This window comes from Sinohyriopsis cumingii, chromosome 15, assembly GCF_028554795.1.
Source record: "Sinohyriopsis cumingii isolate HCF-2022 chromosome 15, ASM2855479v2, whole genome shotgun sequence".
Taxonomy (NCBI): domain Eukaryota; kingdom Metazoa; phylum Mollusca; class Bivalvia; order Unionida; family Unionidae; genus Sinohyriopsis; species Sinohyriopsis cumingii.
The window spans coordinates 78,357,906-78,429,994 of record NC_142975.1 but is presented as its reverse complement, the minus strand read 5'-3'; positions in this window follow the sequence as shown (position 1 = coordinate 78,429,994).

Sequence of the window (72,089 nt, the reverse complement as noted above, 5' to 3'; positions counted from 1 at the left end):
GAATTGAACTACAGGTCCAGGATACAAGTAGATACTTCTTGCCCGCTGAGGCCTTCATCGAAGTTGAAGGTAGGCTTTTAAAGAATGATAACACTAACTACGGAATCGGCGACCGAGTTGGATTTGTTAACAACGGCATCATGGCGTTATTTAAATCCGCTATTTACATGATAGATGGAAAAGAAATTGAAACAATTCATGATAACGTCGACGTTGCCACAACAATTCTCGGGTTGGCGAGATACTCGGATGATTACACCAGATCAGCCGGACCATCAATGATGTTTGCAAAGGATGTAACCGACCACCCCGAGAACAGGAATGTAACAATGAATGTTGCCAATACCGAAGTTGCATCGATGAACGAAAATTTTAATTTGGGTTTTGCAACACGTAGATCGATGTTAAGTGGAGATGAAGAGTTCTCAGGTGTGATTCCATTGTCTCACATCTTTGGATTCTGCAGAGATGTTCAAAAGGTTATATTCGGTGCCAAACACACAGTTGTACTTGTGCGAAAACCTGATGATAATGATGCTATTTGGCGAGATAATGCTGTTGCCGCTGGTCAGGTAATACTAACTAAACTGTGGTTGTGGATGCCAGTGTTGTCTCCGTCAATCACCGAAGAACAACGACTGTTGTCTTTCATGGACACGGGTGGTAAATCACTGCTATCCTGGAAAACAACAACCACAGACGTTATTCAGGGTGATCATGGCGGGTTGTTTACATGGCATATATCATCGCAACAAGGAGTATCAGCACCACGACATATTTTCATTGCATTTCAATCCCGTGATAGAACAAATAACCAGGAAAGAAATCCAATGGTATTTGATACACTTGGAGTTTCTGAAGTTTCGTTGAGAATAAATGGGCATCAGGAGCCATCTGAGGATATATTAATAGATTTCGGACATCATCGTGTCGCACGCGCGTATCATCGTCTGATGTCATTTATGGGGCGCGACCTTAATGTAGACACTGGCCTGCAAATATCACAGCGAGACTTTATGAGTTTATATCCGATTTATTACTTTTCGCTGGAACATCTTGATCTGGTTAAACAATCTGTTGTCGACCTGCATTTCCGAGCTCGTGTAGGTGCTCCTGCTGGTGGTTACAGAGCGATTGCTGTCATACTCTCCGATAAAGCAATGCTGCTTGAAGGTGTTGGTGGACGAATGAGAGTTATTGACGCTCCAGTAGAAAACATGTAACAATTAGATCAATCTCTGAAATATAATGTCATACAGTCATGTTAATGTCACCTTGACTTCCGGTCAAACGAAGAAATTGCAATCGAAGAACGCAAGCACGTGCGGGACATCAATAACACTAAAACGAGATCAACTTGTTGGTGGTCCAAACAAGCTGTCGTTGACTAATACTCAGATTAAACATTTTAATAAGGCACTAACAGCAAAAACCGGTGTCCGACTTGATTTCTCTGCGGCAGCTATTAAGGACATGACTAAAACCGGTGGAATATTTCCACTTATTCCAATACTCGCCGCAGCACTACCAGCAGCAGCAGCAGCAGCAGCAAAGGCAGCCGCGTTAGGAGCAGTTGGAACCGCAGCTGGACTCGCACTAAAGAAAGCAACCGGAAACGGGTATAAGAAAAAAAAGGGGAGATCCACTCGCGGATCAGGGCTAAGACTACCAGGAACTCCCGCATCATGGTATCCAAAAAAATTCTAACGCCGTTGAGCAATTTTGATTTACTCGATGCTGTTAAAAAATTGCGTATAAAACATTTCAGAGGAGTATTTATGCGAGATCAATTACCGACGCTACCGCGGAATCCAGAAACTGGCATTATCAATCTCGACAACAAAGATGGTCCGGGAACTCACTGGGTTGCTTACGCGATCGATCCACGTGGAATTATCTATTTTGATTCGTACGGTTTAGCACCGCCAGTTGAGTTTCTCAGGTATGTCCGCGGAGTGCCTCGCACTCTCAACAGCAGATTTTCTAATGTTCCAGTGTGGCAGTCGACGCTACCAACACAAACATTAATTGATCCGCCCATTTGTGGAAACGAGGTTTTAAATGTTCTTGATGCAATCTCAAGAAACCCAGCAACGCCTCCTCATAAACTCGTGCATGAATATACCGCATCGAGAAATGCTAGCATTTGAAAAACAGCAATACAAATAATGGTGGATATTTACGGAAGACCTTTCACAAGAAAAGTCAAACCTGGCACAGATGTTGATCTCTCAAAATATGCGACCCGAGATGAAGTCGATAATCTTTTGAATATAGCTGGAGTTGACCCAGATGAAGTTGCTATTTTTCAGGACAAGCAGGGAAAACTAAGAACGAGCAACATTAAGTGGAATGATATAATTCGCAGAGTTCTTGGAGCTACTAAGGATAACTTCGTTGCATTTAGTGATGGCGGCCGGATCAAGGACTCGAACATATCAATCGCAAGCATCAAAGACAGTATTGATAAAGGTGTTGATAAATGTGTGAAAAAAGCCGGCGACGTAATGACCGGCGAACTCAGCATGAGCAGCAACAAAATAACCGTTCTAAAAAATCCGGAAGGTCCCGAAGATGGCGCAAATAAACAATACGTCGACACGCAGTACCAACACGTTGCTGGCCTAATCATCAATAAAGTAACAAAATCCGGCGACGTAATGACCGGCGGACTTGACATGAGCGGCAACAAAATAACCGCGTTAGCAAATCCCGAATCCGACCAGGATGCGTCAAACAAACAATACGTGGACATCGTCAACGGTAAACTAAATACGCTGCGTGCAGAGTATGATGTTCACGTGGGCGCGTTTACAAGACTTCGAAGAAACTTCTCAAAAACTGATGAGGCCGTGGATAAGTTCTTTGGGGATCCTCCAGTCGTCGACACGAAACTTTCTGAAATCATACCAAATCTTACTAATAACGCCAACGATATCAATAAGATTAATGCCCGGTTAGGTGTAGTCAGAACGGAAAAAAGTTTTTCAGATCAAGTTCAGATAATAGAAAATAACATTAACACGATCAAACAAACACAGCAGAATATAGTATCGGGTATTCCTGAGATCGTTAACAAAACCAGTTTGTTTAAAGTTCCCACTGGAGTTACTCCCGGGAATATTACCAACATCGTATTCACGGTATTATCGGGATTCGCAACATGGTCACAACAAAATAACACTATCAAATATACAGCAACAGTCACTGGAATATACAGACTGACAGTAGTCTCTGCTGTAGAATTTAAGATATCTATCAGACATGATTTAACTAACAGGTTTTCCCGAGTTGCGGCTGTGGTGATAAACAAGGAAACCGAAGAAATTTTTACGCTGAACGCCGAAAATTCCGGAGGATTAGCCACAGTCAATTACTGGTATTGTCTGGAATTTGTCGCCGAAACTTAATTGGTCACTGCATAATTGAAACGCATGCGATTTAAATAATGTCAACGACGACGTTGCGCGGGGATGAATATAGATACAATCAGGTCTATACGTGGCAATCAGAATTAAAAACCGTCATCGACGAGCTTAATCGTAAAGTAAAGAAGTATAAACGCCGCGTTGTAGTATTGGATGTCGCGGTTTATTCGGTATCTACCGCTGTTGCATCCGCGGGATTAATACTATCAGCGATAACTCCCGTGACTGCAGTAGTCGCTGCCACAATTTGTGTTTCTGTGACAACAACCACCGCCGGCGTCTTTGGAATAATAGCAAAAACAATTTCATCATGCGCGAATACAAAACTGCATAATTACACGACAAAATTAACTGTTGCCGTGGCAGTATATCAAAAACTGTCATCGCTGATATCATCAAGTCTCGACGACGGAACGATATCAGATTCTGAATTCAAACTAATGTCAGATGCGTACAATGACTATTTAAAAAGTTCAGTAAATAATAACGATGTCACAAGAACTGCTTCAACAAATAGTCGCAAACACAACACCGGTAAAAACAACGATGATTTCAGTGTCGTCGACGAATCCACAATTCGGCATTAATTTTCCAACTCCAATTTCCGTAAATGAAATCGCGTTGGCGAAGCTCAGTGTGTATCACAGCTGGCCCAATATCAGGTCGGAATCATTTTCCCGTCAGCAGCCGAATAATTCGTTTGTGTTCTCGTGGAGAAAAAAACCCCCACCGGAACAAAATGAACCTGAATGGGACACTATTACACTCCCCACTGGGAGTTATCAGATCGACGAAATCAACGCGGGGATACAACGCCAAATAAAAGGAATCACCGGCAAGGAATCCAAAATATCCATAACAGCTCATGAACCAACGCTGTCTGCGGTCATTGAAATCTCAACAGAAGGATACCTGGTAGACATTTATAACAGCTCAATCAGAACCGTATTAGGATGGCCACAAGAACGACCCGAGGTTGGACCGGATCCACCAAAACCTGAAAAATCGGATTTCGAGACTGATAAACAAGAACTTCATGATCTCGTCGGTGATTATTTATCAATGGCAGAACTATTACGATTAGGCCAAGCCTGGTTTACAACATTTGAAGTATACCCTGAAGATGAGGATATAATATTTTTAGATTTCGAAGATAGGGCAAAATGGGGTGGTGGAACGGTCCGTCCAATTCTTCTAGACGACTTCCATAATCCTTTTTTTAATCCGATTAAACAAGCGCATAAAGAACAGCTAGACCTGTTGCGAGTATATTTTCAAAGTTATATCTCTGATATAACAAAACCGCGTACGAATATTATCACCACTATAGAAAAACTAAACAAACTTGCATCCGCGATGGAAATTATAAATCAAAAAGTAATTGATTATATACTAAATCTAAAGGGGAAATACGGAGTCGAAAAAAGGAAGAATTTTGCAGCCCGATCTAGAATTAACGTAGAAGATATTTCAACTTTTAAATTTTCAGGATATAACGTACACGAGTTGAGAAAATCAGTCCAAGATCTCATCGATGAATCCTACAAAAATATTACCGCCGCGTACACGCGAACAAAACCACCACCGGTAATTCTCGGACACGACAACAGTACTACCGCGGATGGCAGACACATATCTCCGGGAATTGTAAATATTACAGATGTTATCGCGGTCAATCTTGTATGTGACGTCATCGATGGTAGTTACAGCGCATCGGATAATACTACGGCCCAACAAGGGTTTATTCTGTATACGTTTACACCAAAAGAGCCACCGGGTTTTCTGCTTGTGCAAGAACCAATTAATGTGGTCTATCTACGGTGCAATAATCCGTGGTTGTCAACGATAAATTTCAAACTCGTCGACCAACGCGGGGATCTGTTGGACCTGCGTGGCGAGACTGTGAGCATAAACTTACTGGTGAAGTCCTAAGTCAAGGGATCCATAATATTTATAATAGTTTTTTTTCTGCACTGGTCCATTTTCGTCATTGTCGTGCAAATACCCTATCACGAGCATAAGTTATCGTTGGAAACTCGAAGCGGAAGTCCAAGGACTTCTCTGGAAACTCTTTAAGTTTCTCATGCAAAGCATTTCTCTGGAAGTCCCTTGGACTTCTCAAGCACGCATTTAAAAAAAAACGGTTGTGTATAATGTGTGAATACATTCATGCACGAGTTCATATTCATGATAAGCAAATTCTCAACGAGGCAATAAAAACCGCATTTGGAATTGAAAATGCTTTGCATTTCACAAACAATTCTCACGCTGGCGTTTCTCGGAAATCGGAGATTTCTCACGTTAACGTTTCTTCGGAACAGTATTTCCCCGTTAAAATAATCGTTGACGTGTACGGAGACGAAGACTTCTTGTTAACGTCGTCACAATTAACAGAGCTACAGCAAAATAATACAATCACAGTTTGGTGTCAACGAGAACAGATTATGAACTATTCTCATTGTTGTATTGATGTTGAAACGCTTAAGCAAATCCTGAAAATCTAAAATTGGAAATGCTTGGACTTCCGCTTTGAGTTTCTGGCGATGCTAGCATCGCTAGGGCAAAAAAAATAATACACTTTTTTTTTACCTGTGAAATGTGCTTGAGAAACTCTTTGAGTTTCCACGCTAGCTCAGGTTCTACTTTCACTTTGTGCTGTGAGTCACACGCGGCTGTATTTATACTTCCTTGTCGGCCTCGTAGTCACAAATACTAGTATTTTCAGGCATTTCCGTGTTCTTTATATAACCTTTTAACTGCCTCACCCTGGTGCTAATTAATTTTCGAGTCTCATACTCTTGTGACAATCCAAGACGAATCTTCTCAACTGCACGGCACAGTGGAATAAATTCAGATACCTGATTTTCAGTTATCCCGGCAAGTGATCTGTAAATGCGATCTTGCAAACCCTTAATGAACCTATAACGAGCAGAGAGATTGTTCTTTCCCTGCCGTGATAGCTCATTCAAGGATTCAAAATCTGACATAATTGTTTCAGTGTCTAGTAAAATATTAAAACCTCGCTGTTGTAATTCTTTAATTTCAACAAGTATGGTATTTATATTTTCGTGATTCATATTATTATATATTTTCATATTTTTAAATGCATGAAAAATACTAGCATCGCCAAAAAACAAAACGAGACATCCTGGCTTCTAGGATCGAGTTTTCTAGCAAGCCCGGCAAACATTTATTTGACAACACAAACAACCTTTACCTCTGATTCGAGTGTCATAGCAGGCAAAGGCACAATGAACATGTAATCTTATCCTAACTTATCCTAACTTATCCTAAGACGACACAAACATGCAGGTGGGTCATTTTCTACGGTCAGCAGCAGAGCAAAACCATCCATTGAATCGACCATTGGATGGTGCACAAAAGACACCCGCCATTGGCGGATTAAATTTATGGTTTTGCTTGCGCGTGCTGACTTTCGATCGACCCAAAGGTCTTAGGGAGCGATTTCGTATATAACCCAACTGTTACTTGCGAGTTGGAAATTCGCTCTAGTAGTGGGCGGGACTTGTTTAAAATATTTTAATTGTATGTTTTCTTGAGCGCGGTCATATAACAAGCACAGAAGAGCAAAACAGTCGGATATATTCAGTAAAACGAGGATATTGTTTGTAAAAAAATATATATTCTACGGTAAATAAATAATTATATTTCATGAACTCGATAAAATATTTTATCAGGTTTGACTCTGTCAGGGGGAGCAAATCCTCTGACGACGACAACTCTGCAAAGCGTTACACACTCGTGGAGGAGTTATCGTCGTTTGTGTCAACGATAAGAGGTACATAACTAAATGTGATCTTCTGTTTGAGCTTCTTTGAAAATGCTGTTTTGCGGATCCCATCTGCGACATACTGTACAGCAGGTGAATAAATATCGAAATACCTACTGGCGGCGTTTATTGACTGGAATACAATTTCTTCACCGGTTGCGTTTATGGATTTGATAGCTCTTCTTGCAACTGTTTTACAACGCCCTGTGTTACCCAGTAGGCAGTTCTTGCGTTGAGTGACCACGCGAAGATTGTTTATAGAGTTATCAAGGGGGTTACCGTTAATGTGATCAATGACAAACCCGGTCTTGATCAGTCCATGGAAACATTCATAGACGAAACGGTGACATGAATAGTTCTTTCCTCGAGCAGTAAATCGACGATAACCAGTATTACTTACAAAACCAACTGGTCGTCTTCGCGTGCAGTGTCTTACTATGCCATCGCGCGATGCTTCATAATTTTTAATAGTTGGATGTGCAACAAATTCTTGTTCGGGAACAAATTCTTGATTCATTATATTATAAGCAAAATCATTGTCTAATTCATAATTTGTCTGAAAACTTATTTATATAATCACGCTCGGAGAAACTCAGAGTGTTATCACAGTTTTTTTTATCATAATACCGTTTTAGTTCTCGATAGCGTTTTCCACCACACGCCGAACATAATTGCGTTTTTCCCCGTGTTCCAATGCCGCATCTGATACACGGTATCGGTCCTAGACTTCCACGGCGGACCTGTTGAGCATGTTGTCCACAGTATTCGTGTCTGCATGGTTTGCTACACGGCGCTGATGAATTTAGTTTGATCCACTTGCATTGGTTCATCATATAATATATTTGTCTATTTAAATACTTGTCTTAATTATAATAATGAGTTTCTCAAGACTATCCAGAATAAAACCTAGAAATTTCCAATTCGGTCGAGGTCGATTCGATCTTGACCGGTTAACTTTTGATCGACGACGACGAGAACTCGGAGCAGTACTTGGTGTTATCAAGAACGCCAAAGAAGAATTTCGTCGTGATGGTGCCGCACATGTGTGGTCGACATATAAAATCATAAACGACGAAGATATCATTGATGGGACTATGAATGACACAATCGCGCGTAACATAATTGGTTATCTCGATGATAGAAGATATTTCATTCAGATAAAATTTATCGTTGGTGTCGAAGATGAAGAAACAGATGAAATAACATGGATTATCAAAGACAAACTAGATCCTGTTCTTGATTCCCGTGGGAAAACAATTCTGTTAACCAAAGACTCAAACCCGGGAGTACTTGTTGGGATTGATGCACCGTATTATGCTAGAGCGTATCCCGTGACGGCAGTCGTTTACGGAATTTATTCGATGAAGAAACCACGCGTTGATAAACTCTCGCCGATGAAAATGTCAGAGTTGGCATCGTCGCTGACAGAGTCAACGGAGATAAAATCCTCAGGGTTGAATTGTGTAGCCGAGCGAGTAAGGGAACATTTTAAAAATGCCCCGCGAGGGAATGGCCTAACACCGCTAAGACAGGCTAAAATAGCAGCATGGGCGGCAAAAGTAGCACACGATGGAGCGTCAATAAATGATGTTGCCGATCTCGAACGATCACTAAAATTTCCTATAACGGTTTTATCGTTGACCGGTGAGGTATTATACAAGAGTAAATACGATTCCCGTGGAGCACCAATAACTATTATCGATCATAACAGTCACGCCTGGACTGACTCAGTTAGAATATTTCCTCGAGACCGTGTTGTAAGATATTATCGGGAATTGGAAACCGATAATGGTGAAACTCGAAGTGAAAGTCCAGAGACTTCTGGAAATACAAGTATTGAAACTCGAAGTGGAAGTCCAAGGACTGAAACTCGAAGAGTTTCTGGAAATGCAAGCATTTCTATGTTTGATTTTATTTATCAGATAAGTAAAACCGATCCAGTGTCGTTGTGGTTATTCCGAAGTGACCTCGAAGGTGAGTATGATCAGTTTGTGAGACCCAGCGGGGAGGTATTCAGAACAGCAGAATTACATCACGAAATGAAAAAACTCGCAGAAAAATATCATGCGACTGACACTGATACGCTACTGACAAAGTGTTTTACTGTTCCGGGCGTTGTTACGCATATAGCCCGAGAACGAAATTCATGGAAACCAACCCCGGGGCGTTTTCTCGAGGATATTCAGCAGAGTTGTGTCGAATACGGACACGGTGGTTTGTGGAATACCAAGTATGATCACCGCAATATGATATCCGTGGACATGACGGCGTGTTATCCAGGAAGTTTTCTTGGGCGTGGAGAATGCAGTGAGTATTTTGCGCGGTTTGGTCATCCTACAAGCTCGATGACAAGAGTATCCGTGAACGGACCATTACCTGATTTTGACCTGACCGGGGTTGCTTGTGTGTCGTCGTTTAAATTCGCTACAGGTTTACATCCTGTGTGTTATGCTTGGTTTGGTAAACATTTCGTTGAGAAGCGATGGGCCCCGATAGTGTTATTGCGATACATGCTTGACAGTCGAATACTACTATCGCTGACGGTCAGTACCGCGATTATATGCTATGATCGTCAAACCGAAGTTTGGTTGCCAACTCCACAAGTCATCGAAGAAACTGATAATTTCCAAGAATATCCAGAATCGTTTATCGACACTATCATCGAGAGAGCTCCCCGAACTGATGAAAGCACCGCAAAAGATCTAGGACGAAGAATAATAGGAAAATTTACTCAAGGTGGAGCGTATGATCATAAATTACATCATAGTCGATTAATCATGGACGAGGCTGAATTGGATCTTATTGTCGCTGATGCCGCCACGAATAATACGTTCTGTACCCGCGAAGATGTGTTTCTGTCAAACGGGAAAAAATTAGGAACTGTTGTTAGTTACATCGACGGAGAATCATCTCAGTATACACATTTGAGATCTTCGATGCTCGCTTATGTATCAATAAACCTATTGTCGATGATTAATAGATTTCCCGTTGACGCAGTGAGAGTTGCAACGGATTCATTCTATATCGATAAAAAACACTTAGCGGCGTTGAATAAGGTTATACCGAATGATCCATCGTCGAAATCCGAAGGATTTTCATCGTGGGGTTCATGGAGAATAAAAAATGAAATGTTGCATGGATATTGTGAATCAGCTGATGTTGAAATCGAGGATGAGTATCGCAGCGCAGAAATATCTGGGAAATTTTCAATTTCTACGACAACTTCGTACCCGTCAGTGTACGATCCTGTTGCACGACATAGAACAGTTTATCTCAACGGGGCTGGTGGTTCTGGTAAGACAACTCGCGCTATAGAATTATTTAGAAACTCTGACATGATTGTGCTGACTCCCACACACAGACTTGCCAGGGAGATGAGACAACGGGATGTTAACGCGTGCACGTATCACAGTTTTTTCAAATACAGCGGCGGCACGTGGACACCTGAACGAATGGGAACGAAATATATCCCCGAGAAAATAATCTGGGATGAGATAGACACTGTCCCGTTGGAAACATTAAAACAGTTCTTGGACTGGTTGTTAAAGAAAAATACCGCAATTGTTATGTGTGGAGATCACGGTCAACCACCACCATTTGTCGGTGAATCTCCACACACGTGGCTGAAAACTTTTGTAGATTATTATGAGGAAATAACTAATGATGTTAGATCACTCGATAAAACGCTGAAAGAGTTTAAGGCGTTAATCAGGCTACAAACCAATAAAGTCCAATGTGAGATAATGCGTGAAATAATTCCAGAGACTTCGCTGAGCGACTTTTGGGAAACGTGGAAACCAAGTGATCTCATAGTGGCAAGTAGAAAGATAGTCAGGGACACACTTCAGCAGCGGTTATTTCAGTTACATCAGGAGAAATTTCCAATGCTGGTAGTGCCATTGTGTTATAGACCAGCTGATACGCGATTGCAGAATATTGATGTTGATATTCCTGGAAGATCGGAAAAACAGAATTTAGTATTAAATGATATTGTCACAGTTGATATTGATGCTGTTGAACAGGCACTAGCGATGAATAAATCCCCGTGGACGCTAGGATACGCTATGACCATCCACAGTTCGCAGGGACTAACTATTTCAGATACAACAGTTTGGATTGTTGATGATCGCATCGAGTGGTCAAATTTAGTTTATTTAGCCGTGTCAAGAGTAAGAAGAATAGCTCAGTTACGAAGAATTGTATTAGATGATGTTATCAACGACAGCATCAACAGATCAATCGCTGATGATACAATAAGAAAGAAATTAGCCGGTTACAAACAGAGCGACAAAAAAAATGGTAGAGAGTTTGATCCAAGTTTGGATGTTGAATTTGTAATACAATTACAACAACAGCAGAATAATCACTGTGCGAGTTGTAATTGTTTATTGCTGTGGCAGTATTCGAAAAACGACCCAAGACAATTTACCGTAGATAGAATAGATAGCAGTCGCGGTCATACACGTGAAAATGTGATGTTGACCTGTCTTGAGTGTAACCGACGCAAAGGGTGCGGATCACTTTAGTGCGAATCACTTTAGTGCGAATCACTTTAGTGATCGGGGTGGTAATTGTGTATCCGTGGGAATCACCTGAAGTTGCTCGCGTTTAAATCCGCGTTGAGGAGCAGTCGAATCTAATCTGTAGATTGCGTTTCTCCCAGTTGATCTGGTTATGCTGGATATCTTATGTGTAGTAACACTCCATGTGGGATCGGTTGCTCTTTTTTTTCCTCCTTCTAGTTCGCCTGGTTCGTATAAATACCTAACGGTGACATTACCCAGCAGTGGGGACGCTAGCGTTGAAACATGTCCGACGCGGGGTATATATTTTTTTGTGATTGCATTTACAGGTCTCATGTTTGTTGTTCTGGTAATTTCATTATTCAGTGCGTGGATCACGTTTGGCAGTCTTGCAACCCATTCACGAGATCGTGTATCGTAAATGAATTCCCTCGCGTACTGGTATCCGAATAATCTCTCAGCGAGTGTTCTATTAAATCGCTCAACAATTGCCTGATCCCGATGAATTTCAGTATGTCCTCGTCGTATAACAACGTTATGCTGCTTTGTCAACGATGACACCGCGCCCTGAAATTCCTTGCCAGGATCAACTTGTAATAATCGTGGCCAGTTTAGAGGTCCTCGTTGATAAATTCGCGAAAACGCAGAGGCGACTTCGGACGCTGTTTTTGTCATTAATGGTTCTGCTTCTTTGTATCTACTGGCAACATCAACTACTGTTAGTGCGTATTTGTATGTCTTTCTACGGACAGTATCATGAGGCAGGAATAGTATGTCAGCCTGATGAACTTCATTGGGGACACTAACATCAAAATGTGCAAAGTTGATTTGTCGAGGTGGCGGTAAGTAGATTTGCCATATTGCTTGTTTTGATAGCCAATTTTTGGCAACCTCGCGTGGTACTGATGCCGCGTTGGCGAGTTTATTAATTGCTGAGTTACCTCTCCAATATCCGATTGGGGAATAATAAATCGCTTCCATGGTTATTAATTATCCAGCCCCGATTACTAATTTAGATTTCATCGCTGATCTTATTAACCAATTAGCGAGTGACTCCTTAAGTGATTTATTTTTTATGGCGCTTAGGGCATGAATTAATTTCACATCCGCGATATGCCTGTCTTGTAGATCTTTACTTCGATAAGCAACATCATGTATGTGACACGCTGCGTCGATAGCGTTTATCGGATACTCGCCGGGTTTTGGGTTAGATTGTTCATCAAGTCTGATATCTAGACGAGTCCCGGGACCACAGTAGTTGTATCCTGGAAGATGTTTTTCTCCGGGATATTTAGCCCAAGGGGTACCTGGAAGTCGTCCGAGGGCGGCTGCGATGTCACCACCTCGTTTTTTTTTTGAAATCTAAATTTTTTTGTGCCACATCGCGTACACGTACCTGAAGTTGCTAGTCTGTTATTTTTTGTTGTAACCGTTATTGGGTCGTTCGTGGGAGTTCGCGTCCGACACTTCACACAATATAGATCCATAATTATTATTCTTTGTATACAAATGGAAATTACAGACTTTTCTGCGACGCGACGAAGAGAACCAATCAAACATAATTCAGTGTTGCCAAACTCGATCCGAATGATTATTATAGGACCGTCAGGATCGGGTAAAACACAGTTGCTGTTAAACCTGATAATGAAGTGGATGAAATGGGATAAACTGTATTTGGTAGCACCATCCGTAGACGACCAGCGATGTTACGAGGTTATAAAAGATTTCAATGAGAGTGCAAAAGAACTAAGCGACGAAGATGTTGTTGAATTTATAACTGATATCGAAGAAGCTCCATCCGTTGAAGATCTCGACGGGGAAATAAATAACCTAGTCGTATACGATGATGTAATGTTGGACAAACAAAAAAATCCTGCAAGAATATTTTCCAGGGGTCGTCACAAAAACACTGATGTGATTTATGTCACTCAACGTTATACACAAATTCCTAAAGTAATCAGAGATAACTGTAATCTTCTCGCGGTGTTTAACGGAGTTGATGTTCACACGCTGAGAAACATTCACCAGACATGGTGTAGCGGTGATATGGACATAAATAAATTTAAAAATTTCTTTAGTCGTGCTCAAAGAAAACCTCACGGATTTGTGACAATAAACCTACACGACCCGCGTACACGATACCGCGTCGGCCTTGATACACTATTTGCGACATAAAAATGTTTTCTCGGGAACTCATTTCGTAGAGCAGCAGAGGGGGGCCGACCCCGATGGATTTTTCAATAATGACCCCGCGTCGGAAACTGTTTCAGATTTATTTAAAGTAACCCAAGTTGGGCAGTGCAAACTCAACACGGGTTGTCCCTGGAAACTCATCGAGGGATCGGGGGACATTTTTTTTGTCCTGTATACTGAATAGAAGGGTTTATTTCGTCGAAATAAGCCCTGTATCGAGGAATAGTTTCCTGGAGGGGTTTGTCTAAAAAATTAGTTTCGGTCTGTTCGCCCCCTCTGCTGCTTACATATTTGCTAGTAATGGTTTCGCTATGTTAACAATATGTATACCTAGGTGGATGGAACAGATATTTTAGGGCTTTGTCCTAGCGACATCTATTGGAATTCATGAGTTGCCTCTCTTAGTATGAAAAGCCAACTAACCAACTGCGGTTCGTTGTACATCAGCCAAAAATGGTGGAGGCAATCGATTTTAATACTTTGTACGTTTTAATATCGAAATTTTGATTGCATATCAGAGAGAAGCCATTAATGTAGTATTTGAGTGAAAGGTATGTGTACAAAAACGGACCGGCAGTGGAAAATGGCTCATTTTCAGTCCATTCAAGTTGTGTGCTCCCTTGCCTCGATCATGCATGAACATTGTTCAAATTTTAACAACTTAATTTTGATTGGATGCGGTGGCTTGCAGTCGGATTCAATGAAATTCAACAAACCCAAAGCATAGAAATATCGGTTCGATCCGCCAAAGTGTAGAATGGATTAACATATCGGAACCTTGTCTAGCGAAGATGAGAACATATAGTACTCACGTATTATTCCACCTATTTAAATTGTTCCGTTCCGGAAAAATAATGGCAGAAAACTGCGAGTGGACGAAACTAAAATTTTACGGTAACTCCTATAGGATCATTGGGACAAGAGAGGCTGGTGAAACATAAATGGATCACTCTATTTATTTTAAATATCTGCATCTGTACTTAATAATAATAATAATAATAATAATGTGGACAAATACATTACCTAATCATTAGAATCTCAGAGCACTTTACAATATTAGATAACACATAAAAACAAAAAACGATAAGATTATAAAAACAAACACCATGAAATTAGGAAACAAAAATTGGCTGACAATAATTAAGAACGTAAACATTATCAAGTCTTTGTCAGCTCTTGTAGTTGAAATAGGTGAATTTTAAGAGCACAGTTAATGCTACGTTTTGGTGATATATGTTATAGTTTTATTCACGTTCACATGTCTCTCTATCTATCCAGACAGACAGCCAGACAGGCAGACTGCCGTGTATCTATCTATCTAGTTATGTATATATCTACACGTGAAACATGTAGAAAAGACAGTAACTGAAAAAGTCACTCTGCATGATTGGAAATGAGAAAACGGTTCATCAAGGAATTTTTCAGGGTGGAATTTTCAGCTATAACAATAGTAATGTTATACTTTATTCTGCGCTCTATACATCAAAAACTACCTTCAGCCTTGATGTCCTATTGCAAGTATATGCATGTACATGGTACGATTTTAAGAATGCAGAGGTTCATCCAAATTAATTGGACGAACATGTTGAATCGTTTATACTACATTTGGATTATACAGGCTATTATGATGTTTTGTTATATCAGTTTTAAGGTTATTTCATGCCATGGCAGTTGATTGATCAACACTCAAAGGAGACAACTGGATCTCTTCATGAACATATCAATTTAGAGAACACATTTCCATCAAAATTCCAATGAAATTACAGTACATACCGAACAATACGCTTAAAGTGGATGAGAACTTTCGATGTTATGTTAATTTGAAATTGGATATATTATATCGTGACAATCAGGAAGGTTTTCCTTCAGCTCTGACAGACATTCAGCCTTGCTGTGATTACATAACACTCACACCTAGCCAGCAATAGCATTGGTCAGCTGCCATTGTTAGTTTTTTGCCTAATCTATTGCCCAAACTGCAAGTTATTTATGGAACAGTACAGAAAAGAATATGTGTTGTTTATTGGAACACATCAAAACAATTTTGGCAATGTTAATCATTTCTATAAATTGATTTACTAAAATTATACCACACGACAAATTTATAACATGTCGATTGGATACATAATACATTTTCATCTTGATTGTTAAGCAGAAGGTAATGGTATGGCTAAATTTCAAAGGTCTACCAGCTGAGCTGCCATGACTCGTACACAATTATAGCTGATTGTTTAAACTTTTCCTGAAGTATATATTACAGGATAATTTCATCGATGACGTCAGTAATGACTGGTGGCTATAAGTTTGTCTTCAACCAATCAACGCTCCGGTGGTCTAGTAGCTAGAGCATCAGCCTCGGATGTGGGAGGTCGCGGGTTCGAACATTAGTGAACAACTACAATACATAAAGTGTTTAACATACTCTGTGCATGGTAATAGTATACAGAGTAAAGTAATCACTTCTTTAAATACACGAACGATTAATTTTGTTTGTTGGATTTTTATGGCAGGTTCGACACTTTATTATATGATCCAGACAATACAGCAGCTAAATACCACTCCCAAAAGACCACCGAGAAAGCTTTCCCTGGATGTATTGAACACACCAGTTATTGAATTACGGTTTCAAAGGTCTACCAGCTGAGCTGCCATGACTCGTACACAATTATAGCTGATTGTTTAAACCTTTCCTGAAGTATATATTACAGGATAAATTCATCGATGACGTCAGTAATAAATTGTGTCTATAAATTTCTCTTCAACCAATCACTGCTACGGTGGTCTAGTAGCTAGAGCATCCGCCTCGGATGTGGGAGGTTTCAACAAGAAGAAGAAGAAAGAAAAAAGAAGAATAATCCAACCCTATCGAGGTATAAGCGAAAAACATTTCATATGATCTTCCATATATTTAACGCACCCATTTTAACTTGAATAACGTGACAGTTAAAGTTGATAAATGATACAGTCTACTACGAAACCAGATCTTAGCGACATTAAGGAGCGTCAAGTAAGGTCATCCATATTTAACCATTTCCAAGCAGATTATAAAGACTAATGAGCACTCCCTTACTCGGCGAAAATTGATCTAAGACCTGTAATTGTGTATACCTGACAACAGTACTTCACTGGATTATGACTGATTCTACGCCTATTTGTCATTTTTGAGGTTTTTTCAAAATAGTGTTAACATATATATGAAAAGTAAAATCATTATTTGTAATATAAGTTAAATGAATTTTGCACTTTTCGCTTCTATTTTATTGCTATGCCGCTACTTCATGTATCTTCGAATCAGCTGATTTTAGCCACAACACGTTGTTGTAGTCGAACTTGGCCATTTTGAGATGTCCCCTCGTACAATGCAATGCACGTGACCCGTTCGTGTATTTTGTACAACAATACAAGATTTTAAAATTAAATTACCTGCACAAACATTCGAAGATGAGAATACTATTTTTGGGAAGGTTCTCACGGCTGATCATATTGTTTAATGCTTTGTTAAATTAGAAGAATTAAAACACCGAGTTGTGTGTATTACTGTCGTGAGGTCATGTTCCGTCAACATGGTCGATTTGGATTGGCCGATCGAGTGCAATACTCACCAATCCATTCTTTGTTTACCAGAATCCTAACACGTGCCAAACTTGTAAATAAAGGGCGTTGTTGTTCAAGTCGGGGACATATAGGGTTAGGAAGATAAGGCAGTAGACGGATAAAAGAAACGGCTGGTGAAGATTACGATATAGAAGAAAGATTAAGTAAAGAAAAATGAGAGAGGTAATTTTTGAGAAGGAAAATTTAATGCATGACATTTTAAGAATAATTTGGAACTTAGACTTTATACTACAAGTTCTCAAAAGCAGACGAATTTTCTACACACAAATTTGGGAACCCAAATTTGGATTCCGAAATTCAAAACTTATTACCCACATTATGAATGTTTAACACTCGGTCTTAGTTTAGTAAATTAGACTGGTTTTAGCTAATCGAAATATATCCAATACGGGTTTATCTACTGGTATTATTCTATAGGTAAAAGTTGAATCTGTAAACTGGTAAAAAGGGTGCAGTTCTGTTTTAGAGATGAGAAATGTTTGAATAAATGTGTCCTGGATTTTTAATCTTTCTGTATTGTTGTTTTTATCTCTATTGCTAAAGTCGGACGAACGCTTGTAGCTTCAAGGTCTGAAAAAGAAGCCTAAAATCCTGAGTAATTTTCCAGATCCACGAGGTTACAATATTTTACAATTATATCTCAATCAAAGAGAAAAAAAAACTGTTCTTATCGTCTTATAACATGTTAAGTTTCATCCATGCATATTTTGTGAAACTATTGACCTATTTGTGAACTCGCAATGAACATATTTTCACTTAATCGACATCTTACTATGTAATTTTTCTTATTATACCATTTTAAGGATTTCAATTCATCCATTATTTTGTATGCGCAGTGAAATCGTACCACCATTTAATTATACCGGTGTTCATGTGCTTTTTCTGATCGTATCTAAATTTAATTTTGTCTCTATATCTGAGAATACCACAATGTTTAGATACCATGTAAACCTATATCCTTTTCCATTGTAATAAGAAGGGTACAAAATGGATAATGAGAAAATAATATAATAGAAATATCAGAAAGTTCAATGTTGTTTGTCAACCTGTATTCTTGAAGTGGAAACAATGAGTAATGAGTGTGATCATTGGAAACGATGAAGCAATGTGTCATCATTACAAAATAGGAAGCAATTAGTGTGATTATTGCAAAATATGAAACAATGTGTGTCATCTTTAGAAAATATTCAAATCTGCATATTTCCCTTACGTATGGAAAGTGTTTTCCTTTCTTTTTTATTCCAATACTTTACGCAGATGTGTGATGCTAAACATATAATGCTAGTACCTGAGAACAATCGAATTAAAGAAGTCTAAAAACATGCCACATACGTACAATATATATCTTTTTAAGTATTTTGATGCTAATTATTTAAAATATTGATTAAATTCAATATTCATATCTCATATAACGTCAACATTTTTATTGCACACACACACACACACGCATGTGTGTATACGTGTATACGTGTATATATATATATATATATATATATATATATATATATATATATATATATATATATAATTTTAACTCTTTGTACAGTCGATATTCTAGTCGAACAGGTGTGCGTTCAGTGACCGAATAATCCTCAATAGAGCGGTTTTGCCATTATCAGATGTCAATTATCATAACAATGGACAACAACCATATCGGATTATGTTTGTGCTCGTTTTAAATTCTTTTATAGATGACTGTAGGACTGAAAATAATATATCTGTATGAACTCATAAATAATCCAGCCGATTTACGTGGTACAACGTTCGAAAGGATAATGGTAATTCAAGTTAGGAATGACAGACGTAATGCAATATACAAATAAAAAGACAAACAAAATGACCCATGCAATCAATACGACTTTATTATTTATCTGCTTAACTTCATTTCTTACCTGGACAGACTAGAGAAAGGCCCTAAAAATTAAATTTTTTATATAAAAAATGTGATGAAATAGACTGTGATTGAAAATCAACATATGTAAGTTTCTTTTCTGCCCTTTGTTATTTATGTTTCAATTGCTATTGTCCTAAGCACATACATATATACTAGAGTTGATGCCTTCGTTTCCCTTCGTTACAAAATACATTTCATTGACTAAGTTTTAAGGAATTTTCTTTCAAACGAGAGGGAAAGATAGAAAGAGAAAGAAAGTATGCATTGCACAATGAAGGATGAAACTTACTTAACAATTTCATAGAGTTTCCTTTATTGAAAGTCACGGTCCAATCTTTATGCTTAAATTCATAAATTAATTATACAGATTAAGAAGAAATATTGTGAAGAAGCTATATTTCTTTCAGAAAGGGAACAAACATTATTTCCTAATACAAAGTCATAACAATTTCACGTGATATACTAATTAAAATTTCATTACAATCAGCTCAATCAACAGACACAGGTACGTTTGAGGCATCCATTTCATAAAAGAAAGGTTTTGTTTTTTTCTATTTACAAACCAATTACCAAACTTGCAATTGCAAATTTACCCAACAGCGTATTTCTTTATATATATTGGAATGATTGTGTGTATTGGTACAATGATTAGCGATCAAAGGCACAAAGTTAGTCCAAACCTCTGAACTATGTCTCATTCCCTCAAAACGAAGACATATATTTTCCTGCAATTCTCCAAAATAAAGAACACTTATTAATATATAATTACACCACTTTTAAACAAAATTGCAAATGTTGTGATATTGACCGATGGAATCTTTATCTGAAATATTTTTTGTGAATATTTGGTTATTGTGTTTTTAAGAGACATTTTTCAAAACTATTCATATTCTGTACAATATATACTAATTTCAATTAGATTATTTGTGAAAGCGACTGTACAGAATGAAGTAAATGATTTATCCTTGATATTGATAAACTTCTTAAAACTGTGATTTTACCAAAGTTTTTAAGAAATCACTTTTGCCATTTATTTAATGATATTACTAGATTTCCACATTTTTTGGATATTATATTTGTTTCACATATATAACGTTAATGTAAACTCACTGTTCGCCGGTGAATATATTAATTCCAACATAGTATATGTACTTCCAACCTTGTTTTTAAACCATATTACCTTTGTTATATCATTATTTACACCAGGGAACTTAGAGTAATAACGACATTACTACATTACTTAAATTCCTAATACATCTAACTCGTTTTTCTTGATTTTGATGTCATTCCGTACATTAGTTACACATGCAGAGATATTGCAAGGCTGTGCGACTGTTTGAATAGCGCAAAATGTTGTGAGAACTTCCAGAAATACGTTTAAAGTCGCACATATAAAAATGTTCTCTGCGCAGTACTCAACTTTAATTAAGCCGTCCACCCTTAAAGTGCACGTCGAGACATAAGTCACACAGGTAAATGGATCTTAGCGCTTGTTGTGACGTTATTTTTTCTACGTGTGACTATTTACACCTCTGATATCTTTAGCTTGACATGAATCGTTGGTTGTTAAAAACGTATTATTTTCTAATTTGAACATGGCATCAAGGTAGTCCTACAAATGCGCTTTTAAAATGAGGGCTACCTAGAAAACCCAAAATGGTTGCTTCCCAACGCGGTTCATCTTTAGATGACGATATCGTTCGGTAAATACTGACCGACAATAATGATGAAGGTCATTTATTTTTTAAGGTTATGAAACATATCAGATTTTAGGAGCTGTGAAAGTGTTAACGGATATATAGCGAGTGATTGTGAATTCGAAAATTGTGCTAAATACGAGTCCTATGTACATGCTGGATTTGTAAATCCCAGTGAATCCCTAATTCCAGCGGTGTTTTGAAATTAAATGTAGAAAAGGCAAACTAATCAGTCGAGTTAGAAATACAGATAATTTAAAAGTAGAGTGTAATTTTCGTTTCTCTTTTCGTCACAAGTTAGGACTATAGGATTTTGTGCTACAAAACCAAATACAGCCATAGTATAACGGTTAAGATAAATTTGGTCATTAAAGTTTTAAACTGACATTGAAAAGTAAAGATATTTATTTAATCAAATATTTCTGTCTGAAGAAGTAGGCTATTCCGTTAATGGACTTAAAATCGCTTTTGAGCATTATGGAACAATAAATCTGGAATAGTAGTCAGTGAAGCACTTGTTTAAAGATTCGAAGATTATATTAGAAAAAATATCATATTTTTGTGCAGAAGTATCCCAAAAGATAATACGTTTGATAATACATAACAACAATTAAGAACAGTTTTCAAACTTGTACCATCTTGCTTAGCTAGCTATTATATGCCCCTCTAAGAGCAGACAGTGAAAGGGGTTTCTCAGCACAGAACAAGAGTCATACTCAGGTAAGGAATATTTTAAGTTCAAACACAATCAACAGATTAATACTTACAGAACTATAGGCGACATCGTTTCAAGATTTTTAGTTAAATAGGGTTCTAACAGAGTGGTCCAGGAAGAGAGATGGATATTGAAGTGTTAGGGAAATATTGATCAATAGCAGTTTCATCCTCACCCCATTCTTGTTCTATTCCCCTTCCCCAGATTTTTTTTTTGTGACAAGACGTGGACTTTCCCATTCAGATCGAATCCTGGCAATTTTTCGGCAAATGCAAATGATCTTATCAAGCTTACGTTAGTCACCAGCCTAGACACAACACAAAGAACCGAAACAGATTATATCGCATTTTGTACAAAGCTAGCTGTATCTGGACCAAATCGCTCTGAATTTTGTGCAAGTAACCGGATGGATCACATTGTTTGCTTTGTGATCCTCCACAAACGCGAAGAAAAAGAGTCCATAAACATTCTGCTTTGTCTTAAATGCTGCTTTATATTTAATGTAAGTGACATTCTTCCGATGTCGGCGAATCTCACGAAGAAGTCAGAGAGAACATATGAATGATTCTGTTAGGGACAACCATATGATGCAATAAAGGCTTGCTGCCACAGAATTAGTGTAAAGTTGATAAACAAAAAGTTTGCGATACCTTAAAATTAAGTCAGAAAATGGGTGGACGTTTTATCAAAGTTAATTGATAAAATAATTAGTACTCATCAAAAGATCAATAGACATGACTAGGGTTGGTACAAAGATATAGGAAAACATATCAACATGTTGATCTACCTGCGTGTCCACAGCACTGGTTACTTGACAACGAATACCTTTGAAATACCTAACTACCAGGGATAAACAAATTCTTAAATAGTTATAAAACTGAAGACCCATTTGGAACTAATGAAGCTGAATGGATATGATAAATCAATTAACAGTAAATTAACCAGCGATATTATGACATCGGAATAAATATCCGGATCATAAAGAATAGATAGATGTATTAAGACACTGAAAACATTGACTTTTGTGCAGTTAGCTACTTTGTACAATTTGACAAATTTAAAAAAAAAAAACAATAAAAAAACAGGATCATTGAGAGAGTTCATCATGCATGATATGTGAATTTGATTTGGTTATCAATTCTAAGGAAAGAACAAAATGATAAAAATCGTTCCAATGGAATATTTTGTTTATGCCCCTTAATGGTAAAAGTGTACGATGTAGGTTTACAAGATTTTTATCAGGATCAAAAATAATGGAAATTACATAAATGTTAATTAAACAATGGGATCACTAATGTTAATATAGGCTTAGTGTATTTACACATGAAGGGGCCATTGTGATTAATAACCTTTGTTAATCAAAATAATAGGCATTAGGCTGTGTACGTAGATACCAACGGAGGACAGAAATCAAATAATAAAGATGTAACGACTACGTACAAACGACGGGAGACCGTGAAAAACCGAAAACATCATACTACATGTATTAAAACATTAATGATACCTTCAGGGGCATTACAATGAAATGAGATCATTTACATGAACGATGTGAAAAAATACAACGCATTAGCCACACCGAGATAAACCTGGAGGACAAGTTGAAAACGGTGTCAGCTATCTAAAAGTAAGCCCTTCTCAATCACAAGGAAAACAGAGCCATCACCGATACAATTCATTTCAACTCCCAGAAAACTGACTCATTAGACAGGATTGCCAACATTTCTTACAATATTTTTCGACTTCGGAAGATAGGTGATACCAAAGTAATGACTTGGATAAATCCAAAGATGAAAACATACAACATTAAATAATTGCGAACAATTTTCGAATTCCAAAGTATACACATTTTTGCTTGACTTAAAACGGAATATAATGTGAAGATTTCCAGTAGAAAACTTAGTCTAACTATAAACAACACTGACCTTGAACTCTTGTTACGCGAACAAGTCTGTTTCTAGAATGTTATCAACTATAAAATTATGTCAACATGTTGTTTTTTCAGCTTACCATCATGGAAAAGGTGAGATATGTAAACACCATGTTATGACCATTATTTCTAAGTACAATTTACAACCATGGACAGAAGTTAAGCATACAATATAGATATGCATAACAATATGTCAAGATAGTATGACTCACTAAGACAGAATTTCGTTTCAGTAAAAGAGTCTGTAGAATTCAGAAAACATTTGAAATGACATTTACTTGAGAATAAATTCAAATTTTGCATGAAACATTAGCAAATTGGAAATAAATTTAAAAGTGAAACCTTTGAATGAAAATTCACTAGTAGTAGCAGAAATAGTTTATGTTATAATGAAAATCTTATTGTCAATTTTTTCACTGCCAATTGTAGTTCCACATTTAGTGGTTTTCTGGAGGGTCGAATGTGGACTGTGTTTCCATTAAAAGATTGTATATATAACTGACTAGCGTGACCATGGTATCAAGGCATGATATTTGGCCCTCCGAAATTCATCGACCCTAATTCTTCAAATCCATGTTCCTGAAAATGAGGCCGCTCAGATATATATATATATATATATATATATATATATATATATATATATATATATATATATAATCCATATGGTATTATCTTGGTTTGGGGTTAGTTTTAGTAAGTGTTCCTGGACGATTTCTATCAAGTAGTGGATTATCAAATAAAATAATTATTTGGGATTTGAGAAAACTTTCAGTGTGGGTCTATTTATTGAGTGATTGTGTTATGGTACCAGTTACATGCATTTCTATCTCTGCATCCCTATACCCTCATGTTATTGGAGCACATATTAAACATGGATGGGGCCCACATGGAATAAATTAATTATACTTTAATTAGGCCCACAAATCTCTTATTTTTCGATGTTTGGCTGTTTACTTGTTTATTCTTAATATGTACGTTTACAAAACTCAGGGTACTAATAATTTTATAAACCATTTTCGGGGAAAGTGTATTTTTAGATTTGTAATGACTTGTAGCTATTGCTTTTACGTTGTTTAACTTTTCGCAGGTAGAATATTATATATATATATATATATATATATATATATATATATATATATATATATATATATATATATATATATATACGACCTGCTTGTCTCTGAATAACTCTTAAAAGCTATACATTATGGGGATCAATTCTATACATTCACCATGATTTCATATGTGACAAATGTTTTGAATGGAAGACAGTTATCATTTTGTTTTGAACATGATTTCGTTATTTTATACTTGCTAGTTGACACGTTTAAGCTTTGATGGGCCGTCATTAATTGCATTACGTCAAAACTCCTTCGCTCTCAACACTACATTGTGAACTAGACATAACAACCTGAACTGCATTCATCATTGCTTCAATGTAAATGGCATCAGAGAGACGAAAGTGTGTGATGTAACACCCTCTAGTTACTAGACCAGGTCATTCCTGTGCCACTCCCGCAGAAGCAGAATTGCTGTCATCACAAAGAATTCTATAATTCACCATCGTAACTACACTGAAACTTTCAGTTTTGAACACATCGTTTGAACCAGTCCAAACCCTAGTCAGCCCATTTTTGTTTTCTGTCTCTGCTGCCATCCTCCTAGTTGCAAGAAGAAGCTTGCTGAATCTCTCTTTCTGGAGTGGTTTCCAGACCTCCTGTAGTATAGAAATTAAATAGGTGACTACCTGATTATTCTTAGTCTTGGAGATTTCAATCCTTACTTTCGCTGCCCTGAAAATTAATTCACTTCAAAACTTCTAGATTCTGTTCACATTTTCAACCATATGAACTGGCCGACCGACCCGTAAACATGATCACATTTTAGACTGCATTTTTTAATAGACCTGATAATATTCTACAGTTTTCGTTGGCATCCCAAGAACTTGCATTAAGTTACATCTGCATCATTTGCTATCTCTCAGTAACTGCTCCTAACCCTCCATCTTTCTTTGCTAATAAGATAAACCTTCATTTGATAAATAGAACCCAACTAATCCAGCAAACCTGCATTGTCGTCATACATGTTTGTATGTGCTCTCTAATAATTTAAAGCACTTAGAGCCTCTAAAGATTAGGCATTCTACTAAGTCCATATATATATATATATATATATATATATATATATATATATATATATATATATATATATATAACTTCTGCATGATAGTAGCAGAGCATGAATGAAGGAAATATTTTACATCCTTCTGTGTCTGGCCCATATTGGTTAAGTTTGCATTAGCTCATTTGAGGCACTGTCATGGGACATCCTTGTTTCGTGAACATTTTTCCTGCTTTTACAGGAACACATTTTTATGTCACACTTGGTCACTCAAGCATATAAATTGTGATTACCCATTTTTGTATAGGGGACGTCCATTAATTTTGTCAACAATTTTTAGGCAATTTTACCCCCTCTCCCCCTTGTCAACAACTGTCAAACTTTCAGTGACCCCCCCCGATACAATTGTCCCCCTTACAAACGAACAATATTTTATGCGGCTGGCTTTATGCTAAAAATAGAATTATGGAAATTAAAAGGTCTACAAATAAATTTTAATACTTTTTTTACTTGTTTAACAGATTTCAAATTGACTATAACACTTTGAATTCATGAAAAAAATTGAGAGTTTATATTCTAGCTTCTATCATCTTCCCATGGGGAAGCCAAATGTACCTCAATTGTTATAATGGGCATAGTGGCTGATTCATTAATTTCTTGTGGAACCGATACACACGGCAAGTCAACATCATCTTCATCTAACCATTTTGCGCTTAACATCTCTCCATGAGCAATAATTGCCATCAGCTTTCTCTGTCTTTTGGCAGCCATTCGTATTGGCCGAATTATTTGCGGTTGAGGAGCATGTGGTAATTGCCTAGGCCCAAGATCGCGTTGTCGGTGCTGTTGAACATGCTTCTTCAGCATGACTTGTGAACCAACATAGAGGTGATAGATTTTGCAGCTCCGTTCAAGCAACCACAACTGAATGGAAGGACAATATAGATCATATAGAAGAATTTTGAATGCCTATGCCGATCGAGGTAACATGTTATCAAATTTCAAAGAATGATTGAAAAAACGAGTTGGAAATCTGTGCAAGTCGCGCTTAGATGCATCTGGTGCTTTAAGGCCTGTCTACAGTCTACAATCTACATTGAATAAAAACAAAATATGATGATGCAAGACTATGACTTCCTTGGCAAGAGCTCAACCGGTTTAGGATTAAACTGGTGGGCTGTTGACGGGCGAGCGAGTGTGTCCCATACCAACGCACCGACTAATTTCCTATTTTTTGATTTATTAAATTTATTGTAACAAATAACATTGTTGACGTCAATTTATCTTCAACTCCCCCTCCCCCATGTCAACAATTGTCAAACTTCCTCAAACCTCCTCCCCCTATTTTGTTGACATATTTTGTCACTGTGTAAGATGAGAGGAATGTTGTTTATATATATATATATATATATATATATATATATATATATATATATATATATATATATATATATATATATATATATATATATATATATATATATATATATATATATATATATATATATATATATATATATATATATATATATATATATATATATATATATATATGGGTTGTAATATCATCCAACAAAATACCTTACAGACAATTGATACTGTCACATATTTAAAGTATCAGTTGAATGTACATTTCGTATTATTATTATTATTATTATTATAGTTTCTGCAAAAGGACAACATAATATTACAGGAAGGTAAAAATGAATATCGGAGTAGACTGAAAGTGTTATTTTGGCTTTTTTCCCGTTTGCCTCCTGGCCAGTCAATACAACTTCTATTCCCCATGATTTTGCAAACAAGCGAAGCACAATGCGCAACCAATGGATGATTAATCACCAACGAAATCGAGGATTGTTTTACTCCACGTTTGCTGTCTGTAAATCTGCTACCGCACGGTTCCTTATTTGAGCTCGGATTTGTCGGTAGTTTTCCATTTCTCCCATCACAGTCTAAAACTCAGTCATGCTAATTAAAAATGTCCTCTGTAGAGACTGAATAGTATTCAGACTGCTTTGTGTCGACACGCACTCGTGAATGACATTGTATCGACATTGATTTGCTGGCAACTACTAAAACTCTGGTTACTGTCATGTGTGTCCGACAATAATTTCGATTGGCGCACCTACAATAGTTGCAATGGTTCAAACTTCATTCACACCAAGACCAGCAGTTGCTACTGCAGCAAGACCACAAATAGCATCTACGACGAAGCAAGCGCATTTGTACTTAACAACCAACGCGGTTCCCTTGGTGATTTCATTTGTCAGCAGTTGTTCTGCTTTAATTATCTTTTATCGTCGGTAACATTGAGGGTATGTCCAAGTTCATTTATTCACAATACAATGGCGTAATACAATTGCATGACTGGCAGGCCCAGTCCGAACTCATCACGTCCAGGAACAATATATTAACGTACTTCTAACCAGGTATCGTTTATTACTTATACAACCATGAAACAGTTATAGAAAACTCTTCTTAGGGAAAACTTAAATATCTGGCGATTGTGCGTTTTCATTTTAAAACACTTTTTAAAGCAGATGTTCGTTGATTAGTGGTATAAAATTTTTAAATTTTTATCAATATTTGCACTACTTGACACCCGGTCCCCCCGCCAAACCCCAACCCCCAGAAAATTCAAAAACCTCATCAGTAAGGTCTGATTTCATCCTGTTTAAAATAATAAATCTAATAATATTAAACAGAAAACCCCAAAACATTGAATTACCCAACTATAACGATGTTGAACCCTTCGAACTGAATTTCATCTACAGCTACCAATCGTCCTGACATTACATGTATAGAATTTGTTGGAACGTGCTGTATGGTGGGTCACGCATTAGTAATCCTCTGAGTAGGGTATCATTTTTTTATTATTGCTATTGAACCCCACCCACAAGAAAAAAAACCCAGAAAAAATGAATAAATGTGATACAGATTCGCGCGACATGAATATGTGAGGTTTATCTTTATTAAAACCATTTATGTCAGCGAGAATAAGCAGAACACTTGTTTTGACACCAGTTTCTACTTTCCTTTCCGTACGATTCCCAATATAACTCTCCTGTGTCCTGGTGGATTGAACGTCCTCCTCGGATGCGGGACGTCGTAAGTTCGAACCTCGGCCGAGTCATACCAAAGACTTACAAAGATGGTACTAACAGCTGCCTCGCTTGGCGCTCAGCATTAAAAGCTTAGTGTTAGAACTGGTCGGCCTGGTGTCAGGATAATGTGACTGGGTGGGACATCATGATACATGTCTGCAGCATGATGCCCCAGTGCTAGACATTACTATAACCTGTTAAAATGCAGCCACCGTAGCGATATGACTGAAAATTTGTTAAAACTACTTTAAATCACACACACACACACACACACACATACACACATATGATTCCCGCGTATGCTCTAAATGAAGTTAATACGCGTTATAAACACAACCGATACACTAGCGTCTCTGATTATCCCATTTTCAGTGACCTCGGCCAGATTCTTTTCGACAGCGCCTTTCAACTTGACAATAACATTATGAATGTCAACAGCAGATGTTTTAGGAATTCCAGTGTGATCTTTAAAAATAACAAGGTCACATGGGTCGACTTCAAGAACACGACTAGTAAATACCGACAAATCCGCTTTGGTAGCAAACTTGTTCAGACCAACATCAGCATCGTGTCGTCGAGCTGAGTAACCCCCATAATTGTTAATAGACATTTGCAAACTATTAAGCATAATTTAATGTGAAATCAACAAGCGCTTGCGTGGTTGGTAAACGCTCAAGTGCATGGAATGATTCCCACAACAAGATGACCGCATACTGGTCCATCGAACTATGTTTATATTGGTATAGCCGAATAAAAGAGCAGTTGCTTAACGTTCTTCATTAATGTTCACAATTCGCGTTGATGCTGCATGTTACTTACGTGGCCTTGCCTGTAAAGTATAAAACGACGTAAGTGCAACTCAACGCAGTGATGTGGATCTTATCCATGACTTTAATGTGATTTCGAGACCAGGTGCTGAACAACGAATCCCAAGATGGGTCCTCAAAAGAATTAAGTATGCCAAAATTGCACTGGGATGCCCGTATTAAAAATAACTTTTACTGACATAAGCAAACACATATGGGACACAGAAATTGCTCGAACATAGTTGGCCAAACAAGCGTTGTATCAAATTGACCTACTGGTGCCAAGGGAGATTTCACGAGGGTGGTTTGATGTCCATCAGATACAAAGAAGCTGAGCCATATACGTCAAAAGGTTCTGCAAGTGTTGAATATGCATTCGAACACATTTGTGCATGCGAACTACTAACATGGCAACGATTATTACAAGTAGATCCTGGTAAAGAATTTCTTGGATCTGTTGCTGCCCTGTTGCCCAAACATCAAGTTCGAGTTCGTGTTGGACAAGCCAACATTAATCGTGATCCAGCTATTGTGTTGCAATTTAATCGCAAACTTGCAGGACTGGTTTCCCGACATCAGGGATTGTGAATGAGGGCTATGAGTGCTGACATACGGGGATTACCATACGCTAGGAGACACGTTTGTTTGGGTATCTGTATACAGTTGGAGAGCTAGAAGGTTGGCAACGTCGTACAACTAACTCGTATGGGCTGTCGATGTGTTTGCGATGTCGGAGCGGTTTGACACTTCAAGACAACCAACAGGTTACCGTTTGTGACCGTCACCGGGTGGACCAAAGCCTCCCAGCCGGACATTTGTGCGAGAGAAATTGCAAGTCATTCAAGCAGTTACGAGACTGCCACAAAGAACTTTTTAAAACTCTGATATATCGCTTTGTGATTCACAATGTACTAGTGGATCACATCAGCCGTAACAGTGTGATGGCCAAATGCTTGGGTAATGATAGCATCGAGGAGTACCCATCGTTTGGTATCAGGCGATGTGTCTGGCACCGTATCATATTTAACGTGTTTGCGAATTCACGTCGGTCTCGAAGAAATTCTACGAACATTACGTATTTAAGATGTTTCTGCACAATAACCCGTGCGACTAATTTTGCACTCTATTTATTTTTAGAGGCGTGTGGTCTGAGTACAATCAAGTAAAAGTTTAGGTCGCAGTCCAACATACTCTTCGACAAGCTTACCCAATCATTCGTCTTTGAACTTACCAACACTCTTGTAATCGTTGTTACTAAACAACGGATGTTCTTTCGGATAATCGCTCGTGTCAGATTCATTTACTGAACATGGCTGTGCCATATCGGCGTAGACATTGCTGACTGTGATATTCATCAGCAGGGAATTTTTGTTGGTGTACAGCATCTTGACCCGATCCTGGTAAAACAGTTTGATCTTACCATAGTAAAACTCGTACAGCAGCTTCGACAAGTCCAACACAGACGAACCATCATAGACTGGTTTTGTAAGCTTTAGTTTTGAGTTTCACTGTGAGTGGCAACAAGTCCACCATCAAAGATCTTTCTAGACTCAAAGGCCAGATCAGCGATGAACCTTCGTAGCTTATCTTATACACTATCGCGGACAGCGCCGATTCGCCGTAATTGTTTTTCTGAATACAGAATTGTTCATAAGCTTCAAAATGTCCTTCTCAAACTCATGGGTAGCCTTATTTCTCAGATCCGTATTCATTTAGATATATGGTGACATCCAAGGGTGCTAGAGAGATTAAAGTACTCGATATATATCGGCTACACACATATCCAATCGCAGATACAGCTTGACGTTTCGCACATGCAGTGCGTAATTTCGTTTAGTCCTAAGATTCGATAATAGTTTGGTGCATTTAGTGTAATATCGCCCGGATTTATCAATGATCGAGCACTGATACAGGGACAGCCACGTACCAGGCACCGGCAACACTTCTGGGGCCAGCAGATAATCGATGTGTACATCATGTAAATGTTATGGATGTTTTTGATCAACTTCAAAGAAGTATCCGTGGTTGCTGTTTATATTGTACTCGTTTATGTGTTTCTAATGTCAATGTGTGTGGGAAAAACCCACTGAAACCCACCAACGGACAACAATTGCATCATTGCGTACCATAAAGGTTATTTGGATCTAGATACATTATGTAACTCATAGGTGCAGCGGGGTAATACCGTCGACATTTGGGTTGTTTGCGCGCGCTTATTTGTGACTCACCATAGGAATCTCGCCTCGAAGATATCCCTCAATAAACAGATGATGGTCAATGTCCGTGAGCAATTTCAATTCGATTATGGTGTTTGACAACAGGCCATTCCCTTTGACGTGAGGTAATGTGCAGGATAGAGATTGTACACGTGCATGACGGTGCCATGACATTTCTCAAACACATCAGCGAGCACCAACACATCATTGCGCAGATACAGATCGTGATAGTCACCCATATTTTTGCATTCGAATGCTTACCGCAATTTGTTTGCGTGCTTGTATTCTTCTGTTATGCCTTAGCGATCCAATAACTTATAAAACGGTTCGATCTGTGGAAACTGAGTTTCAGCAAACTTTGTCCAGTTACTCATGTACTTGTATGGATACACACTTTTTCTTGTTAGCAGGTACGTGTTGGTTGGATAGTATCGACGAGTGATTGAGATGTTTTCAGTCGCTAAATTGTAATGAATCGATACACTGTAAATGTCCGAGCCTAAACGTCTTGTATTTTTCCATGTTGATTCGGATTAAGCTAATCGGCGAGTTTGATGCCTTGGATACTGTTTGCATTATTAATATTAAGTGGCGATCATACCCAGGCATGTGTGAAACACTACAGGGATTTTTGTTTTGTTTGAGAATGTTTTTGTTTGGTTCTGGCATTATTGTCTACTGCGGATTTTCAATAACACATACACAGTAAAAGTCATGGTTGGTGATTCCAGGAGTCATATTTGTTAACAGTGGTCGAGCTTCTTTGCCCGGTTTGTATATGGATGGGATAATTGCCACTTGTTTTTCTAACTCACCAATACGCTTGTGAAATTTGAATTCAGGTACTTATGATTGCTGCTTCAGTACCTATAGCAGATGCAAAACTTCTTGTTTACCCTTAATACGAGGACGGTGTTTTCATCCTTAATACGACGACGGTTTTGTTGAAAAGCGTCTATTATCTCAAGTTCGCCAGCTTCTCTAGCACCACTTGGTATGTGCATATGACGCACACATGTAATTTTTTTCAGTTGTTGTACCGTTAGTTTCGTATTAATAGCCGGTGGATGATTATTGACGTGGTGGATTCAGTGTACATTTAGATCTCATGCGACTTGATATTTTTATTCCAAGATGTTGTGCGATTTGCTCTAGCTGAAGCACGGAAGGCAATCTTATATAAGGGGAATGTCTTCTCTAATCAAGAAATCATTCAACAACTTGTTTGACTTAGTTTTTGTATTTTACCAGGATCAAAAACTGCAATTTGTTTGATCCTGTCTATTATTTCGTTTATTTCTGTATCTGCCTGTGCAACCAAAGGCAATTACCCTCTTTGTAATATTCACTAACAGATCCACGATTCATGTAGACTTGATTACGTGATTTGACCCCGATGCCACATTTAAGACATGGTCGATCGCCTGGAGCAGTATGTAATACTTGCAATTGTGTTTTACAGTATTCATGGTGGCATGTTCTGCCGCAGTGTTCATAGTTTCCAAAGCATACACCTTTGCATGTGTTGCGTCCCAGTGCAATTGAGCTTATTATATAAGTACGGTTTACCTAATAGAGTTTAGACACTGTTGTTTTTTACCTGTTGTGTCTTGTTATAAGCTTCCAGGGGTATTTTGTATAAAAACCCGTGGTGCCAGCCAGCAGTGATACGAAATTGTCTATGAGCCCTGATCAAACAATTCAATATCTCTGTTCAGGGTTCACATAGCTAAATTCCTTTCCAAAGCTAATAAAATACATTTCAGAAAGAAGCCCTCGTAAATAACCTCAAATGAGTCATCACTGAGTACAATGCCAACATAAATTTTGTCAAACTATTGAACATGCCTATCAATGTCAAACGTCTTGTGAAATTCATTAAAAAAACTTTTGGGTGATTTATGTTAGACATTGTGGTATATTATTTTGTAAAACTGTTCAGATTTAATTCCTATATAATACCTCAAAAACATATGTCTAATTGGCCTGCTCTTGGGTGTCTTCATCACTGCAGCTAGACAATTAGCTAAAATCATCAAATGTGTCAAACGCTTCAAGCGTAGTGGGCAATTTAGTCAGAGACTGTACGTTTTCTTGCACTGTATTATATACTTTTTTCCTAAGAATGCAATAGTTTATTCCGTTCCATTTCTAAGATCACTCCCAAGTTAATCAGTGTATCAATATGCTAATCTTTGCGTCGGCAAAGGCAAACATAATCGTTTCTGCCTCTTTGATATTCTATATCATGCACCCAAACGATACAGCAATAAAATATTCGCTTCTACACGTTTTATACCACAATCGTTTTGTAGTTTCATGCCATTCCTATAGCGATCAATAAACTTCTTCAAAATAATTTGAGAGTCAATCTGATTTGTTTTTTTTTTTATTATACAGCACAGTCATTCTTTAATGAAAAAGGAAATCTAGCATTCTTAGATGTGATTATATCTGTACCAATTATTAAGTATGACTTTCGATCGAAACTACACTACTGGGCTCATGTACGAGGACATATATATCTTAATTATCGATCGAAACACAAGAACTGCTGTGCAGTAAATAATACCGTATACGGCCTCAAGAACATGTATACGTTTTGGTCACTTTCGTGGATGAATAATCATCCATGTGTTTCGCTTGCTTGCCAAGTCGTGGGGCGACAAAGGCTGAATGGTCAGGACTCAAAGAGAGAAAAACCAAATCACCCAATTTGACAATACTATAAGAGAGAGAGAGAGAGAGAGAGAGAGAGAGAGAGAGAGAGAGAGAGAATTCATGTTGTACATTCTATACTTTCGGTTTGTCTTCCATATCACTGTTAAAACAGATATTCCTTCATGCATGTCATTTAGACTAATGTGTGAATTATATCGGCCGAACACTGAAGATATTCTTTTATATACATGTATTGCGTTTTATACATTAAAGCTTGCAATGTTATCAAAACAAAAATGAAATATCAAGTATAATGACACGAGCTTTCCTTCTATGCTGAATTGACCCATGTTTCAGCTTAGCAGTTTATGTAAGTTGTATTTGTTTCTCTTTTGCCGATGTGATATTTCTTTCTTAAATATCTTTTACTTGATTTTGAAAATGTAATTTAAGATGCATTTATTTCCTAAGAGCAAAATCAAAGATTCGATTTGTTTATTTATTCCTAAAGTTTTATCTAGTAACATGAACTGAAAATTTACCAAATGTATGCATTTATCTTGCCGTGACCTGAACAATTTGTATTTAGAACATTGTCTAATATACATACGTAATCATACAATAACTGAAAAGTGATTCTTCTATTAAAACCATTTAAGCTTAGAATAAGAATAAAAAAATGTACTTGTGCGTTTCAGTCAGAGCATTCAAGATCACATCTTTATTTATCTCTTAAAATGTATCTTATTGCGTGAACAACGGTAGCATAAATGATAGAGCTGGCGTATGCAAGATAATTTCTGAAGCTTCTGTAATGACGGTTGGATGAAAGCATGGTACAGGTAGTAAATTCATACAGGTGGTTGAGTGTTAAAATATACGAAAAAGAGACAAGAAAGGAATTGCCAAAAATAATCCAAATCTATATGTATGCTCCTACGGATATATAGAGAGATTTGTTTTGGAAAAAATGATGCCAATTACATTGGTCGTCTGTCCCTAATGTACGTAAAGTGGTAATTGTGTGCAAAGAGACAGACGTTCGGTGGAATTCTCGTTTTTCTCATATGTATAAACTTTTTCCCCGTTACAATGAAAAGATTAATTCCATAAAATTGACCAACTTCAACTCTTCCAAATAATTTGCAACATAGTACAAAGTAAGGTATGAAAGAGAAAATATGTTATATCCCTGTAAAATGTATATAAAATAACACATAAAGGTTAAACATGTAAAAACACTTAAGATTAAATTTCCATTATGTGGTAATCTATTATTTCCCTGTAAGATTAATTTTCACGAGCGTGTAATTTTAGTAGATATTAGTTACAATTTGTCTATGGTACAAAATTTCTGAAGCTTTAATCATGACGGTTGGATTATTGCCAAGAGAATTTTGATTATATACTAGAAGACTTATTATATATGTAGACTATTGGTCAGGATAGAAAAATAGGACAAAGAGATAAGAAAGGGAATGTAAAATTCCGACAGGAAGATATCAATTACTTTTAGCGATCATTCCCTACTAAGGATTGTTCATTGTCGACATAACGCAAAATTTGTGCGCAACAAGAAAGACGTACGGGTCCAATTATCGGACTATCCTTTTTCTGGTATGTATACGTTTGTTTTTTTCACAAAATTTACCGACTTCATCTTTCCAAGCAATCTACAATTAAGTACAAATTAATATATATATATATATATATATATATATATATATATATATATATATATATATATATATATATATATATATATATATATATATATAACCTGTATGATAGAAGTATTTGCATTATAATAATAATTCTGCCTACTTTTATCAAGCATTCTCCAATATAATCCAGGGATAGCATTTTCTGTTCTATCTGGTGTATATTTACAATTCTCTCTCTCTCTCTATGTATATATATATATATATATATATATATATATATATATATATATATATATATATATATATATATATATATATATATATATATATATATATATATATATAATTTGATAAGTCTTTGGTATAACTTGGCCGGGATACAACCCGCAACTTCCCACATTTCATTATTGCTAAAACATATTGATTATATACGTGGAAATGTATGGACAAATGGTCAAGATAGTAAAATAGGACAAAGAGATAAGAAAGGGAATTGCCCAAAGTAATAGGGAGATCTAAGCACACTATAAATATGTAAAATTTCTGGAGGAAAGATATAAATTAGTTTTGGCGATTGTTCCCCACTAAGGATTTTTCGCATTAAGAAAGACATACAGTAGCATTATCTTTTATCCTTTTTCTGGTATGTGTACGTTATGGGTTTTTTAAACAGAATTTATCTACTTCATCTTTCCTCTTTCCAGGCAATCTACAATTAAATACAAAATAAAATATAGAAGAGAAATTAATAAAATATAGAAGACAAATGGGGTAACCCTCTGTCACACACACACACACACACACACATATATGTATATATATATATATATATATATATATATATATATATATATATATATATATATATATATATATATATATATATATATATATATATATATATATCCTTTTACATTTTTCAACTTTGTTGCATGAACCATAATTCCTTGCAAATTCCATAATATCTAAAGTGCGTTGTACTAGTGCGTTTCAGTCAAAGCACGCAAGATCATGTCTCTATTTATTTCGTAACGTTTGTGTTCATGAGTAGCGTGGCAGTTTCTAGTGATGGCTAGCATTGGGAGATTATGCCGCAGATATGTAGCATAATGTCCTAATGTCCCATCCAGTGACATTATCCATAGCACAATGCTGACCAGTCCTAACACTACTAACACAAACTTCTAAATGCTGAGAGCTAAGCGAGGTAGCTGCTAAGATCTTTGTATAACTCGGCCAGTGTTAGAAACAGCGAATTCCAACATTTGACCAGAAAGGTATAAAGTTCGCCTATGGAACAACATTTCTGAACATTTTATTACGTGGGTTGGATTATTGCCAAAAATAAAATTAGATATTCGAACAAGTGGTTTAGGATTGTAAAATAGGACAAAGAGATATGAAAATAATTGCCAAAATTAATACAGACCTGCTTGCATGACGGTAACAAGTATAAAGTTCCTTAAACATGCTTAAACTGTGTTGTATAAACTGCATTTCCTTGAAAATTCCAGTAATTTATAGGATGCTTTGCACTTGTGCGTTTCAGTCTAAACACCCAAGATCATGTCTCTATTTATCTCGTAACTTTTCTTTTCATTAGTGGGTAATGGTAGCAGAAATAGTGTCTGTGTGTGATTTTGATTGATTTTTAATATAGTTTTAACAATTTTAGTCATTACGTTATTGTTTCTGCAGTTTGGTAGATTATAGTGAAGTCCTGCATTGGGGGATTATGCCGTAGACATGTAACATCATGTCCCACCCAGTTGCATTATATATAGCACAATGCTGACCAGTCCTAACACTACTAACACTAACCTCTAAATGCTGAGTGCCAAGCGAGGTAGCTGGTGAGATCAAATTTTATAAATCTTTGGTATAACTCTGCCAGGGTAAGAATCTGCGACTTCCCACATATGACCAGAAGTAGGTAAAGTTCGTCTATGGAAAATAATTTTTGAAAATTCTATTATGAGGTTTCGATTATTGCCAAACATACAATTAGTTATTCAAACAAGTGGTTTAGGATTGTAAAATAGGACAAAGAGATATGAAAATAACCGCCAAAAGTAATTCAGACCTGCATGTAATGCAATATCTGATTTTCTTTTGGCCAGGTACGATTTTTTTTTTGTATTGTACATAATGGAATATTTGCGCGCAATGAGAAAGACTTACGGTCGGATTTTTTCTAGCATGTATAAATTGTGTTTGCTCCGGTAATGTATAAAAGGAAAATGTATATTAAATAACATATAAAGGTAAATGGTATAAAATCCCTTATGTATGTGTAATCTTTGTTTTATAAACAATATGTCCTTGCAAAATCCAATGTTTTCTCAGGTATAACGTCTTCACACAATTTCCTCAAGCACTTTTCGTCAAAACACTTTTGTCACACTCATGTGCAAGTGGGATGTAAAACAGGTACAATTATCAGGACTGACACATATTCTAATAGACGCACACGTTCTCAACAACTAACACTCACGCATACAGACAAAGAAACACTTGATTGAAAGTAGAGTTATTTGATGGTCACTAACACACATAATTACAATCCAACACCCTAGTTTTACCAACACCCTAATTTACCACCGAACACCCAAACTGACAAACACAAAACGAATGAATGAGGGAACTAGATAGGTAAAGGATACTAGCACACATAATTAAAATTCGACACCCATCATTGGAAACAACATATATGTGAGAAGACATGGGATATGTAATGGTCACTCACAATAACAGACACCTACACATGCAAACAAATCGGATGAGGGAAACGAGGGCTATGTTATGGCCACTAACATAAATAAATACAGTCTAACAAGCTAGGCACTGGTCATTCAAAATATATACTGGTAAGTAATAATACTTTTGGTCAGTCAGAATAGGCGTTTTCACTGAGATTCTGTACAAAATTCCCATGGGTCTCTCTACCATTCTATCTATGTAAAATTCCCAATGGGTGCAACCCAGAAATGTTATTTCGGGTTGGGATGTGTAAGGCATACGGGCCCTAAACTGATCAGTAATCTTAACTCCCATATTGCCCTATACTGAACTAAGCAAGGTTTACTTCATTTTTCCGCTAATATTAAATTTCCACACTTCATTAAAGTGCACCAAACTGTTGAAGTCACAAACGTCCACATATCGGCCCAGTAACGTCAATTCGCTTATATCTACTAACAATAACTTATGTAGTAAATATTGACTATATATGACCTATATTTTTGAAGATTGTGTATGTGTTACATTTTTCTTACGTTTGGTATATCTTTTAAAGAATAATGAGAACTGTACCATTTTATCTTATAGAGCATTTTGTTTCTTTGCAATTCGTTATCTTGATGTTTAAAGAGCGGACACCATATAATCAGTAATACTTATGGTAGTGATATGCCAGAAATGCGATATATACATACATCATTGTCACACTTACTTTGGTCGGTTATAAAGTGTAAAATAGATATGGGAAGTGGGACATGGGTATGATTGTGGAAGGACATTTGAATGCTTTGACTATTAGGCATCGACTTAGTACTGCCTATTACTACCTTAATACCGATTGGAGAATTATTATATCAATGAGATCTTGAAAAATACTTTATAAATTAAATTAATATATTCAAGAACTGCAGGAAAATACCTAAGTTCAATAATTGTTGGATTTTAGAAAAAACATGGCTTCTTAGCATTCTTAGGATTCCTATTACTTTGTCTAGATGAAGTACTTACATGTGATGTACATGTCAATGGATGTTACTAAGCATCTCTTAATGTCCCGTCTCTAAAAATGCCCCCATTTTACCACCTTCAAGATCAGCAATCCATCCCAACATGTCTAGTTGCCAAGATATGGTTCACGGTTCTAAAACCTTGTGTTTATCTATGCTACATATACCATTATTCTAGTCATATTACTAGTATAAAGTATTCTTGTCAAGCAGCACAGATACACACCTCTCCATAACGAATGTCATTTCTCCCAAAACGAGCTGGATGATCCACGTTCATCGCCCCATCCCTCGTCTGGAACAGTGACGAAACACAACAATTTGTTACACAGTTGTTATAATACCGAAGCAAAAATAGCTTTTTTCATTCACTAGTTATTATCCTCCATTTAACGAATAAATTTAGCAGTATAATATAATTGCAGCAGCATTTTTTCTTTCAAATTATGAAATACCTAATAATAGTAACATTCTCTGAATCAAGAATTTTAAAGATCAAAGACATGTTTAATACATGGATCATCAATTGACGAAAAACAAACTATTTCTTGACGCTAGCAATCATCAGTAATTATCCAGTCATAATTAAAACAAACCGCTGAATAATGTAGATATCAATGAAACATTGCATTACATAATCACTCTTGAATATTTGTAAGGAAATTATCACGACTGTGTGCCAGCATGATAAGACAAGTTGTGCATGAACCGGTTCACGGGAAAAGCATTTTGCAGTAGGTTTCTGAAAGATAATTTGCAAATATATATTCCATTTCCATTAAAATGGTAAAAAAAAATCCCAAAATATAAATAGAAATACAGAGACAAGTCCTAATAATAAAAGTTCTAAAAACAACTTTAGTGGAAATAAATATTAAGTCCAATTCTGAAGGTACTAATGTGCCTATGGCGGCCTTAATCGTGTTGCTGTACAAACAGCTTTTTGACAAAAAAGCATTAATATAATTCCAGGTCTGAATTCACTAAAGATCCCAGTGAATGTATCTGTCCAAGAATATTATTTTTATGAGCACTCTGTATTTCCAGAGAAAAAAGTTACTGAATTAAATAATTTGAGGAAACTAATTCAAGCCCAAATGAACTTATGGACACAACAATAAAACAAAATTGATTTTGCTGTATCTTAAAGCACGAATGTCCTATTCCATTTAACCTTTCGTCATAATTAAAATGTTCTGAAAAAACAAACATTGCCCAGTAGAAAAACATGTTTCAAAATAAAGTGTTTTTATTATTAGAACGACTGTTACTAAAACTATAGTAAATTGTTGGGGAATTCCAATAACCTACACCCAAACCCAAATAAACATGTTTATTTCTATTAATAATGAACCTTATATTAAACCCATTCACAAAGAGAATATTTTAGTTATGTATTATTGTTTACAGAATTTTAAAAAGATCAATAATTAAGGTGAAGTAGAAAATAAACTTGATTTTGGACAATATTAATTCCAACATTCAATGTTACATTTCAATAGCATATAATGAAATAAAAGAAAAAAATAAAAAAAATTAACTAACTTACTAACAACAATGCACATTAAATATACAGTTCAGAATACAATTTAATTTCCATTATTTTCCCATATCAGGGAAGTTAACTCCACAATATACTACTTTTCCCTGATGCAAATAGTTCTAACTTACACTTGAGAAATACGGTTACCTACCCTGCACGAATTTTAATGTGCGGTTGATGCATACTAGTTAATTATGTATATAGAAATTGACATACCGTAATAACAGATGTTCTTGATTGCATTAATAAATATAGTGCATCTTTTTGAAAACGAATGTCTGTCAAAATGTGTGAATATATCACATATGTAGTAAATTGATATAAAGGAAAATGTATTACTTGCGAAACTAATAATCGTCTTACTCATTTATAAAACTGATTACTTTGAGGCAAAACACATTGCATTGTGTATTTTTAAGTTACGACTTACCGCATTTGTTCAAATATTTAAACTTGCGTGCATCCTCAGATGCTTCTCGCCTTTATGTATCATTTTAATTTCAGGATTTTACTTTTTGTTTCAAACTTTTAATGCCACCTTACAAGACATAGGACTTTCTTAAGATATTTACGTAGATTTTGAATGTTACATTCGTATTATAAAAAAGTTAATTTAAATTGACAGACTCTACTTTTCTGTATTTACGCAAATACTCAATTACTCCATAGCCTCTAACCTCTAAATTAATTTATTTTCTTGATTATTTCCCTTAATGATATGTCCCAGAATTCAAAGTTAGTATTTAGTAAGAAGTATTTAGTAAATAAGCAACACTCCGGGAGTTAGATGTATTTTGATAAAAGAAATAAAATCATACCCTCATGTGGAGATACTATATTTTTCCAAATGCCCAATAAAATGTGTATCTCGCAAAAATATGAAGAGTGATATTTGGTTAAAGAAAAATATAGTATCTCTTCACATTTTAAGGTAGCGTGGTCATTTACCGTTTATTGTACAGATTGTATTACCTTCCATGTACTTACATTAAGATGGCACAGGTGTAATATGTGCAGAGTTTCTGTCAGACAATATAGAGGAAAGCTGTACAAGAGAGAGAAAGAGAGATAGAGAGAGAGAACAGTGTCCGCACGTTGAGCGTTTTACTTCGTACATTCTTCTATTGAATACAATTAGTTCCGAGATGATATAGCACACGATTTTATAATTTGGCAAGGAAGTCTCTGCATCTTTGTTTCGTTTGTTGTCCACTCCTTTGTAAGCGCAAGTTCTAGTTTTCATAAAGACCGATACTTCCGTTTGCTTCTATATGTAACACGTTTATTATGTATTGATATTGGTCCGAAATAATACCTTAAAATCACCTTTATTTTACATTTCATTTGATATTAGTGAAGGGGACGATTTGGGGACAATAGGACTTTAATGTTAAAACAGTGAGTTTTCCCTTTGGGGCATAAAGGAGAATTTACCATGGGTGAAGCAACAATGGATTGGGACTGTATAAGGTCAAAGGAAAATTTAACATAGATTGGGAATATTGAGGGACAAATGAAAATGTATAGGGACTGTGTAGGGACAAACGGAAATAGAAAGATACACGGACAGACATAGACATATACAAAAAAAAAATACACAAATATGGCAAAGAGAGAATATATATCAAGTCGAGACACTTGGGTGGCCCTGAAAAGGGCCTTTGTTTTTTGTTAACACTATTCAGTTAACATAGAGGGCATTGCATGGATCTTTCTCTCTTCCTCAAACTTCGTCTCACATCTGGACAGCATTGCCTCTCCTCATAGATTCTTTCGTTCTAAAGGGCCGTATCGGTGATCTTGGCGATAGCCCATGATGATTTGACCTACATGGGATAATCCGGTTTGAACAGCATCAACGAGATGAGGGTAGACGATTCTACGTTAGTCCACATCTTGTGACGAGAACAGGTGAAAGGAATTAGATGAAGTGCGGGTATTTATAGTGGAGGAGGGGATCGAAACGGATGGAGGTATTCACCAATCTTAACACACGTTACAAAATTCAGTCATAGTGCGGAGTCTGTCTTCCAATCCGAAGAAAGCCGCATGTGACGTCACATTCCCTATAGTGGTGCGTCAGCGTCTGTGTGCAGTGAATCGATGTGACATTGTTAGAACATGACGGAAACTACGAATATAATGAATTGTGGTGCACCGGCAGTGGAGACGAGGAGTGAAGGCATATCAGCGGCTACTAAAACAAGCACAGTCCTACTTCCAGAAGAGAACGATTTTAATTGGGATATAGCGGATTTTCTCCTTTCACAAGAATTTGTTCCGGTAACAGTACCTTCTCCGCTTTCACCTTTCTTACAGTAAACATAGGCAGAAAGAAGAATTGGAGAAATTTTTGCAACAACAGAAAGAAGCATAACAAGCCTTTCTCATTCAACAAGAACAACGAGAAGAAGAAGGGGCAAGAAGAAAACGACAGGAAGAAAAAGAAGCAGAGAAAACATAAGGTCTAAGAGAGAAGCAAGACTGTGAAAGTCAAACGGTGACAGTACATTTAGACATTTTGGCAGAGTCAAGGAGTCTAAAGAAATGTATCAGATTTCTTTAATACAACCCAATAAAAAAGACCCTCCCGAGCCAAACACTCCAATGACGTCCACATTCACACTATGCATGAGATACCAACTCTAGAGATTTCTACCAAATCATTGACAGTAGCAGGTCCAGAAGTAGTCCTTGGCCGTGGCAAAGGGATAAAGCAGTTAAATGTCATTACCTCTGATTTGTTTTTTTTTTAAAAACACGAAACAAAAACACCCATCGGTCCTTTTCAGGGCCACCCATCTCTCTTCAAAAGAGACTACTAAATGTTTGTCAAAATCAAATAAACCTCTCATCCTCTTTTACCCATGATGTGCGTGTGTGAGTGCGTGAGTGTAGGTCCTTATTATAAAATTAAAACCAAAAGACGTATAAGTTTTTCTTTCTGGTATATTTTCTGGTACAAATTACAATCCAGTTTCACAACACATCACTTTATCAGGTTAATATTCTTCTTCTTTGTGTTTTCACTGTTTCCGTTTTTCAATGTCTTCACTGGCACAGGTTTTTCCTCTTCTTCCTCATTTTTTCTAGTTTTCTGTTCTTCTCTTTCTGGACGTGTCTGGGTTCTCCCTTTTCAGAGGGTACCTATTCTTCCTGTTAGGACCCCCCCCCCCTCTCTCTCTCTTTCCTGCTCCTGTTGTTTCTTAGGGCAGTCTGATTGCCAATGTACTTTACCTTGACAATGATAACATATATCTTGACCTTCGTTTCTTTTGGTGCCTGTCTCGCTTTGACATTCTAAAGACCAATGCTCTTTCTTCTGACAGATATAGCATGTGTCTCGACTTTTGTCTCGAAAGATAGGGGAGTAGTCCGTTGGTTTCTCTGAAGAAGAACCTCGTATGAGGCCTTGCAAAACTCTGATCAGAAGTTCGATCTGGATTGAGAGTGAAATGCATATTTTGAGAGAAACACACTGACCTTTACATATTCCCCAAGAGAGAACAGTACCACAAGGGAGAAGAGACTCAGAAAGGCATTTTCCTTGACTACGTGGATGCTTTTTTGAAACTAAAACAAGAAGCCGGCGGTAATCCTTCCTGGTGTGAAAACCCTGAAGACCAAAAGAAACTCAAAGGGAAGTACTTTGAACAGGAAGGCATCACTTTAGATCACATCGAGAAAAACGAAGTTCGACGATCGTTTGCGAAAGTAATGTCAAATTGCTTGTGGGAAAAATGGCACAATAACCGTGTTTACCCAACACGGATTATTTGACAACATTTCTGCTACTTTCAGATGATTTGCGACAAACCCAGATACATCTAACACGTGGACGTCCTTCGTGAAGACTTGATCCTGGTTAATTACGAGGAAGAACTGGATTTTGTACAGCCGACGAATTTCGAATATCATCATCGCAGCCTACGTGACAGCCCATGCTCGCTTAAAAATGTCTCAAGCCTTACACCAGTTAGGAGATCGTGTGCTGTATTTTGATAAGGACATTTGCATCCATATCGATCGTCTTGGTCGCCGTCAGCCTAACATCGAAGGACACCGTTTAGGAGCCTAGACGGACGAACACCTCGACGACAAGTTTCTAGGTTTTGCTGGTGGCGGTCCAAACAATTACGGTTACGAATACCGTGACCAACAATGAGAAGTTCACATCAAGTTACAGGACTGACTAAATTATTAAACATTTTTAAATGAACACCTACGAACCTCACAAGAATGTACGTTTACCAACACATCAAATGGTCAGTCGACCCTTATAAAAACTGTATAAAATCGTGTACCAGAAGCGAGTGCGGATTCCTAACCATTTTACTTTACCTTGCGGGCACATTGGTAAGAGAATGGTTTCAAGATTATAATCATCAACAAGAAGGATGACTTCGACACAGCAAGAATCGAATGAACTCAAGTTCAAACAATGCAATTATCCTGCCTTCCTGCCTGACTATTGTGATTGCGCCAGTTAATTTTAAACGTTTAAAAAATAGCCTAAGGACAAGGAAGGATTACATACTCCGAATGTTTTAGCTTGATCAGAATTTGTCTACTTGGGAACTATGGATCGGAATACAAAGTACAGTGTTTCATTTGTAGTCTGACGCCGCGCATGGGTCAATCTATCTATAAAAAATCAGCTAATCTGGATCATACCTCGGTGGTTTCCGCACTGTCCTTACCTTTCAATTCTTATTCCACCTATCACACTGCGGTACACTTGTGATTGTACCTTAGAGAAGGTAGTACCGTTGTCCAGGAAGAAGAAAAGGAAGACTTCCAAAATTAGTCATAAAAACGGAAAGATTTACAAGCTCGAGACTTGATTACGACTAGTATAACAAGGGAAAACGTCCAAGAATGGTATTTCATTGTGACTACATTGGCCAAGCAAGAACGATGAATCCTTTCAAACAGACACAATTCAAGTTCGGTGATTCTCATGTGGAGTGCAATGGTGTGACTTGCAATTACAGTGATGCCGTACGCAGTGACTCTAGCGATTCAGCACAACCTCATGGGAAGTTCACTATGACTACTACTACGACACCTACTATGGAAAGTAATGCTGTGCATGTCAAACCTGACGGATGTGAAAGCGATGCCACTCGTTATCGAGGATTCTTTACTTGTATGTATCCTCAACGTGAAATTATGCGGCTTCCACCCTACGGATGTCATCCATGCCTGAGCAAAGTACTTCGAGCTTCACTGAACCCTCATCGAAATGAACCCGTAAAAGAAGAACATTCGTTGCTAGGGCATCTGTCTGAATTACTGCGACTTTGAAAGTCGATTCCAAACGTTCAAAGGAAACTGGCCTAAATATCTGGGAGGACCTACCCACGAAGAACTAGCCAGAGCTAGTTTTGTCTACTTGGGCGAAGGTGATAAAGTCAGGTGCTTCAGTTGCGGTGTGTCACTTCACCAGTGGGAGCAGAAACATTCAGCTTGCCTAGAACATGCTTGATGGTCTCAGCACTGTTACTATCTACCTTTAGTTTGACTACCCCAGTAATCTCTTCATGGATACTTTAGAAGAGATCATTCGTGGCATGCCTGTGGAGTTAAGAAAACACATTTACCGAGAGTTCGTCAAAATACAAATAAAATGTAAAGAACAATTGCATCCGTTACATCACCGATGTTTGAACCAATGGTATCTTTATTCTATAAGAGGACTGACCCTGACGAATGCGTTCCAGCAGTCAGATGTTGATCAACTTCTCGATGACCTGAATGATTGGTTTGCTACTGATTATATTTACTACAATATAGACTTAATGCAACGAATTCCAGAGGAACAGTTAGAGGGCTACCAAAGTCTTTTACACAGTCTAAACATGGTTCAAGATGAAACTTCTGTACAGTGTGTGATGTGCAAGTTAGTGACTAAACAATTTAGATTCGCCACTGGAGTATGATCTGCTCTTTGCAGAAAGTACACTTATATCCTCCGGCAAAAGGAGGGTATAAAAACTTGCTTTATCAGTCGGGATACAAGAGATTCCGTGGAAGGAAGTCAATGACGGTATTCAGACTGTACGATAACCAACACTTTTGACGAGAACTGTGTCCATTAAATACGAGACGATCTGTGGTGTGTGCCCTAGTGACTTCCTTTCTGATAGTTTGTTTTCCAGCCGATTCCTGGTGGGCTCTTAACTATCTGTATCTCACAGTATCACCAAAAACATGAGGGTGGTACTTTTAAATGTAAACAAGAGCCTCATTTTATAAAAAGCCTTGCGCTTTCGTCTCGATACTTCTTTACCTGTACGCAAAAAAAGATTCGTCAATTTTACTCACTGAGGATGTTTATGAAGATGTGTAACTTACACCCTCAGTGGCAAGATGTACGTGACTGTAAAATTCTTGGTTTCGAGGCTTGGGAAAAAGACATGGCAAACTATGCCAAAGATTTGTGATCATAAAACTCAAACTTTAAGTGAAAAAAATAACCTTTAAACCTGTGTTAGCCAAATTGTCAGAAGAACCTGACATCGAGGAAAACCACCCCAATCAGGAGAGGACCTTCATTGACATGGACATCCCTGAAAAGCCATTCCAGGAGGACCTCTGTGTGACTGTACCAAGTGTATAGACACTAAGAACATTACCCAGTGTCCCTTGGACACCACACCTTCGTCACAAAAAATGTTGTACGACTTCTTTCTATTCCACTTTCATGTGTATTTTATCGATGTACTTAACCATTTGGCTTTTATGTGTTTTTGTCTTTCATCTTCAATTTTCAAAATTTTGAAATAAACATGTCCTATAAAAGTATAAAAGCTCTTGTCCTGTCTGTGTTCGTTTCAATAGTGACATCCCCTTCACTATATATACCTCGTCTGTCTCTGCTACCACTTCCTCCGCTTTCAAAGTCATTCGCGAAAGGTTAGATCGTGCTAGATTAGAGGCTTTGTATCTTCGCCATCTCTTTAACGTCTTAATTGCTGTTCCAAGCGGTTCAGTCAAAATCGAATTTGTCAAATGTTTGTTCGAACATAACAATCATTTGGTCGATCGTCCACCTCAACGTATCGTATGGTTTTACAAAGAGTGGCTATCGGCCTACAGCTTCCTGAGAGAAAGTCAAGGCGATTCCGTCGTGTTTGTGTAAGGCATTCGTGGAGAAGACGACGGGATCATGTCTGACCCCAGTCAAACTCATCTGCTCATCTTCGACGACATGTTAGGAGAAGACGAAGAAGAAATGTATCTGTGGTTTATGCGCAAAGGGCATCATTGTAATGCTAGCGTCATTTACATCACCCAAAAATTGTTTCAATAAAATCCTTCGCACCATCAGTTTTAATGCTCATTATGTGGTCTTGTTTAAAAGTCTTTGAGATATATCGCAAATGCAAGTGTTAGCCAGACAGTTAGAAACTCCTTGGCTGACTCATGCTTACGACGATGCCACTCCGCACGCCTACTCATTGATTTAAATCCCGCAACCCCCGATTATTTGCAATTTCGTACCCGTCTATTTCACCAATGGTGTCAAGACAGAGGACTTGTCGTGTACACGTCCTCGTCGACTTAACAAAATCTTTAAAAACCTCGGACAAGTGGCCGAGTGGTCCAAATCGTTCTCTGTTACGGATCACTGCCATCTCACCTCTGTCTGCGTGGGTTCGAGTCTATGATTCGGTAAATGTGGGTATGTGAGAGAGCTTGCCAGTAGCTTATCGTGAGTCGGTGGTTCTTCCCGGGGGTTTCCCGGGTTCTTCCTCCAGCATTAATACTGGCCGCTATACATAGCCTATCGTGTGCTGTAAAGTGGCGTTAAACCCCACAACAACAACAACAACGTCCCATCAGTCTCATCTTCCGGTCAAATCCTTCGTGCCTTGTCCGATATCAGTCGCGAAAAATATCCATAAATACGTGCTCGTGTTTTAGACGCTAGTCTCAGAGAAGTTTACGATGGTTAACAGTGACAGCACGTCACTTACTACAAGGAATCCCTCACATCGTCATCAATCCAAACGCTTTTGTCACAGAAACAAAGTAGCGCAGACGCAACTGGCAGATTCCGCATCGACACTCAAACCAAAACGCAAATCATTTTGAAACTTGGAGTCATTTGCACCCTCTTAAATTGGATCACAATGCCCCAACAGTCATCCCTGAGAAAAAAGCCACTCCCCGACCAAAACGTGCCCAGAAGAAAAAGAGCAGCTGTGCCAAGACTAGGTCACAGCCCCAGAAAAATAACAGTTCCCAGAAAACAAAAATCCGCCCAAAAGACCTCAAAATCAGCTTCCTCTCGCAAGAGAGGCACCTCGGCCAGGACGCAACCTTACATTCCCAGACCATGACCTGCAGAGACGGTGAACGACAATTAGTGGCGAGGCATTGCACCACTATATAAAAGATAGAAGGCAAACGATGTGTATCAGTGCTACTGTGCTCCTGAACTCAAAAAGATGCCACCCATCAGAGGTGCACACCACCACCATCTTCGTTTGCCTGTCCAAAAAGGTAATGGAAAAAGAAAAGGACAGTCTCGTCATTTGACCCCATATCTGAAAAAACGCTTGGTCAAGCATCGCATCCACGTCTACCTCAAAAAAGACCCCATGGTTCAAAGAGAATGAGGTACAACGAAAGATGAGGATTGGTTGGCGATATTGGAAAAACTGTTGTAATATTTTTGACGAAGCGATAGTCAAAGAGTTCGTCAAAAAGACTGGTTACAAAGAATTCGACCTATTCCAAAAATACTCCACCAAATGTTTATCAAGTCATAACTGTCATCCCACATAAGTGCACACCACCCACATTGCCATTCTCCTGTCCAAAACGGAAAAGGAAAAAGTAAAGGACAGTCTCCTCGCTTGACTCTATATCCGAAAAACTCTTAGCCAAGCATAGACGTTTACTTCAGAAAGACCCCATCGTCCAAAGAAAAGAGGGTCAACCAAAACGTAATGATTGTTTGGCGATATAGACACAATGTCAAATTTGTGACCAAGTGATAGTCAAAGAGTTCGTCAAAAAGACTGGTTACAAAGCCTTCGACCTACTCCATAAAAACTCCACCAAAAATATAAGATAAACAGGGTGTGTACCAAGCCATCGACGTCAATGTACTTTTTCGTGTGCTCCGGAACAAAGAAAAATGTCACCACCACCACCCACCACCCCAAGTGTCCAACATTACCATCGCCGTTCTCCTGTCCCAAACGGAAAATGACAAAGAAAATGACAGTCTCGTCGTTTCACCGCACATCCGGAAAAAAGCTTTGCCAAGCATCGACGTCTACCCCAGAAAAGACAGTCGTCCAAAGAAAATGAGGAGTAAGCAAAGGGGAGGATATTTTCTTGTTGTCAATGATTTTATAGTGAAAGAGGTCGTCAAATAGACTGGTCACACACCCAGAAAACTCCTCCAAAAATACTACTTCAAAAAATAAATAAGATGAAAATACGTGTCGTATGCGCTGAAGATGAACTCCCTCATCGCAAACATGAAGACCATCAATATTACGTCATCAACACGGACGACAGTCATCTCACAGGAACTCACTGGGTAGCCGTATACTTTCTCCAAGATACCTGTGTGGTGTATTTTGAGTCGTATGGATTACCGCGTTTGGAAGACGACATCGACTTTATGAGAAGAAATTTCCAGACGACACGATTCAATAATGTGCAATTACATGGCATAAATTACATGGTTTGATCACAATATTGTATTTCTTCATCAACGCAGTTTTTGATATTCTTTAGAACATTTAGTGACTTATTTTGATCGTGACTCTTCTAGAAGCGATCATAAAGTAGATAGATGTTTTTGTGACCATTAGGGATATCTCTTGTTTTGGGCTTGGAAACGTAGTGTACATCAATAGCCAAATGACCTCCATCAGTGGAAGCCTAACTTGACTTCACAACGTTGTCAACCTTGTAAAAAATGTGTTGTTTGAAAAAATGTGTTGATGTTATATTATTTGTTGATGGTCTGTTGGTTGACTAAATATGTTCTCAATAAAAAGAGTGTTGGTGGTTTTTTTAAAACATTTTTATCGCTATATATGCTCTCTGACTTCTCTATATCCCTCTATATTAGATGAGCTTTAGCGTTCCTACCATAAACCGTACGGATGTTCTTTATCTTAAAAGTTCGGCGGACTCCAGTCTGACCTTCCATTGCTGACTCTTCAACACGTAAAGATGCCTTCCAAACTGCCAAAGATTAACGAAGCACATGTCCATTTGGATCGTGTCAGGCAAAACCTGATGTCTAAGCCTGAAGAGATTGTAAATGCCAGGATGCTGAAAGTGGCACAAGACCTGATAGAAGAGGACTGTAAAAAAGAAAGAAAAAGGAGCAAGAAAAATGGACCGAGAAGTATAGACTTCAGCAGCAGCAGAAACAACAACAAAAAAGCAGAAGCCAAACAGGATTTGTGGACTGTGGAATAGACGCTAAAGAGTTCTCCTTCTCCTTCCGAAGAAGCAGACCCTAACCTGTGGAAAAGCCTACATCCAGACGGGAACATAATCTCAGACGAGAAGAGATTACCACAACCCAAAACAGAACAGCTATTTTAAGGGCTACCCCAAACATCTAGAAGGCATCTTACTTTTTGCCAGATGTGTCTGTATTTGTATGTTGGTTTGTGAGTGTGTTTTTAAGTGATAGGATAGAAGTGTGCCTATAAACACTTCGTTTTCCTGGCTTGTAAGATAGTTTATGTTTGTTTTAGAGTTGTATGTTTCGATGGTAACAAAGTGTATTTGTATAGACAAAAGAGAACGTGAGTGTTTCTCTCAGGTCCTGCGTGTTCCATGTTTTAGCTGTGGTGTGGGTATTGTAAGTTTTTGTGTTCGGGGGTCCTTCACATCCGTGCTTCAGGTTTATGAAGCGGAGCGTTCGTCAATCTGCCTACCCGTCGTTGACGTATCACCTTCAACAACATGAGTAGACTAGAGAAACTGCTTGAACTCCAAATTCACCTGTAACATGCCCTGCGCCTGCTGGGTGAGCTGACCATGGAGGCTATTGCAGAAAGTGCCAGAATTGAGGAAGAGGGGGAAAGGAAAAAGGAAAAGGAGAAGGTAAAGAAAGAAAGGATCCCGCCTCACCTCAACCTGAGACAGACCAGCGATGTTAAATCCCTGAGGAATTGGAGAGGCAGCAAAAAGAATGGGAACCGCAGATGCCACAACATCCACGGGTGTGGAATAGAAGAAGGAGACAAAAACTGGTCTTCACTATCCCTGAAACCGAAGATTGGGGTACTGAAGCCAATCAAGCTGCCTCCGCACTCAAAACCATACGCATCAAAAGGGACGATGAATGTAGCCGACGTTGCGTGTGTTGAGCCAGATCTGGGAGGTGTATTTGGAGGCCACAAAAAAGTTCTTCTCAGTACTAATCAGATCTCTAGAAAAGAGACACTGATCAAGTTGCCAAAAATATTTGTGTTTGTTGGTTGCGTGTGTGTGTTTGTGCGTGCGTACGTGTGCGTGTGTGTCATTTTCCCTTAACGAACCCCATGTTCCTACACTCACGAGTGTTTGTTTTGTGTGAATATGGAGTAGTGTGACTATAAACACTAACTCCTTTGCTGATGTCGTAGTGTGTGTGTGCGTACATGTCTGTGTGTGTCTTTCCCTTAACAAAACAGTTGTCTCTACTCTCATGAGTGTTTGTTTTGTATGAAAGCGAAGTAGTGTAACTGTAAACACTGACTAATTTGCTGATGTGATTGCAGGTGATGGTGTGTTTTGTAAATAAAACCTTTCCTTTTCCACTATCTATTGATAGAAAGTATAGTGGGTTATGTTAGTGTGTTGTGTTGTATAAAGATTATTTTAGGTTAGCACTCAAATCACTATGGGGTTGTTTGGCTAGTGATATGAGTAGTTTGTGAGAGGGGATGTTTTCCTTCATCTCCGTGTTTGAGGTATATAAACAGCGTTCGTCGTTGAAGAAACGATGGCGACAAGCATCAATTTAGACAAAATGATGAAGTTGCGTGAGGTAGTGATGATATTTGTATGGTGGAAGAGATTCTTGACAAAATGGAGTATGAATCTTATAGTCCCCACCGAGTCACGAAAGCAAAGGAAAGACTAAGAGACCTGATAAAACGGAAAAAGGAGGACAAAGAGGACAAAAAGGAAAAAGAACAGATAGAAGATGAAATAAGATAATAATGAAGGAGGAGGAAAATGAAAAGAAAAAAGAGAAGGAGGAATAGGAGGAGGAAAGGAAGAAGGCGAAAACTGTTGTCAAGAAGATAAGGAGCTATGGAAAGGAAGACAGTAGAAGAAAACAAAAATCAAAGACCCTTTTCAGGGCCACTGAAGTGTCTCGAAAAGATACATATTCTCTGTTTGCCATACTTGTGTATTTGTTTCTTTGTACATGTCTATATCTGTCTATGTGTCTTTATATTTCAATTTGTCCCTAGACAGTCCTTATACATTTCCCATAGTCCCTCAATAGTCCCAACTTATCTTAAATTTTAATTTGACCCTATACAGTTCCAATGCATTATTGCTATGTTAAATTTCCCTTTGTCACTAGGTAGTCCCACCCATGTTAAATTCCAATCATGCCCCAAAGGGCAAACTCACTATTTTAACATTAAAGTCATATTGTCCTCAGATCGTCCCATTCATTAATGTCGATTATGAAAATATGGTAGTTGCTTTAAATTTTTCAGTCATGTCATGAATCGCCATTCGTTTCAAGAGAGGAAGGATAAATAAGGTACAATATGTATTTCGGCTTCTGGAAAGGTTTCATTGAACTATTTCGCTATCGAAGACATGGCTACGTTTAGCTGAATTAAGAGAACCCCGATACATAGTATGTATTAACAATTAAATCGCTTACATGAAGATGTCAAACGTGTGACAACGGGATCTTTATAAACCTCTTGAATACAATTTCCTAAATGTTTTCTTTTTAAACAATTTGAAATTGTATAACCTATATCAGATAAATTATCTTTATGTTTCATACATTGGAAAAGCTACTATTGTTGCAAACATATTTTATTCTCTTATTTATGCAAAGATAACGTTTGATTTTTCTTTCTCCGTCTTTTTTGTATTACTCTGGTCTCTTTAATCATATAGACAGAGAATTACACGGCAATTATACATTTATTTTACGAAAAAATGAAATTATTTGAGGATTCATTTCAGAATCGGCACTGCATGCAACATAATTGTTTAAAAATCTGGAAATAGTGTTCTGTCTCTCCTTAAAAGGCAATATTGGAACTAAATATTTGACCGCAAATGATCTGAAAATTATATCTTTCATCATATAATTTGTATGCCATTTGCATAGGCTAGAAAAATATAGTGCATGGGGATTTGTGGTATGTAATGCTTTTGTGCGTTTGATGTTTGATAAATAGAGGGTATTTCTATGCTTATATGATATTTGTTTTTGGATTTGTTTGGTGTAACGCCATTTTGCAGCATACTATAGGCTATGCACGGTGGTCAGTATTATTGTGGAGCAAGAACCTCGGAAGACTCCTGGAACAAATACCGACCAACGGAAAGCTATTGGAAAGCTCTCTCACATAGTCACGTTGGTATAGCCGACTTGCGGATTGAGTCTTACGTGTGTTATGTGTAAAAGCGAGGACCTGTACAACTTGGACAACCAAGGCCCTCATTTGTTGTAATACTTAATTTCTTTACCTGTTTGAAGATAAAGTACACGTACACAAACACTGCATGTATAATATTATAGGAAACGTTGTGTGGGAGTATAGACTTTAATTTTGACCATCATTTATTCTTACTGACCCTTTTGGTCATAGGTAAATATTATGATTGTTTTGCTAGAACGGACATAATAACTTTCCACCCAAAATAATATGTCATGATTCTTTCATTTTTAAGGGGTAGGATGATATGTTGATGAAAGGGTACACAAGTGATAAGTTCAAAAGGATAAAAATGATATTTTCCTATATACAGTGTCATTGTTGACATGTTGTTCGCCAGATATAAAAGCATCCACATATGCTCACCGTCACTGAACCTCAGCTATTCTTTCTTCTTAGGTCCTAAGCAACAGCTTGGAGTGCAACGGTTTTATTGCACCCACCCCATGGGGAGGAGATTGGGGGTTGACTTTTACATGTATATTAGTTGTTCATTCTGCTTATGTTTTTGTATTATTTCAGGTAGGTGACTGCGACCAATATTTTGCCGTTCACTGAGTTGGGTTGTATCTCAAGCGCATTTCATTTCAGAATCATCCAACTGTGTGATTTTACCACATCCTTACATACTGACTTACATTTCACTAGCCTATATTCATTTTTTATGCTTAACTTGGGGATTGTTTGTCTTTTATTAATTTGATATCTTCTGTGCAATTCTGCTATACCTGGAATCAATAAACTAACTAAGAGGATTAATCTTGTTAAATACATGCTCATCTTAAAAGTAGATCACTGTGACCCAGACTTCATTCTTCACCATATTTTGTACAATTTCCTAGAATCATACAACTTAATGATTGCATATATTCCTCTTAGTAATACACTCACACAAAACAAATGTTGCAGAAAACTACAGTTCACATTTACTGGCTTACATTAAGCGTCTACATTAAGTTCGTGTCCAGGTGATTTTGGCATGATGTGTACATAATAGGATATAAAGCCCTGAAACGTGAATGGATTCCTCTTGATGGGCACTGCTTCCTTCTTTAAGTAATGTGTCAGTACGGACCATAATTTACGCTTAAATGCCTTGGGTTACATTAAACATTTCAGTAAATTGTCAATATGGACCACAATTTACGCTTCACAATCTATCATATCTACATTCCTGAAACTTGACATCTTGATGAGCAATGAAACTGATGAGTAAGAGTGCCAACTATTAGTCTGTTGATGATACTTCCTTATTTCAGTAGTGGACAATAATTTAAATGTCACAACGGACAATAATTTACACTTCAATCAAATGGGTTACATTAAAAACTTCTGTAGTTTGTCTATATGGACCAACATTTACGCTTCACTGACTTGGATTAAATTTTGTACTTAGCGTTATTCCTCACACGTTCATGATATAATCGAAGTTGAATCGTGACACTGATATAAGAGATCCATCTCTTTTGCTACCAAACCTTAGCAACACACGAAGCTCATTGTGACCTATATTTAATTTCTTACTGGTCACGTAGAGGTGAGTCATATTGATAAGACTCTGTTGTTTTGTTACTCTCCCAAAGATATATATGTACCTATAAACTTTAACAAACGTTATGAGTTAAGGTTTATTTACATAAATCCTTGTATTATTCTTTTTAACTTTTTTTTTTTAAATCTTGACCCTTATGGTCCAGATTTTGTCTTGATATTACAAAAGGCATATTGTTTGTTTCATTGCTAAGAACATATACATATTTGCTAGTAATGGTTTCCTTATGTTAACATTATCTACACCTTGGCGGATTGTGCAGATATTTTAGGGCTTTGTCCTAGCAACATCTATTGGAATTCATGAGTTGCCTCTCTTAGTATGAAAAGCCAACTAACCAATAGCGGTTCGTTGTACATCAGCCAAAAATGGTGGAGGCAATCAACTTTAAAAGGATACTTTGTAAGGTTTAACATCGAAATTTTGATTACGTATCAGAGAGAAGCCAATACTCTAGTATTTGAGTGAAAGGTATGTGTACAAACACTGACCGGCAGAGGAAAATGGCTTATGTTTAGTCCATTCAAGTTTTATGCTCCCTTGTCTCGATCAGGTATGAACAGTGTTCAAATTTTAACAACTTAATTTTGATTGAATGCGTTGGCTTGCAGTCGGATTCAATGAAATTCAACAGACCCCAAACACAGTAATATCGGCTTGATCCGCCAAGATGTAGAATGGGTTAACATATCGGAACATTGCCTAGCGAAGATGAGAACATATAGTACTCACGTATTTTTCCACTTATTTAAATTGTTCCGTTTCGGAAAAATAATGGCAGATAACTGAGAGTGGAAGAAACTAAAATTGTACGGTAACTCCTATAGGATCATAGGGACAAGATAGGGTGGTGAAACATAAATGGATCACTGTATTTATTGTAAGTGTCTACCTCTGTATTATTATTTGATAATAATAATAATAATAATAATAATAATAATATTAATAATGTGGACTAGAACATTACCTAATCATTAGAATCTCCAAGCACTTTACAATATTAGATAACAAATAAAAAACATAAAACGATAAGATTATAAAAAGAAGCACCATGAAATTAGAAAATGAAAATTTGCTGACGATAATTAAAAACGTAAACATTATTAAGTCTTTGTCTTCTCTTGTAGTTGAAATAAGTGAGTTTTAAGAGCACAGTTAATACGACGTTTTAGCGATATATGCTATAGTTTTATTCACGTTGACATGTCTATCTATCCAGACAGCCAGCCAGATAGACAGACTACCATATATCCATCTATCTATCTTATCTGTCTATCTTACCTATCTATCCATCTATCTATCTATCTACCTACCTACCTACCGACCTATCTATCTATCTATCTATCTATCTATCTATCTATCTATCTATCTATCTATCTATCTATCTATCTATCTATCTATTTATCTATCTACACGTGAAACATGTAGAAAAGACAGTAACTGAAAAAGTCACTCTGCATTATTGGAAATGAGAAAACGGTTCATCAAGGAATCTTTAAGGGTGAAATTTTCAGCTGTAACAATAATAATGTTATACTTTATTTCTGCGCTCTATATATCAAAATCTACCTTCAGCCTTGATGTTGTATTGCAAGTATATGCATGTACATGGTACGATTTTAAGAATGCCGCGGTTCATCCAAATTAATTGGACGAAGATGTTGAATCGTTTATACAACATTTGGATTATACAGGCTATTATGATGTTTTTGTTATATCAGTTTTAAGGTTATTTCATGCCACGGCAGTTGATTGATCAACACTCAAAGGAGACAACTCGATCTCTGCATGAACATATCAATTTAGAGAACACATTTTCATCAAAATTTCAATGAAATTACAGTACATACCGAGCAATACGCTTAATGTGGATGAGAACTCTCGATGTTATGTTAATCTGAAATTGTATATATTATATCGTGACAATCACGAAGGTTTCCGTGCAGCTCTGACAGACATTCAGCCTTGCTGTGATTACATAACGCTCACACCTAGCCAGTAATAGCATTGGTCAGCTGCCATTGTCAGTGTTTTGCCTAATATGTTGCCCAAATTGCAAGTTATTTATGTAACAGTACAGAAAAGAATATGTGTTGTTTATTGGGACACATCAAAACAATTTTGGCAATGGTAATCATTTCTATAAATTGATTTTCTAAAATTATACCACACGACAAATTTATAACATGTCGATTGGATACATGATATATTTTCATCTTGATTGTTAAGCAGAAGGCAGTGGTTTGGCTAATGGTGTTTGGATCATGTTTTACCTATACCGAACATTAGTGAACAATTACAATGCATAAAGTGTTTATCATGCTCTGTGCATGGTAGCAGTATGCAGAGTAAATAATCATCTCTTTAAATACACAAACGATTAATTTTGTTTGTTGGATTTTTATGGCACGTTGGACAGATTGTTATATGATCCAGACAATATAGCAGCTAAATACCACTCCCAAAAGACCACCGACAAAGCTTTCCCTGGATATAATGAACCCCCCAATTATTGAATTACGGTTTCAAAGCTCTACCAATTGAGTTGCCATGACTCGTACACAATTATATCTGATTGTTTAAACCATTCCTGAAGTATATATTACAGGATAAATTCATCGATGACGTCGGTAATAAATTGTGGTTTTAAGTTTCTCTTCAGCCAATCACCGCTTGGGTGGTCATGTATCTAGAGCGTCCGTCTCGGATGTTGGAGGTCGCGGTTTCGAACCCCGGTCGAGTCATTAAGAGGCTTTTGCCTGGACTGGTCGGCCTGGTGTTAGCATAAAGTGTCTGGGTGAGACATGGTACTACATGTCTGCGGCATGATACCCCAGTGCCCCAGTTCTAGAGATCGCTATAAAATGCCACACTGCAGACATCGTAATGATATGACTGAAACAATGTTAATAAGCTACGTTAAAAATCCAAATCACACACATGCTCTCTCTCTCTCTCTCTCTCTCTCTCTCTCTCTCTCTCTCTCTCTCTCTCTCTTCTCTTCAACCAATCAAATACAACAAAATGGCACCGATGTACCAAGCTCCATGAGACGGGGAATATCATTGGAGAAGTGTCTGACTCTCAGAAGCCCCGCACGTTAGTAATGTTAAAAAATATGTCTATAGAGAGAAAGTAATTTTAAAACGATGGAAGAAAATTTTAAGTTCAATATCATATAAAACTTGTTTAAAAGTTTATTTCCAAATGCCGTGCTCACAAGAGGCCCCGCGCCTATATCCAAGGGGCCAAAATGATCCAAAACTAATGCTGCTAAAACTTAGGATTATTATAGGAAATTAATTATTATCGATACCCAGCACTAACTGGGTTAGTCCAGAAAAGGTGGTTCTCTATACGGTGGATTAAAATGTTTTCTACAAGAACAAGCACTTAACGAAATAACTTATTCTACATAAATCAATAGAAATAAATTAGCTGAAAGTTTTCATTTCACAATTATTGAAATGATTATGAAGTGTTCTATATAACGATATGTTAGTTTCTAACATTATTTCTAGATTTCTCTCTCTCTTACCTTAAGACGCATTCCACAATTCATCTGTTTTCTCCTTCTTAACTTACAATTTTAAAATTGCATTTTTACGAGATTCCAGAATTATGCCCCTTCTGTAACCTTTAGCATTGTTAAGAACTGCTGATAAATTTCCTCTTGATTTTCTGAACAATATATTTAGAAAGTGCAATGGTACATCAAATCGTAAATGTGTATAACATTCATCTTACATGATATCAACAAGCACATGAAAGAATATATACATACATACATACATACATATGTGCGTGTGTGTGTGTGTGTGTGTGTGTTGATAATTCCAGAACAAAACTTAACATATATGTGTAACAAAGGAAGAAGAAAAGAAAATATACAAAAACAAAAACATAAGAAGAATAAAAAGAAAAAAGGGTCATTGAAAGAGCACAATCTCATGGTGTGGCCTAGATACAGATGAATCAATGAAAAAAGTGAGTACTCGATTACTTTGGAGCTCAGTGGTTATTCGGTAATCCACATGTAACAGAACGCTCGTATTCAGTATTTAGAATCAGATGCACGATCGATAACACTTTTGCCACTGTATGGGACTAGATAATCAGCTTTAAAACGTTTCATGGATTTTAACATTTTAAATTGTGGGGTGATTAAAATTAAATTCAATTATGTCTGGCAATTGAGAAAAAAACATTCTTTGTTAAACGTAATTTGAGGTTTGTTGGGGTCTTTCTCTTGGGTATCCAGGGGTGATTACTCGCTCCCTGCTTTCAGATTCAATTGTACCTTAGTTTTAGTAAATTAGACTGGTTTTAGCTAATCGAAATATATCGAATACGGGTCCATCTGCTGGTATTATTCTGTAAGTAAAAGTTGAATCTGTAAACATTTAAAAAGGGTGTAGTTCTGCTTTACCTACAGTGACAGAATTATCCTCAATAGATTGTTCCCATATTTGCTTGCATGAATGAGACAGTTTTGCCATTATCAAATGTCAATTATCATAACAATGGACAACAACCATATCGGATTATGTTTATGCTCGTTTTAAATGCTTTTATAGATGACTGTAGGACTGAAAATAATATATCTGAATGAACTCATAAATAATCCAGCCGATTTACGTGGTAAAACGTACCAAATGGTAATGGTAATTCAGGTAAGCAATGACAGACACAGAGCAATATACGAATAAAAAGATAAACAAAATGACCCATGCATTCAATACGACTTTATTATTTATATGCTTAACTTCATTTCTTACCTGAACAGACTAAACAAAGACCCTAAAAAGTTTTTAAAAACTAAAAATTATGATGAAATAGACTGTGATTGAAAATCAACCTATGTAAGTTTCTTTTCTGTTCTTTGTTATTTATGTTTCAATTGATATTGTCCTAAGCACATACATATATTCTAGAGTCGATGCCTTAGTTTCCCTTCGTTACAAAAGACATTTCATGGACTAAGTTTTAAGGAATTTTCTTTCAAAAGAGAGGGATAGATAGAAAAAGAAAGAAAGTATGTGTTGCACAATGAAGGATGAAACTTATTGAATTCAGGGACTTAACAATTACATGGAATTTTCTTTCTGAAAGGAACGGTTCCATCTTTATCTTTAAATTCATATATTAATTATACAGTTTCAACATTATGCAGGTTACGAAAAAAGTCATGAAGAAATTATCTTTCGTTGAGCAAGGAAGCAAACATTATTTCCTAGTACAAAGTCATAACAATTTCACGTGATTAACTAATTAGCAATTTCATTGCAATCAGCTCAATCTACAAAAACAGATACTTTTGAGGCATCCATTTTTTAAAAGAAACGTTTCTTTTATTATTTAAAACCAATTACCAAACTTGCAAATTTACCCAACATCACATTTCTTTATATAAATTGGAATGATTGTGTGCATTAGTACATTTATTAGCGATCAAAGGCACAAAGTTAGTCCAAACCTCTGAACTATGTCTCATAACCTCAAAACGAAGACATACAATTTCCTGCAATTCTCCAAATTAAGAACACGTATTAATATATAATTACACCACTTTTAAACAAAAATGCAAATGTTATGATATTGACGGATGGAATCTTTATCTGAAACATTATTTGTGGATATTTGGTTATTGTGTTTTTAGAGACATTTTTCAGAAATATTCATATTCTGTACAATATATACTAAACTAATTTCAATTAGATTATTTGTGAAAGCGACTGTAGAGAATGAAGGAAATGATTTATCCTTGATATTGATAAACTTCTTACAACTGTGATTTTACCAAAGTTTTTAAGAAATCACTTTTGCCATTTATTTAATGATATTACTAGATTTCTACATTTTTGGGATTATGCATTTGTTTCACATATATAACTTTAATGTAAACGCACTGTTCCCCGGTGAATATATTAATTCCAACATAGTCTATGCATTTCCAACCTTGCTTTTAAAACAGATTGCCTTTGTTATATCAATATTTACACCAGGGAACTTAGAGTAATAACGACATTACTACACTGCTTAAATTCCTAATACATCTAACACGTTTTTCTTCATGTTGATGCCATTCCGTACATTAGTTACAAATGCAGAGATGCTGCAAGGCTGCGCGATTGTTTGAATAGCGCAAAATTTTATGAGAACTTCCACAAATTAGTATAAAGTCGCACAAAGAAAAATGTTCTATGCGCAGTACTCAACTTTTATTAAGCCGTCCATCCTTAAAGTGCACGTCACGACATAGGTCACGCAGGTAAAGGTATCTTAGCGTTTGTCGCGACGTTTTTTTTTCTGTGACTATTTACACCTCTGATTTCTTTCGGTTGACATGAATCGTTGGTTGTTAAAAAAGTATTATTTTCTAGTTTGAACCTGGCATCAAGGTAGTTTTACAAATGCGCCTTTACAATACGGGCTACCTAGAAAACCCGAAATGGTTGCTTCCCAACGCGGTTCATCTTTAGATGACGATATCGTTCGGTAAATACTGACCAACGATAATAACAAAGGTCATTCATTTTTTAAGGTTATGAAGCATATCAGATTTTTGGAGCTGTGAAAATGTTAATGGAGATATAGCGAGTGATTGCGAATCAGAAAATTATGCTAAATAAGATTCCTCTGTACATGCTGGAATGACAAAAAAAAAAAAAAAAAAAAAAAAAAAAAAAAAAAAAAACAGTCGGCATGCCAGTGAATCCCTAATTCCAGCGGTATTTTGAAATTAAATGTAGAAAAGTCAGACTAATAAGCCGAATTATAAATACAGATAATTTAAAAGTAGAGTGTAATTTTCGTTTCTCTTTTCGTCACAATTTAGCACTGTAGGATTTTGTGCTAAAAAACCAAATATAGTCATAGTATAATGGTTAAGATAAATTTGATTATTAAAGTCTTAAACTGACATTGAAAAGTAAAGATATTTATTTGATCAAATATTTCTGTCTGAAAAAGTAGGCTATTCCGTTTATGGACTTAAAATCGTAATTGAGCATTATGGAACAATAAATCTGGAATAGTAGTCAGTGAAGCACTTGTTTAAAGAATCGAAGATTATATTAGCAAACAATATCATATTTTTGAGCAGAAGTATCCCAAAAGACAATACTTTTGATAATACATAACAACTATTAAGAACAGTTTTCAAACTTGTTCCATCTGGCTTAGCTAGCTATTATATTCCGCCACTAAGAGCAGACAGTGAAAGGGGGTTCTCAGCACAGACAAGAGTCATACTTAGGTAAGGAACATTTTAGGTCCAAAATCGATCAACATATTAATACTTACACAACTATAGGCGACATCGTTTCAAGATTTTTAATTAAATAGGGTTCTAACAGAGTGGTCCAGGAAGAGAGATGGGTATTGAGGTGTTAGGGAAATATTGATCCATAGCCGTTTCATCCTCACCTCCATCTTGTTCTACTCCCTTTCCTCAGATTTATTTTTTTGTGACAAGAAGTGGGTTTTCCCACTTAGATTAAATCCTAGCAATTTTGCGGCAAATGGAAATGACCTAATCAAGCTTACATTAGTTACCAGCCTAGACACAACACACAAAGAACCGAAACAGATTATTTCGCATTTTGTACAAAGCTAGCTGTATCTGGACCAAATCGCTCTGAATTTTATGCAAATAACCGGCTGGATCACATTGTTTGGTTTGTGATGCTCCACAAAAGCGATAAAAACTCCATAAACATTCTGCTTTGTTGTAAATGCTGCTTTCTATTTAATGCAAGTGACATTCTTCACAGGTCGGCAAATCTCACGAAGAAATCAGAGAGAACATACGAATGATTCTGTTAGGGACAACCATATGATGCAATAAATGCTGGCTGTCACAGAATTAGTGTAAAGTTGATAAACACAAAGTTTGCTATACCTTAAAATTAAGTCAGAAAATGGGTGAACGTTTTATCAAAGTTAATTGATAAAATAATTAATACTCATCAGAAGATCAATATACATGACTAGGGTTGGTACAAAGATATAAGAAAACATATCAACATCTACCTGCGTGTCCACAGCATTGGTTACCTGGCAACAAATAGCTTTGAAATACCTATCTACCAGCGATAGACAAACTCTAAAATAGTCATAAAATTGAAGAATCATTGGGAACTAATGAAACTGAATGGATATGATAAAACAATTAACAGTAAATTAACCAGCGACATTATGACATCGGAATAAATATCCGGATCATAAAGAATAGATAGATGTATTAAGACACTGAAAGCATTGATTTTTTTACAGTTAGCTACTTTGTACAATTTGACAAATTTAAAATAAAAAACAGGTTCATTGAGAGAGTTCGTCATGAAAGATATGTGAATTTGATTTGGTTATCAATTCTAAGGTAAAAAAGAAACTTCGTCCAAATCATCGCAAGGAAAGAACACAATGATAAAGATAGTTCCAAGGCGACTACAATGTAGACAATGTCATATCAGGAAAATATATTACATTGTTGAAAAATCAAAAGAAATATCATTTAAAAAATGAAGTTGATTCAAATTTTAGCTGACAATTTTAAAAATCAGATATATGATAAAAGTGTACAATCTAGGTTTACAAGATTTTTACCAGGATCAAAAATAATGGAAATTACATAAATGTTAATTCAAATATGTGATCATTGATGTAAATATAGGCTTAGTTTATTTACACATGAAGATATAATTGTGATTAATAACTTTTGTTTATCAAAACAATAGGCATTAGGCTGTGGACGTAGATACAAACGGAGGACCGAAATCAAATAATAAAGATGTAACGACTACGTACAATCGATGGGAGACCGTGGAAAACAGAAAACATCATACTATATGAATTAAAACATATTAAGGATGCATTGAGGGGCATTACAATGAAATGAGATCATTTACGTGAACGATGTGAAACAATACAACGCATTAGAGCCTTAGTGAGTTACACTATATTTCAATTTCGTTTTACCACAAAACGTAAGGAATTAAAAACAAAGTTCATCCAAACATTTCATAAGTAAAAGTAATATAACGTAAATCAGGATGCACAAGTTCTAAAACAATGGACTCTAAGTAAAAATAGGAAAATGCTTAATGTGTGCGGCTCGTAACTGCGTTGAAATTTATTCACTTTAATAGATAGCAGATATATATGTTCATTACGTTTCCGTTCCAATCTTGTTTATAACTCTTCAACCTCTATTTTGTCATCAGATTTAATAGATTGTATGTTTGACTTGTTAAATTCTACAGCATTTGCACAACTTATCAATTCCCTTTCATACTGCGTTGTGAATATTGTTTTCACTGCAATTATAAGCTCTCTTATTTCGCTACAGGATGTATTGGTATTTTCTTTTAAATTGATGAGTGCATCTCAAAAACATCTAAACGGTTTGCATTTTGGTCAACGTCTTGTCTATATTAAAATGATTTGCCACATGATAAGCTTCATTTTAGACCCGATAAGGTTACTTCGCAAACGCTGCAAGAGCTACACAGAGTTAAACCTGGAGAACAAGTTGAAAACGGTGTCAGCTATCTAAAAGTAAGCCCTTTTCAATCACTAGGAAAACAGAACCATCACCGATACAATTCATTTCAACTCTCAGAAAATTGGCTCATTAGACAGGATTGCCAACATTTCTTACAATCTATTTCGACTGCGGAAGATATGTGATACTAAAATAATGACTTGGATAAATCCAAAGATGAAAACATACAACATGATATAATTGCAAATAATTTAATGGAATTCAACATTCCCATAATACATGGATGTACAAAAATGGTGGAAGCAGCTGCTTTTCGAATTCCAAAGTATACACATTTTTGCTTGACCTAAAACGTAATATAATGTAAAGATTTCCAGTAGAAAACCTAGTCTAACTGATAACAACACTGACACTGACCAACTCTTGTTACGCGAACAAGTCTGTTTCTAGAATGTTATGAAATATAAAATTATGTCAAAATGTTTGTTTTTTTTCAGCTCACCATCATGGAAAAGGTCAGATATGTAAATACCATGTTATGACTATAATTTTTAAGTACAATTTTTCAATCATGGACAGAAGTTAAGCATACAATATAGATATACGTAACAATATGTCCACACAGTATGACTTACTAAAACAGAAATTAGTTTCAGTAGAAAAGTCTGTAGCATTCAGAAAACTTTTGAAATGACATTTACCTGAGAACAAATTCAAATTTTGCATGAAACAATAGTAAATTGCAAATACATTTAAAAGTAAAACTTTTGAATGGAAGTTTACTAGTAGTAGCATAAATAGTTTATGTTATAGTGAAAATCTTATTGTCAATTATTTCACTGCCAATTGTTGTACCGCCTTTAGTGGTTTTCTGGAGGGTCGAATGTGGTCTGTGTTTCCATTAAAATATTGTGTATATAACTGACTAGCGTGACTATGGTATCAAGCCCCCTCAGCAATGTGAACTGTTCCTCCAAAATTCATCGACCCTAATTCTTCAGATCCATGTTCCTGAAAATGAGGCTGGTCAGGTAGATGAATGGGGACCGTTTTTCCAATAAACGTTTGAAAAGGGCATATAATTCCCAGCCTGATGTGAACATGGGAACAAGTCCCCTCAACTTTGGGTTCTTTTCTTCCGAAATTCAGCGACCCAGGTTCAACAATATCATGTGTCTGAAAATGAAATGTCATACATTTTTGTATCCATATAAATTGCTTAATATCACAGCAACAGGTACAATCCTTAAAAAATAGAATAACTATTTGTTATAAAAACCTAAACTATCTCTCTCTATGCATGTATGTATGTATGCATGCATGCATGTATGTATGTATGTATGTATGTATGTATGTATGTATGTATGTATGTATGTATGTATGTATGTATGTATGTATGTATGTATGTATGTATATCAAACACAATACAAGAGGTTTCATCAAACAGCAAGCTTAGACATGCAAACAAGTCTTCGGAAAAATAACTTGTAAATTAGGTGATAAATGAATACTGGTTGTTTATATGTGTTAGAGTCCCACTAAACAAATTGCCCCAAAACCGTATTTAGAATCACTATTTCTTATTCCTCTAAAACTAAAATAGATGTGGTCAGTCCCTAGCGATTACTCTCGGTTACAGAAAACATTGAGCAGTAGAATATAACAGCAATAATATTTTATTCCATTTATCAAAGAACGATGGTACAATGCTATGAATCAAGAATTCAAGTACTCAAAGACATCTCTTTTCGGCCTTGGTCACCAACTGACGAACCAAAGTGTATTTTGCTCATCACATCACATAAGTCGTCAGTAATCATCATAATCGAAACAAACTGCTGACTGATTAGGACATACCTAAAACATTTTCTAAATTACTGTTGAATCTTTATAAATAAAAATAACCTTTACACGACCGTGAACTATCAGAATCAAAAAAACTTTTCAACCGATGACATACACTAGGTTACATTTATATAAATTCGGTAGCTTTTCACCATTTTTCAATTAAACAACGTAGACACGCTGGCCAACTTAACTGAGCACACATTCTGCCATCAATATGGATAAACATTTTTAAAAAAATGAATATTGTTCATGACATTTGCACCTAAAGTCATTATCCATATATTTTTTCAAATTATATATAAATTTAATTTCTCTAGACAAAACTGAATGACATACACATTTACAAATCAACAAAAGTAAATATGAAAAAGACTGTGTTTGCTTCATTTGTTATGCATCCACCTGCTGCGATCGCGTGTATGAATTTGGTGGCAAAATATTTTAAAATGTAATAGACATTTATATACATTTTATATTTGATTCCATCCCAGAAACCCAATGGCACGATGACCAGACAAACTGATTGCAGGCGGGTAGGGGTGTCCTTTCTCGAATTTGTAAACCCAATATAGCTATATGTTAGCTAAATTTTGATTCACCAGTTTATATTAGCTTGATCTTCCACACATAGCAACACAAAATTAACTTTCAGTACATATCAACTTCAAATCGAATAATGTCACAGTGTCAAAGTGCTAGAAATGACCTAGAGTTGGAAAAGAGAGGATAAATAGTGTCTAGACGTGGAGTATTAAAGAAATATTAAATATTACGATTCACATATATTAGTGAAAATCTCTCATGAATAATAATCACGCTAAGAAGGTATCGATAATACCGACAATTTAAAAAGAATATATATCCTAAAATAAGGATTATGTTGTCGCTATATGCTAAGAGGTTGGAAATAAAGACAATTAGGCTGGACGACAGTTTCAGGCATTATCTATATTAACTGGTCAATAACGTTTGTGATCACAAGGTCTCAGCGATGACACGTTCTCGGTGATAACAAGTTGCTGAGAAAGGATGTTTATCTTAACGAGTATTTTGAACAAGTTAAGATATTTAACGACGTAAATTGCCACCAATGAACTTTCTCCTAAACGTTGATAGAATCAAACGTATCATCCACGAACGATTGCTAGCATTCTCATGAAGTGATTGAACATTTAACATTCAACTACCTACCTGCATTCACTTTCAATTTTTAAATCTATTGGAGCTGAGTACAATTTCTTCGCTTGAACTGATTATTAGGACCAAATAAAAGGAATCTAATGAAATATTAACTTCAATTTTGCTTATGGGAACGAACTACATATTAAAATTACATATTCGTAATAATGTACTAAACTTGGAAACATTTAAGAACGAAACGTCGTATAGGTACAAATTAGAAAAGTATTCAACATACAATAACGTTCTAAGAAGAAATTCAGTCATATAAAGGAAGCTATTAGAGGTTTAAGTGATATATTGTATTCGTTATGAATCATGTGCTAGCTTTTATATTTAAAATATATAATGTCTGAGTAGTTACACATGGATACTGGTGAAAGTATATGAATTAACATTACACAACATATTTACATGGAAATGCCTTTTGTGGGACAAACGAGAAATCATTTGTTAAAATTGTCCATACGTGCGACATTTTGTGGTACATTGTAACATTGTTAGAGGCAATTGGTTGACTGCAGTTTATGAGAACGAACGGGAAATGCTGTATATTTGTATTGTCCATAGGTTTAGCATTGGGATGATATTATAGGTACAAACGTTTATGAGCACCAACAGAATATTAACATGGGAAAAGGACGGTCGAAGTTTTATATGGACAAAGGGCTGAAAGTTTATGGGGACAAACAGGAATGGCAATGTTAAATGGTGTAGACAAAATCTAATTCACCATATAAAGTACAGCAAATGTGTTTTGATTACTATGCAGATGCGCATCCCTACTATCAACGAAAACGGTATTCGTGATTACACACACGTTTTCCTTACAAATACACAAACATAAATACACACACCAGCGAGATAAGATGTAAACGAAGAGGGATGAAATATGTGCACATTCTACAACAGACATACTAAACTATCACGTAAGGGTAGTAATGTTAATAACATGAGCTAACTATATATACCCTCACATATACATACTCTCACGCATAAGAGAGAAGGACTAAGTGGTTTTTCGTTTCAGTTTTAAATAAAGACATACAAAAAACATACACTTACATAGAAACACGTACGTTTTTGGCAATTGATTAGTATTGCTCTTCTACAGAGATATGTGTGGCCCAGAAAAGAGTAATTGGGTTTTGCTACCACTCTTCTAGTGACATCTTCTGAGTCATTCACTACATACCGCATCTTTGCAACCATCTAGTCGTAGTGAAAACTAAGAGCCTAAAACTAGGTTAGATGGCCTTCTTCAACCAGTCCTTCTCTTCCTAATGTGGGATTCAGCCTTTATTTCCCAATTTTCTGAGGATTTTCGTGAATCTTCAAACGTTCTAGTTCAGGCCCTGAAATTGTTACTCTCCAACACTTTTCCATTACTCTTCTCACAAACTCGTTAGAGATTCCGAACGAGATCGTCTTCCGCCTTAAGTGTTCTTGACGGGGATAGTACTCCAATTTTTCACTGGATCCTAGAGGTGCTCAACTCTCTCCGATAAACTTATGGTTTCTATTAACTTTCCCACATCGCAATGTTCTTGAAATCTTTTTCTACACAGAATGAATGTAGGCAAAGCTTTAAACACAGGAGACAGATTTAACAGAAATCACGCAAACAAAAAGTAGCCATTCTCCGATTTTATGCTACTTGGTTTAACATTAGACAAGGGCAATGAATTGTAAATACATACACATAATGCCCATAAACACTCTATACTCTTATACAAACATAAGGCTCTTTTAAATTTCAGTTTTGTTGGAAAAATAAAGACATATGTAAATATGCAACATTTGTAATGATTGAATGGTTTATCTTTTTAATAAATTTGGTGGCCTTGAAAAACACCGCTTTGTTTTGTTGGTAGTCATAAGCGTTTGTTATCCAGTTCTAATGCGACCTCATCTTGCCATATACCAGACTATGGCACACTGACACCTCACTTGTGAAGCAAAGGATAGGTGCTCTGTTTCCATCTCACACACTGTCTCTTTTCCCTTTTGTTGTTGTGGGTGCTGTTGCTATTTCCATCGAAGATATCTTGGTATCATTAATGCTCCTCTTTGTCAGTCTTTGTCCTCCTCGTTGTCTTCTTCTTCCCCCCCCCCATTCTTCCTTTTCCCTAATAGTATCCTCTTACGGTACTTCTTCGACCAGATTTGTGCCATTTTCAAGACAATGGTAGTCTTCTTCTCCGTTATGACCCCGACAGAAAAGGAGGAGAAGGCCAGCTGGACTACCCTATCGGTCACATTCTGTCTAGTTATCTAAATCACATATTGTAATTAGGATCTAACTAACCAGTCGTAAATTTCCTATTCCTTGTGAATTTAGAATGTTTATGTCCACAGCGTATCCGAAATATCATTGAAAAATATCAGGTCTAAGAGCCGGAATTGCGACTGATGGGTAAGGGCATCTAACAGCGATTTAGGAACTACCCATAACTTCAACCAAGACGAGTGCAAAAAAAGATCCTTTTATATTTCTGATAGCCTGAGTTCAATATCTGTATTCTCCCAGACATATATTACAAGTGGCCCATCCGACGCAGGCGCGAAAGCACACCGACGTTAATGCCTGGAATTATTACTACGATGGTGCTGCGTCTCCGGGCTGCCATCATCATGATGGCGGGTTTGATGTCCGTTGATGCACTAAAACCTTTACCCGGGCATG